We start from the raw sequence: 72,089 nt of genomic DNA, 5'->3' as shown, positions 1-72,089 counted from the left end.
GAAAATGCACAACAGAAATGTGGAGGCTATTTAAGGAGCACTTGTTGTGAGTGTTGGATAACCTTCCACTGAGACAGGCAAAGAATGGTAAGGCGAAGGAGCCTTAGATGAGAAGAGAAGAGGAGCTTCTCATCAAAAGGAAGAAGGAAACTTACTTAAGGTTGAGAAAGCAAGGATCTGGCATAGCTATAGAGAATTACAGGGTAGCTGGGAAAGAACTCAAAAAATGGACTGAGGAGAGCTCGGAGCGGGCATGCAAAAGCCTTGGTGGGAAGGATTAGGGAAAACCGAAGGCATTTTACACTTATGTGAGGAATAAGAGAATGATTAGAGAGAGGGTAAGGCCAATCAGGGAACTTGTGCCTGGAGTCTGAAGAGGTACGGGAGGCCTTAAATGAGTTTTTTGCTTCAGTATTCACTCGAGAGTGGGACCTTGCTGATAGTGAGAACACCGTGGACCAGGTTAATAGGCTTGAAAAGAACAATATGAAGAAAGTGGAAGTGCTGAAAATTCTGGAAGCATCAAGATAGATAAGTCCCCAGGGCCAGACCAGATATATCCAAGGTTACTACGGGAAGCGAGGAATGAGTTTGCTGCACCTCTGGCGATGATCTTTGCATCCTAACTGTCCACAGGTAGTACTTGATGATTGGAGGGAGATGAATGTTGTTCCTCTGGCCAAGAAAGGGAATAGGGATATCCCTGGGAATTACGGACCAGTGAGTCTTATGTCTCTGGTAAGTAAGCTACTGGAAAGGATTCTGAGAGATAGGATTTATGACTATTTGGAAAACCATAGTTGATTAAAGATAGTCAGCATGGCTTTGTGAGGGGCCTTATTGAGTTCTTTGAGGATGTGACAAGAGAAGTTGATGAAGGTCGAGGAGTCGATGTTTATAGATTTCAGTAAGGCATTTGATAAGGTTCCCCACAGTGGCTCATTCAGAAAGTTAGGTCGTATGGGATACAGGAATATTTGGCTGTCTGGATACAGAATTGGCTGGGCAAAAGAAGACAGCGAGTAGTAGTGGATGGAAAGCATTCCGCCTGCAGCTCGGTGACCAGTGGTGTCCTGCAGGGATCTGTTCTTGGGTTTCTACTCTTTGTAGTTTTTATAAATGACTTGGATGAAGAAGTGGAAGGGTAGGTTAGTAAGTTTGCCCATGACACAAAGGCCGGTGGTGTTGTAGATAGTGTTGAGGGCTGTTCCAGGCTGCAACAAGAAATTGACAGGGTGCAGAGTTGGGCTGAGAAGTAGTAGATGGAGTTCAACCTGGATAAATGCAAAGTGATTCATTTTGAAAGGTTGAATTTGAATGCTGAATACAGGGTTAAAGACAGGATTCTTGGCAGTGTGGGGAAACAGAGAGACCTTGGGGTCCACGTATATAGATCCCTCAAAGTTGCCATTCAAGTTGATAGGATTGTTAAGAAGCGTATGGTGTTTTGGCTTTCATTAACAGGGGGATTGAGTTGAAGAGCCACAAAGTTTTTCTGCAGCTCTGTAAAACACTGATTAGACCACACTGGAATATTGTGTCCAATTCTGGTCGCCTCATTATAGGAAGGATGTGTAAGGTTTAGAGAGGGTGCAGAGCAGATTTACTAGGACGTTGCCTGGATTGGAGGGCTTGTCTTACGAAGAGAGGTTGAGTGAGCTTGGGCTTTTCATACTGGAGAGAAGGAAAAGAGGTAACTTGATAGAGGTGCACAAGGTAATGAGAGGCATGGATAGAGTAGATAGCCAGAGACTTTTCCCCAGGGCAGTAGTGGCTGTCACAAGGGGTCTTAATTTTAAGGTGATTGGAGGAAGGTATGGAGGAGAGGAGAGTATACGCAGAGAGTAGTGGGTGCGTGGAATACACTGTTGTAGAGTCAAAGATAGTAGAACATTTAAGCGACGTCTGGACAAGCACTTGGACGGCAGTAAATTGAGGAGTGTGTGGGTTAGATTGATCTTAGATCAAGATAAATGCTCGCACAACATCATGGGCAAAAGGCCTGTCCTGTGCTGTACTGTTCTGTGTTCTATGATCCGAAATATCCTTGACCCTGAAACCGAAAGGCAACACATCATCTGGGAGTCTCGCTTGTAACCACAGAATATACTGTATGTTCCTCTTAAGTTTGAATCTCCTATCACTACTGCTGTCCTATTCTTCCCCCCTTCCCTTCTGAGCAACAGAGCTAGATTGAATTCAAATAGTTTGGTTGGAGCAGTTTTTGTCAGGTGTCAGGAAGGGTTCCTGATGCAATATGTAGATAGGCTGACTACAGGGGAGGCCATATTGGATTTGGTGTTTGGCAACGAATCTGGTCAGGTGTCAGATCTCTCTGTGGGAGAGCATTTTGGTGATAATAATTACAACTTCCTGACCTTCACTGTATTCATGGAGAGGGATAGGAGCAGATGGTTTGGGAAAATATTTAATTGGGGAGGGGGAATTAAAATGCTTTAGGCTGGTATTAGGGTGCTTGAATTGGGAATAGATGTTCTCAGGGAATAACACAACAGAAATGTGGAGGTTGTTTAGGAAGCACTTGCTGCGAGTGCTGGATAGTTTGTCCCACTGAGGTAAGAAAAGAATGGCACAGTGAAGGAATCTTGATTGACAAGGGATGTGGAACATCTAGTCAAGAGGAAGAAGGAAGCTTACTTAAGGTTGAGGAGGCAAGGATCAGACAGGGCTTTTGAGGGTTACAAGGTAGCCAGGAATGAACTGAAGAATGGACTTAGGAGAGCTAGAAGGGGGCATAGTAAAGCTTTAGCAGGTAGGATTAAGGAAAACCTCAAGGCGTTCTACACTTATGTGAGGAACAAGAGGATAGCCAGAGTGAGGGTAGGGCCGATCAGGGATAATGGAAGGAACTTGTGCCTAGAGTCGGAGGAAGTGGGGAGATCCTGAATGAATACTTTGCCTCAGTATTCACTACTGAGAGGGACCTTGATGTTTCTGAGGCAGCGTGAAACAGACAGATTGATGTTAGGAAGGAAGATGAGCTAAAAATTTTGAAAAAACACAAGGATAGATACATCCCCTGGGCCAGCCAGGATATACCCTAGGTTACTACAGGAAGTGAGGGAAGAGATTACTGCTCTTTTGGCAATGATCTTAGCATCCTCACTGTCCACTGGAGTAGTGCCAGATGTTTGGAGGGTGGCAAATGTTATTCCCTTGTTCAAGAAAGGGAATAGGGATAGTCCGGGCAATTACAGACCAGTCAATTATACACTAGTGGTGAGCAAAGTACTGGAGAGGCTTCTGACAGACATGATTTATAATTACTTGGAAAACCATAGTTTGATTAGAAAAAGTCAGCATGGCTTTGTGAAGAGCAGGTCATGCCTCTTTGAGAATGTGACAAAATACGTTGATGAAGGTAGAGCAGTGAATGTGGTGTACATGGATTCAGGCAAGGCATTTGATAAGATTCCCCAAGGTAGGCTCATTCAGAAAGTCAGGAGGCATGGGATATAGAGAAATCTGACTGTCTGGTTACAGAATTGGCTAGCCCACAGAAGACAGAGGGTTTTGGTAGATGGAAAGTATACAGTCTGGAGCTCGGTAACCAGTGATGTTCCACAGGGATCTATTCTGGGACCTCTGCTCTGTATCATTTTTATAAATGACTTGGATGAGGAAGTGGAAGGATAGTTTAGTAAGTGTTCCGATGGCATGAAGGTTGGTGGATAGTGTAGAGGGCTGTTGTAGGTTACAATGGAACATTGACAGTATGCAGAACTGAGCTAATAAATGGCAGCTGGAGTTCAACCTGGAAAAATGTGAAGTGATTTGAATGCAGAATACAGGGTTAAAGACAGGATTCTTGGCAGTGTGGAGGAACAAAGGAATCTTGGAGTCCCTGACCATAGATCCCTCAAAGTTGATAGGGTTGTTAAGAAAGTGTATGGTGTGTTGGCTTTCGTTAGCAAGAGGATTTAGTTTTAAGAGCCGCGAGGTTATGCTGCAGCTCTATAAAGCCCTGGTTAGACCACATTTGGAATATTGTGTTCAGTTCTGGTTGCCTCAATATAGGAAAGATGTGGAAGCTTTAGAGAAGGTATAGAGGAGAATTACCAGGATGCTGTCTGGATTGGAGGACATGAAGAAAGTTGAGGGAGCTAGGGCTTTTCTCACTGGAATGAAGAAGGGTGAGGAGTGTCTTGATTGAGGTGTACAAGTTGATGAGAGGCATAGGTAGAAATGGCTATCACGAGTGGGCATAATTTTAAGGTGATTGGAGGAATGTTTAGGAGAGATGTCAGAGGTAGGTTCTTTACACAGTGTGATTGGTGCATGGAATGCACTTCCAGCAGTGGTAGGAGAGTCAGATATATTAGAGACACTTAAGTGACTCTTGGATAGGCACATGGATGATAGTATAATGAAGGGTATTTAGAGTAGTCTGATCTTAGAGTAGGATAAAAGGCCAGCACAACGCCTATACTGTACTGTACTGTTCTATGTTCAATGGTAGGAGTCTGGAAGACACTGTCAGGGATGATGGTGGAGACAGATATGGTAGGGGCATTTAAAAGACTTTTAGGTAAGCAGATGAATAGTCAAGGAGTGCAGGTATAACAACCAAGAGCAGGCAGAAGTGATTAGTTTAATTTGACATCATGTTCAGCACAACATAGTGAGCCAAAGGGCCCACTCCTGTGCCATATTGTTCTTTGTTCAATGTTCTATGTCTTTTCGCTAGGGTAGCAGAGTCCAAAACTAGAGAGTATAGCTTTAAGGTGAGAGGGAGAAGATTTGAATGCTGTGCCTGAAATGTGGTGGAGGCAGGTTCCATTGATGCATTCAAGAGGGATTGGATAGTTATTTAAATAGGTTATGGGAAAAATGGAGCAGACTGTCACTAAATTAAAATGGGTTGAAAAGTGTGGCAGTGGAAAAGCACAGCAGATCAAGCAGCATCCGAAGAGCAGCAGATTCGACTTTTTGGGTATAAGCCTTTCATTAGGAATCTGTGTGCTAAATTAAAATGCTCAAATACATGAATAGGTAAACAAACAAATGGATAGGAAAGTTTTAAAAGGATATATGGGTCAAGTCCAGGGAAATGGGGTTAGCGTGATGGACATTTTGGTTGGCATGGGCTAGTTTGGGCTGAAGGGCTAGTCTCCATGCTGTAGGACCCTATGTTTCTTACTGTGCTGGTGCAGGCATGATTTTCTGAATGACCCCGTACTATACGAAAACAATTCTGTGATTGTGTAACTTTATTGGAACACACTCATTGCAAACAGCAAAAGGAAAGATTCATCCCATTTACTCCATGAATAACCTTACAGATTATCAAATGTCAGTGAAGAGTCATTGGATTCCAAGCTAAAGCCTGTTGCTTGAGTGGCATGACTGTCATCAATTTATTTTCAATAACTTATTATTCATTCACCAGACACTTTTTATTTCAGTTAGTAGCTCTCTCACAGACCTTGAAATAAGCAGCTAATTCAGTTCAGTATTGCTGCTTAACATGGGTTTCCTAAACTCATATTTTCAGCTACCTTGTAGATGTCTTCCACTGTGACACCTTCACAGCCTTCTGCATGTGGATTTTCATTCCAACTTACTGTAAACTTCTGGACTTCTCACAAGCCCTGACTGCTTGGAAACTTCTGATAGCAGCGCCTCTGCTGTTATGGACCTCTTCCCACTGGATGGGTCTGCTTCTGGCTCTTTCCCTATCGCTCTGATGGTCATAAAGTTCAAGCCAATTTGCAAGCATCTCCCCAAGTGGTTTGTTGGTCATTTAGCTGAAGTAATATCACTTCTTATAAATAATGTTTTCAATTCAATGTTCAAAAGTACTTCCTGATCTTTAAAATAAAAATGTCAGATCTGCACAGATCTTAAGAACATGAGAACTAGGAGAAGGAGTAGGCCGTCTGGCCCTTCGAGCCTGCTCCACCATTCAGTAAGATCATGGCTGATCATTTCATGGACTCACATCCACTTACCCGCACTCTCACCATATACCTTAATTCCTCTATTGTTCAATTAAAATCTATCTTAGCTTTAAAAACATTTACTGAAGTAGTCTCAACTATTTCCCTGGGCAAGGAATTCCATAGATTAACAACCCTCTGGGTGAAGAAGTTCCTTCTCAATTCATTTCAAAATCTGCTCCCTCTAATCGTGAGGCTGTGCCCTCTTATCCCTAGTTTCACCTGCCAGAGGAAACATCCTCTCTACTTCTATCTTACCTATTCCCTTCATAATTTTTATATGTTTCTATAAGATCCCCTCTCATTCTTCTGCATTCCAGTGAATGTAATCCCAGTCTACTCAGTCTCTCCTCATAAGCCAACCCTCTCAATTCTAGAATCAACCTAATGTACCTCCTGTACACGCTCTCCAGTGCCAGTACATCCTTTCTGCAAACTTTGACACACTACATGTGGTCCCCAATTCCAAATCATCTATATAAATTGTGAATAATTTCGGTCCCAACACCGATCCCTGAGGCACTGATTGCCGGCCAAAATAGCATTCATGTATACCCACTTTTTTGCTTCCTGTTAGTCAACCAATCCTCTATACATGCTAATACTTTACCCATAATGCCATGCATTCTAATCTTACACAGCAGCCTCTTATGCAGCACCTTGTCAAAGGCCTTTTGGAAATCTAGGTACACCACATCCACTTTGCTCATAATGTCTTCATAGAATTCCAAAAGAGTTTGGAACAGGATAATTTTTATAAAGATGCCTTGCTATCTCTTCCTTGATAATGGACTCAAGGCATCATCCCCACTACAGAGGTTAAGCTCACTGGTCTATAATTCCCCATCTTTTGTCTACCTCCCATTTTAAACAGTGGCGCCACATTTCCAATCTGCTGGGATTGCCCCAGAGTTCAGTGAATTTTGGAAAATTACCACCAGAGCACTTGCTATTTCTCCCTCCATCTCTTTTTGTACCCTAGGATGCATTTCATCAGAGTCAAGAAACTTGTCTATCCTTAGCTCCAATAGCGTGCCCAACACTACCTCTTCCATAATAATGATTGTTTCTAGGTCCTCACCTACCTTCATCTCTCTGACAATTATTGGCATGTTATAGTGTCCTTCACTGTGAAGACTGATACAAAATACCTGTTCAGTGCCTCAGCCATTTCATCATATCCCATAACTAAATTCCCCTTCTCATCCTGTAAAGGACCAACATTTACTTTAGCCACTCTTTTTTGTTTTATATATTTATAGAAATTTTTGCTATCTGTCTTTATATTCTGTGCTAGTTTTTTTTTCATGTTCTATCTTACTTTTCTTTTTAGCTCTTTTTGTGGCTTTCTGTTGACCTTTAAAGTTTTCCCAATCTTCTAGTTTCATGCTGATATTTGCTACTTTGTATGCCTTCTCTTTCACTTTGATAGCCTGCCTTTTTTCCTTAGACACCTAGGGTAGATTACCCCTTTTCTTACAGTCCTTCCTCTTCACTTTTCACTGGAATGTACTTCTGCTGAGCACTTTGAAAAATTGCTTTGAAAGTCCTCCACTGCTAGTCAACTGTCCCAACATAAAATCTTTGTTTCTGATCTACTTTAGCTAAGTCCTGTCTCAATCTATTGTAGTCAAAAACTAAAATCCATTTCCCTCCACTTCTGGAACTAAAGTTGTCAAATAATAGTAAATTATTATCACATTATGCAGAAAGAATGGTTCATCTTGTGAGAATTAGAATGACTGAAGTCCAGCAATGCAGCACAGTCATTAAAAAATCTAAGGGAAAATTCAAAAGAATTTTTTTGTGTTATTGGTGCTGGAGCAATTCAAAATCTTCTTATGAATAGATTGTAAGAGTAGGTACAGGAAACTTGCCTAGAGACAAAATGCAATCACTGTGTCAATGTTCTTCACCACAATGACTGATCTGTCCTGAACTGAATTTACTTTCTTCATGTTTTTGAGTACTTACAGGTAGGCCAATGTTTTCTCAACAAATTATTTATGTGGCCAAGAATTCTGTGCTTGGCATCCATAGAATCAAAGACTGTGTTTCTTATCGGTTTAGCTGCAGGCTACCTTCCTGCTCCATGGTGTCCAATCACACAAGCCCCTGAATGACAGATGTGCTGTGTGTCTGACCCTGCAGCAAACACTAATCCTTGGAGGCGTCAGTGCCAATCATTATCCTAGACAAACATGAGCAATAAATCATTAGCAATTCCCAGCTACTGACAGAAGAGATTGAACAAATGCAACTAAATTTACAGAATTCCCTGAAAATGCCCTATGTAAGTGATTTGAATTTTATTTTCCAATCATGCCCAGCTTATTAATCTTGTGGCCCTGTGTTCAGCTCAGAGCTCCACAACATTTGGTATAAACTGTTGCTGATATTGTAGCTGATTTGGCTGTTTGTTTTCACTGTACTGGGTGATGATGATTCAATCTTTCCTCAGCTGGAAACAGACTGCAAGTGGCAGATAAGAAGTTGAATGAATTCAGTTTGTGGTTCAATTCTGGGAAGGAATTATCACTTTGTCATTCAGTGCACACAATGTCACTATTTATTTAACATTGCGAAAATCATCATTACATTGAGTATAAGACAGGACCGAGTGATAACGGTACTGTTGACAGTGGCATTTTCCTCCCTGGATGTGTTAACAGGGTAACCACAATGATTTCAAACTGTTTCACAATCCCCTTCATTCTTCTATTCCTCGCTGACTTTCTGCCAATACCACTTTATCCCATGAAATCACTAATTTCCCAAACCCACACCAAGTTATCACAATTTCACATAGTTTTTTCAATTCTCTCTGGTTTGTCCATAATTTGTGCAGCGCATGGAGCCCTATCAGAGCAGATCTGTTACACACTGCTGACACATTTTACAGGATTAATGTGGATAGTACTGACATAATTTATCTGGTGATTAATGAGCCTATTTCCAGCTTGCCAGCTCTCCTTTGGTTGTTGTGTACTGTTTTCCTGAAAATGAAAACTGATCAGGGACAATGAGTTGCGTATTGTAAGAGTAGATTATAATACCACATGCATAACTTAACCCTAGACACTACAATGTTCTTACTTCCACAACTGTGAATAAAAAAAACTTCCATTATTCATGATAGACTCCTTTTATTGATCTCAGACTGTTTAAGAGTTTTCAAATGAACACAAAGAGACCTCCAGCGACAGTGTAAAGCTCAGGCAGGGAGCTTTCTTCTCCTTGTTACTGAACTGCAAGTGGGAGGTAGAAAGAAAATTTAGATATGCATACGAGGTGGGTTCCAAGATTTTTTTGTGTTTGTGAATTAACATTCTGAAAACATTCTGATAACAAACTTTCCAAAACCAAGAGTTCAGAAACTAAATCAAAAATAAATTAAACAGGCAAGATCCAGATCTCATTAAAGCAAATCTAGGTGAATATCATGTAAATTGTATAGTGTCATGGAGGCGTACAGCATGGAAATAGACCCTTTGGTTCAACTTGTCCATGCTGACCAGATATCCTAACCTAATCTAGTCCCATTTGCCAGCACTTGGCCCATATCCCACTAAAACGGTCCTATTCGTTATTCATCCAGATGCGTTTTAAATGCCTCCACCACTTCCTCTGGCAGCTCATTACATACATGCCCCACCCTCTGCATGAAAAAGTTGCCTGGATTAGTGGTGCTGGAAGAGCACAGCAATTCAGGCAGCATCCGAGGACAGGCAAAATCGACGTTTCGGGCAAAAGCCCTTCATCAGGAATAAAGGCAGAGAGCCTGAAGCATGGAGAGATAAGCTAGAGGAGGGTGGGGGTGGGGAGAGAGAACTCTATGCTACTCTCTCCCCACCCCCACCCTCCTCTGGCTTATCTCTCCATGCTTCAGGCACTCTGCCTTTATTCCTGATGAAGGGCTTTTGCCCGAAACGTCGATTTTGCCTGTCCTCGGATGCTGCCTGAATTGCTGTGCTCTTCCAGCACCACTAATCCAGAATCTGGTTTCCAGCATCTGCAGTCATTGTTTTTACCCCATGAAAAAGTTGCCCCTTAGGTTCCTTTTGTATCTTTCTCCTCTCATCCTGAACCTATACCCTCTAGTTCTGGACTCTCCCACCCAGGGAAAATACTTTGTCTGTTTATTCCATCTATGTCCCTCATGATTTTATAAGCCTCTATAAGATCATCCCTCAGCCTCCGACACTCCAGGGAAAACACCCCCAGCCTCTCCCTATAGCTCAAATCCTCCAACACTGGCAACATCCTTGAAAATGTTTTTTGAACCCTTTGATGTTTCACAACGACCTTCTGATAGGAAGGAGACCAGAATTGCATGCAGTATTCCAAAAGTGGCCTAACCAATGGCCTGTACAGACTTAGCATGACCTCCCAACTCCAATACTCAATGCTCTGACCAATGAAGGAAAGCATACCAAATGCCTTCTTCATTATCCTGTCTACATGCAACTCTATTTTCAAGGAGCTATGAACCTGCACTCCAAGGTCTCTTTGTTCAGCAACACTCCCTAGGACTTTACCATTCAGTGTATAAGTCCTGCTCTGATTTGCTTTTCCAAAATGCAGCACCTCACATTTGACTAATTAAACTCCATCTGCCACTCTTGAGCCCAGCAGCCCATCTGATAAAGATCCCATTTTAATCTGAGGTAACCTGCTTCTCTGTCCACTACACCTCAAATTTGGTGTCATCTGCAAACTTACTAACTATACCTTCTATGTTCACATCCAAATCATTTATATAAATGACAAAAAGTAGTGGACCCAGTACCAATCCTTGTGGTACTCCACTGGTCACAGGCCTCCAGTTTGAAAAACAATCTTCCACCACCACCCTCTGTCTTCTACCTTCGAGCCAATTCTTTATCCAAATGGCTTGTTCTTCCTGTATTCCATGAGATCGAACCTTGCTAACAAGTCTCGCATGAGGAACTTTGTCGAACATCTTACTTAAATCCATAGTGATCACATCCACTGCTCTACCCTCATCAATCCTTTTTGTTTCTTCTTCAACAAACTCAATCAAGTTCATGAGACATGATTTCCCACGCACAAAGCAATGTTGACTATCCCTAAGCAGTCCTTGCCTTTCCAAATTTGTGTACATCCTGTCTGTCAGTATTCCCTCCAACAACTTGCCCATCACTGACGCCAGGCTCACTGGTTTATTGTCTGCTGACTTTTCCTTACCACCTTTATTAAATATTGGTACCACGTTAGCAACCTCCAGTCTTCTAGCACCTCACCTGTGACTATCGATAATACAAATATCTCAGCAAGGAGCCCAGCAATCACTTCCCTAGCTTCCCACAGAGTTCTAGGGTACACCTGATCAGGTCCTGGGGATTTATCCAGTTTTATGCATTTCAAGACATCCAGCATCTCCTCCTCTCTAATATGGACATTTTTCAAGATGTCACCATCTATTTCCCCATATTCTCTATCTCCACAGTAAACACTGATGCAAAATACTCATTTAGTATCTTCCCCATCTCCTGCGGCTCTACACATAGGCTGCCTTGCTGATCTTTGAGGGGCTCTATTCTCTCCCTAGTTACCCTTTTGTCTTTAATGTATTTATAAAAACCCTTTGGATTCGCCTTAACCCTATTTGCCAAAGCTATCTCATGTCCCCCTTTTGCCCTCCTGATTTCCATCTTAAGTACACTCCTGCCTTTATATTCTTCTAAGGATTCATTCAATCTCTCCTATCTATACCTGACATATGTTTCCTTCTTTTCCTTAACCAAACCCTCAATTTCTCTATTCATCCAGCATTCCCTCCACCTACCAGCTTTTCCTTTCACCCTAACAGGAATATACTGTCTCTGGACTCCCGTTATCTGATTTTTGAAGGCTTCCCATTTTCCAGCCAATCCTTTACCTGTGAAAATCTGCCCCCAATCAGCTTTTGAAAGTTCTTGCCTAATACCATCAAAGTTGGCCTTCCTCCAATTTAGAACTTCAACCTTTCGATCTGGTCGATCCTTTTCCATCACTATTTTAAAACAAATAGAATTATGGTCATTGGCCCCAAAGTGTTCCTCCACTGACACCTGCCCTGCCTTATTTCCCAAGAGTAGGTCAAGTTTTGCATCTTCTCTAGTAGGTACATGCACATACTGAATCAGAAAATTTTCTTGTACACACTTAACAAATTCCTCTTCATCTCAACCCTTAACACTATGGCAGTCCCAGTCTATGTTTGGAAAGTTAGAATCCCCTACCATAACCATCCTATTATTCTTACAGATAACTGAGATCTCCTTACAAATTAGTTTCTCAATTTCCTGTTGACTGTTAGGGGGTATATTATTCAATCCCAATAAGGAGATCATTGCTTTCTTATTTCTCATGTTAATATTTGAAACTTTCCAGAAATAGGAAGACAGGATTTGCACTGATATGGTACCTTCCATGAACTCATCTCTTGGAGAGGCTTGGCTTGGAGAGGGTGGATGCTAGGAAATTGTTTCCGTTCGACGAGGAGACTAGGACCCGTGGACACAGCCTTAGAATTAGAGGGGGTAAATTCAGAACAGAAATGCGGAGACATTTCTTCAGCCAGAGAGTGGTGGGCCTGTGGAATTCATTGTCACAGAGTGCAGTGGAGGCTGGGACGCTAAATGTCTTCAAGGCAGAAGTTGATAAATTCTTGATGTCACAGGAATTAAGGGCTACGGGAAGAATGCGGGTAAGTGGAGTTGAAATGCCCATCAGCCGTGATTGAATGGCGGAGTGGACTCGATGGGCCGAATGGCCTTACTTCCGCTCCTATGTCTTATGGTCTTATGATCTTATCTCAAATCTCTTTTCAAACAGTGAAGTAATTTTGAAAAGTTGTATTTGAAGGAGTAATTGGGGAAATGCAGCATTCGCTATGTCAAAGATCCTACAATTACCAATGTGTTAAGTGCCAAATATTCTGGTTTTGTAATATCGTTAGAGATGAATATTGCTTTTGTTTGAACACTGATACAGGATCCTTTATATTATATGTCTAAGAGGAACTCAGCATCTTGACTTATTGTTCTATCAGAAAGCTAACACCAATAATGAGTCGGACTTCTTCAGTGAAAATGCATCACTCCTTCAGCACTGAATCACTGACAATGCAGCTCTCCCTCAGTACTGACCCACTGACAGTGCAGCACTCTCTCAGTACTGAACCTTTTAAGGTGTAGCACTCAATACTAATCCCTGGACAGTGCAGCACTTCCTCAGTACTGACCCATGGATAGTGCAGCATTCCCTCAGTGCTGACCCTGTGACTGTATGGTGCTCAGTCAGTACTGATCCCTGGCAGAGTAACACTCCCTCAGTACTGACTCTCTAACAGTGCAGCACTCCCTCAGCACTGACATGCAAACAAGGAATAAGACAGCTACTTGGCCCTTCAAGACTGCTCCACCATTCAACAAAATCATGGCTGATTTGATTCTAAACTCGACCCTACTTTCCTGCATACCTCCAGTCATTTTTCATCCCATTATTAATTAGGAATCCATCTACCGATACCTTAAAGTAATTTAAAGATTCTGGATTCACTGGCTTTTGAGAATGGGAATTCCAAAGACTTTCAACTCTTTGAGAGAAATATTTTTTCTCTCGGTCTCTGTTTTAAATGGATGATCTCTTGTTTTTAAACTGTGACCCCAAGTTCTAGATTCTCCCACAGGAGGAAACATCTTTTCTACCTCCTGTTTAGTCCCTTCAGGATGCTGTATGTTTCAATAAGTTGTCTCTGGCTTTTTAGAACTCCTGTGAATATGTGGTTAGCCTATCTAGCCTTTCTCCATAAGGCAATCCACTCATTCTGGGTATTAATCCAGTAAACCTTCTCTGAACTACTATGAAAACATTAACATCCTTCCATTAGTACAATAACCAATGGAGTCTCACCAATGCCCTGTACATGTGGAGCATTGCATTAAAATTCCATTTGCAATAAACCATGCATTCCGGGCGGCACAGTGGCTCAGTGGTTAGCACTACAGCCTCACAGCACCAGGGTCCCAAGTTTGATTCCAGCCTTGGGTGACTGTCTGTGTGGAGTTTGCACATTCTCCCTGTGTCTGTGTGGGTTTCCCCTGGGTGCTACGGTTTCCTCCCACAGTCTAAAGATGAGAAGGTCAGGTGAATTGGCCATGCTAAATTGCCCATAGTGTTAGATGCATTAGTCAGACAAAAATGGATCTGGGTGAGTTACTCTTCGGAGGATCGGTGTGGACTAGTTGGGCCGAAGGGCCTGCTTCCACACCGTAGAGAATCTAATCCATGAGTCGAGAGTGTGGTGCTGGAAAAGCACAGCAGGTCAGGCAGCATCTGAGGAGCAGCAGAACCGACATTTCGGACTTAAGGCCTTCATCAAAAATGGACAGCAATCGTGGAGGTGGTGTGGTCAGCAGTGGCTGTGGTCCATGCGGTGGCAGGGATGAAAGTGACATCATAATTCACCGCGGTGGTGATAGAAGGAGCAGCTGCGTGGCTAATGGCGTTTGAGCAGCTCCAGAGGCCAGGGGAAGGCTCTGAAATGGTCGAGGAAACCCGTGTATTGAGGTGAGTTTGAGAAACTTACATTCTTTTATGTCTGATATGGTGGTGAAATATTGTTTGTTGAGTGTGTGAATTCTTCTGAGGATGTAGAACAGCAGAGGTCCATTGCAGGTATGGGAGAGAGTGGCCCTGAGCTGAGGCAGGGCTGACTGCAGGTAGAGTAGATGGTGGCGCATGGCTGCTAGCATGGAGCGGAGGATCCAGAAAGAGAATTGTGGCTGAGGTTTTGAATTTGTAATACATACTGGTTATCCTGTTCAGGTCCAAATTGTGTTGTTTGGGTGGCAATCGCAGTGGTGGTGTGGTCAGCAGTGACTGCAGTCCATTGGGTAGCGATCGTGGAGGTGACTCTGATCTCCAGCATCTGCAGTCCTCACTTTCTCCATACATTCTATGAGCTTTCCTGAATAATGCTGTCTCTGCACCTCAGAGCTCACCTGATAAAAGTTTACAAAATTACGAGGGGCATGGATCAGATGGATAGTCAGAATCTTTTTTCCGGGGGAGAAATTTCAATTTCTAAGGGACATAGTTTTAAGGTAAAATGGAAAAAGTTTAAACGGGATGTGAGAGGTGTCATCAACAGTGAACAAACAGCATCTGCTCACCAAAAACCTGCTCAGTGATGCCCAGTTTGGTTTCTTCGAGGAGAAAGTGAGGACTGCAGATGCTGGAGATCAGAGCTGAAAATGTGTTGCTGGAAAAGTGCAGCAGGTCAGGCAGCATCCAAGGAACAGGAGAATCGACGTTTCGGGCATAAGCCCTTCTTCAGAAATGAGGAAAGTGTGCCCAGCAGGCTAAGATAAAAGGTAGGGAGGAGGCACTTGGGGGAGGGGGGTTGAAAATGCGATAGGTGGAAGGAGGTCAAGGTGAGGGTGATAGGCCGGAGTGGGGTGGGGGCGGAGAGGTCAGGAAGAAGATTGCAGGTTAGGAAGGCGGTGCTGAGTTCGAGGGATTTGACTGAGACAAGGTGGGGGGAGGGGAAATGAGGAAACTGGAGAAATCTGAGTTCATCCCTAGTGGTTGGAGGGTTCCAAGGCGGAAGATGAGGCGCTCTTCCTCCAACCGTCGTGTTGTTGTGGTCTGGCGATGGAGGAGTCACAGTGGGAGTGACAGCCCTCGGCATCAATGAGCCCTGGCAAAGCTGGAATCAATGGGTAACCAGGGCAAGCTCTCCAGTGGTTAGAGTCATACCTCATATAAGATGGTCGTGGTTGTTGGAGATCAGTCATCTCATCTCCAGGACATCTCTGCAGGAGTTCCTCAGGGTAGTGTCCTCGGCCCACCCATCTTCAGCTGCTTTATCAATGACCTTCCCTCCACCACAAGCTCAGAGGTGGGGATGTTCGCCAATGATTACACCATATTCAGCAATCCATGTCCAAACACAATAAGATCTAAACAATATCCAGGTTTGAGCTGATAAGTGGCAAGTAACATTTGTGCCACATAAATGCCAGACTATGACATCACGAATAAGAGACAATCTAACCTCCGCCCCTTAACATTCAATGGTGTTACCATCATTGAATCCCTCACTGTTGACATCCTGGGAGTTATTATTGATCAGAAACTCAGCTGGACTCACCATATAAATGCAATGGCTACAAGAGCAGTTCAGAGACTAGGAATACTGTGGCAAGTAACTCACCTCCTAACTCCTGAAAGCCTGTCCACCATCTACAAAGCACCAGTTAGGAGTGTGATGGAATATTCCCCACTTGCCTAGATGGGTGTAGACCCAACAACGCTCAAGAAACTTGACCTCATCCAGGACAAAAGTGGCCTGCTTGATTGGCACTACATTTACAAGCATCCACTCCCTCCACCAATGATGCTGAGTAGCAGCAGTGTGTACTATTCATAAGATGCACGACAGAAATTCACCATAGATTCTTAGACAGCACCTTCGTAACCCATGATCACTCCTATCTAGATGGACAAGGAGGTCAGATATATGGGAACACCACCATCTTCAAGTTCCTTTCCAAGCCACTCACCATCCTGTCTTGGAAATATATAATCATTTCTTCACTGTCGCTGAGTCCAAATTGTGGAATTCCCTCCCTGACTGCATTGTTGGTCAACCCGTAGCAGGTGGACTGCAGCAGTTCAAGAAAGCAGCTCACCACCATCTTCTCAACAGTAACTAAAGACAGACAATAAATGCTGGCCAGCCAGGACTGCCCACATCTCACAAAAATAAAGGAAAAAGCTTTTTACACAGAGGGTGGTAAGTGCCTGGAATGCACTGCCAGGCGAGGTAGTAGAAGCAGAAACAATAGCAACGCTTAAGAGGCATCCTGACAGATATATGAAAACCAGGGAATAGAGGGACATGGACTGCTTAGAGGCCAAAGGATTTTAGTTTAGAAAAGCATCATGTATCGATGCATTCTTAACCTATCTACATCCCCTTTTAGCCTCTTTATTTCCTCTTCATAACTCACTTTTTTACCTACCTTTGTGTCAACAGCACATTTAGCAACCATACCTTTGGTCACTTCATAAATCATTTACATGAGTAAAGAGTTGAAGCCCCAGTACTGACACACCACTCATGGCATCCTGCCAGCCTGAGAAAGAGCCATTTATTCTTACTGTCTACTTCATGTTAGCTAGTCAATCTTCTATCCATGCCAGTATGTTACTCCTATATAATGAACTTTTAATTTTGACAATAACTTCTGATGTAGTTTGTTACTTCTCGCTATTTCTCACATGGATCTGACACTTGTTCTAAAGTTTTTCAACATTCTTCCACCTACAACAACATGAACTCATCGATGAGAAGCCAAAAGGAACTGTAGTAAGTCACTTCAGTCTACCCTTTTAGTATGGACTGTTGACTCAGAAGTTCAGAGAAAATGTGAGGAAATGTGACGAAAAATTATTTTCATCTAGTGAGTAGCAGGTGTGTGAAATCTGGAATTCACTACCTGTAAGGGTGGTATAGGCAGAAATCCTCACCAAATTTAAGAAGTAATGCCAAGGCGCACAAGGCCATGGGATAAGATTAGAATATTAAGTGGTTGTTTCTGACTGGCATAGACTCGATGAGTTGATGGACCTTTCTCTATGCTACAGTCCTCTATGACTCTTTGCTAATTTTTCCCTATTTATACAAATATATGAAATAGCAGCAGAAGTTGACCATTCAGTCCATCAAGCCTGCTCCACCATTTTAATAAGATCAAAGTCTGCCTTCGGGATACGCAACAATGCAGAGTGACCGAGCAGAGCCAAGCTTGGTACCCATGAGGATGGCCTCAACTGAAACCTTGAGTTCATGTCACACTACAGGTGACTCCACTGTACACACACACACACACACACAGACAAACACTCTCTCAAACGCACTCACACTTGCACACGTTCACACACTCTCGCTTTCTCTCATGCACGCACACACACATATAAGTCTACAGGGTGCATTTGCTTTTGCAGAGTTGTATTTGCAGACAGATTCTAATTTGCTCAAAAAGCACTCAATGCAGGCAGTCAGTCCATATAACACTTTATAAATTCTTACTTTAGAAATAGAACCAGTCTGACTCAAGATTAGGATACAGACAGACCCTAACCTCACACCTTTAATGCATTGTCTGAGCTGAGATGACACCTTTTGTTCGTAAAACCTTAAGTTATCTCGAGAGTGTGACATAATTACAAGAAGTTCTGGGATTTTCACATTAATGTACTGAAACCCGCAACCCATTCTAAAAGATGAGAGACTTAACAGCAATCTAGCTTTGTTCAATATATCATTTCAGTTGGATTACACTGTAATCTTTTGCTATAAATTCTGTGTCTTATGATCCTGCTCCACAGCTACCTGGCGAAGGAGCAGCACTTCGAAAGCTAGTACTTCCAGATAAACCTCTTGGATTATAACCTGGTGTTGTGGAATTTTTAACTTTCCTAAAGCAGCCATTGAATAACATATTAATTATTCTGATTTGTTGGTCCATGGTCAATTTACAAACTTATATACAAGGACCAAGAGTAAGCCACTCAGCACCTCAAGTCTGCTCCACCATCCAATAAGATAGTGGCTAGTCTGATTTTAACCTCAACTCTATATTCCTGCAAATCCATGATAGTCTAGGCTTCCCTTGATTATTAAGATCTATTTTCCTCTGCCTTCAAAAGGCAGTGCATGCAGAATTTTAAAATTTTTTTAAAGAAGGAGATTCCAAGATTCCCAGATACAAGAATCTGAGTAATGACTGGCCTTGAGGTCCAGTTTTTCTAATTTATGACCTAATTCCAGATATATTTTCATAACAACCTTCTGCCTTCTGTGTTGCAACATGGACCACAATAGCTGGATTTAAATTCTCCTTTTCCAAATTCCTTGCCAGCTGCTGTGAGAAATCTCTTACCTGACATGGGTAGATAACGAACCTTTTGAATTCTTGTTCTTGATTACAGAGGACACTACCAAACTCTGCAATTATGGACTCTTCCATTGTTACCACATTTTCTTTCAGCACTTTTCCTCACCTTCCTCCCATGTGGCCCTCTGAGGCATAGAGCTATCAGCTGCTTTGTGCCTGTCATCCCCAGCAGTCTCAACTTGCCCTAAATCACCACTCCCTGGCTCCCACATTTGAACCACAGTTCACTTCTGTTTGTGACTCAATTGCAGATGATACTATCTTGAAACTCCTCTCTTCCTTCAGTATTCAAGATAGATTCTTGACATGACTGCTCTGGACTGTTGCACTGACCTCAAGCTCCCCTTTCTGCAGACCTGCTTTGCTGCAGAAATGAGCAGTGGAGGGAATAGAGACAGTAACTAAAGAGAAGCAGTTAGCCAATATGTTATGTTACTATGTGAACTGGACAGGAGCTTGCTGTGCATATAGAATCCTTACAGCGTGGAGGAGGCCATTTGGCCCAAGACGTTCACACCGACTCTCTGAAGAACATCCCACCCTACCCCAGCAATCCTGCATTTCCCCGGGCTAACCCATACATTTCTGGACACTACAAGACAATTTAGCATGGCCAATCCAACTAGCCTGCACATTGTTTTGACTGTGGAAGGAGACCAGAACATCTGCAGGAAACCCACACAGATACAGGGAGAATGTGCAAACACCACATTGACAGTCACCCAAAGATGGAATCAAACCCAGGTCCCTGGTGCTGTGAGGCAACAGTTCTAACCATTGAGCCTGACTGTGCTGTGACCCCTCACATGGTCATCCTGAAATCCATGCAAGAGACAAGTGTCAGTTGATGCTTGAGGGTGGCACCACCACTTGCCATTCTTCCAGCACGAGTGAAATCAGGACAATAAAAACACCAAATGTTCTCCTTCAGGTTAAAATGCAGTCACTGCTCTCTGATCAGAAACAATCTGATACTATTCACATGTTCACCTAGTGTGACAAACTGGTAGGTTTGCAATGGAATGTAAACTACATCCATCCCTCCAGCAACAACCTACTCCCGAGATGAAAACACGCAGAAGATGAATGTGCGTGAAAATACATCATTTAAATGTTTTGATATTTCATTGCATGTGGTTAGCTCATTGGAATATTTTGATATTCCATTCCATAATTAGCTGATTTATATATTATACAATATATAAATCATTGTATTGCCGAGATTTAGGATGAGGAATCCCAATCTCAGCAGCAATAAAGGAGGAACTATCTGTCACATACCAACACAGAAATCAGGAACAGATGTAGGCCATTCAGCACATTGAGCCTACTCCACTATTCAGTAAGATCGTATGGGACATGGCTGGGCCAGCATATTTTTCCCATCCCTAGTTGCTTTTGAGGACGTGGTAGTGAGCTGTCTTCTTGAACCAGTGCAGTTCACCTAGCAGACCTGCAATGCCATTAGGGACCGAAGTCCAGGATTTTGACCCAGCAATATGTTTTCAAGTACATTTTCAGATGTAGGCCAATGGCCAATGGCCAATTGCCTGCATCTGGCCTACATCTGCTCAACTCAATTTTCCTGTCTGCTCCTACCTGTTGTTTAAGATAATGGTTCTGAAAGAGTTAATCTTGAAGTTGCACTAACTCAGCCAAGCTGACAATGGCACACACTGTCTTTGGACAAAAACTGGAAATTCTACACCTGCCTTCATAGGAAGTGGATGTACTCTGTAGAGTTCCCAAGAGTTCTTATGCCTGACCACTAATGTAAACTCTTTATTACTATCATTCAATAAAACATCTTGTTAACTAAGACAGGTGTCTGTTCTGTTTTGACTCTGCAGTGGTCTACACTCTAACACTCATAATCTGACAGCCCTATTCACAGTCTAAACAAAGCAAGATTGGTGGCAGTGAACTCCCACAGAACTTCTGAAAGCAAACTGTGCTGAGTGTTGGCAGGGATGCGAACAATGGGAATCACACCAAATACCTCTTAACTCTTTCTTGTATATGGGTTTGGAAAGGTCTAAAAAGATAAATATTTGTTTGTGCACAATAGTTACAACCCATTGTGATGATATCATGCGGGCTTGATGGGAGAGTGAAGTGGACAACAGACCTAAGTTTAGATCCTGTTAATAGTCTTTTAAGTAAGGTCGAGCTGTATCTTATAACCTGCTAATATTTGCAGAGATGCAAACATCTACAACCTGTTTATTCTATAAGACTCTTCTCATTAGTCCTGAAGACCTCACACACAGCAAATCTTGTAAGCCCCTAAAGAGGATATGATAGCACACACAACATTCTTGACTGCTTTGTCAGTTTAATAACAAACTCCGTCTCAAATATATCAATGACCCAGCCTCCACTGCTCTTACTGTAAGGGAATTTCAATAGTGCATGAAAGAACAAGACAAGAAATTCCTCTTATTGTCTATCATAAATGAAAGGCACCCAATTCTGAAACTGCCACCTTATTCTACATTCCCTGCAAAGAAATATTCTCTCATCATTTCACACCCCCTCGGGATATTAAATATTACAATCAATCTCCTGTCATTTTTCTAAACTCCAATGAGTATAATGCCCAACCTGAGCATTTTTTCATCATCAGCCAAATGCGTCAAACTACAGAGTGAACATTCTCTGAATGGCCTCTAATACAGGTATTAGCCCTCTTTCAATAAGGAGAATAAAACTACAAACCTGCTCCAAGTATGTTTTTCAGTTCAGTTACAGCAAGACTTCCTTAATTTTATATTTAATCCCCTTTTGAGATCCAAGATGGTGGCGGTCTGAGTGGTCTGATGTGCTGGGCTCTGTGCCATACACCCGGGCAAGGTGGACCTTTACTGCACCACCCCCCCCCAATTTAATTTAAATTTACTGATTATTTGGAGTTGCTGAAGTCGTCTGGACAGCTTTAAGGCCAGGATGAAATCCGGTAAAGGAAGGAGCCTAAAGGAGGACACCAGATAAGGCACTCTCCTACTGCATCAGGGGTGCCTGCAGCCAGTACTCAGTCTCCCGGGACAGCAGCACTTACTCTTGGAATTTGGCAAACTCCGAGAGTGGATTCAAACAACAGTTGAGCCACTGTCTGCCACGCTAAAAAAGCATGAGCAGGAAATCCAGCTGTTGGACACCGTAGCAGATGTCTCGGGAGGAAGAATCCGAACGCTGGAAGACCAGGTTCGGATCCTTCTGGATCATGTCGATGACCTGGAAAACAAACATAAAAGGAAAAACTTACAGATTGTAGATCTGCCGGAACACGAGGAAGGTGCGGACCTCGTCGCCTTTCTGCAGGGATGGCTCCCGAAGTTCCTGGGGTTGGAGTTGGAGTTGGGCCTGGTAAGTGTGGAGCGGGCCCACCAGATCACAATGTGCAGGTCCGGGTTGGACCCGTGCAGCTCCTGTATTATAGAGAATAGACAATAGGTGCAGGAGTAGGCCATTCTGCCCTTCGAGCCTGCACCACCAGAAAAATAGTTAATAGTGAATACAGCAAGAAGATTGGGAAGGAATTCACAAGCTTTAATGTATAAAGGCTCAAAGATAATGTTCTTTCAGGACTTTTCAGGAGCCCCAATTAAGAAGAGAAGGACATTTGATGATGTCAAAAAAGAATTAAGGAACCTGAACATGGTACCTGGCCATGTTGAGTTTCGCCCAGTGGGAGGGCAGAATAACTTTGACTCTGCAGAAAAGGCGAAGGACTTTGTGAAATCTTTGAAATGAAGGACCTGAACCAGGGTGGGAGGGGAGGGGGCATCATTGCAGACAATGGTTTGGGATTTTTTTTATTACCCTCCTTTCTACTTCCCTTTCCTTTTTTTTGTGTGGTTATTGGTTTTATCTGGACAGTTTTGTTGTAAAATTGTAAAATTGGAATTATTTTATATATCAGTCAGTTGGGTATTATCTAGAGTTGGAGAAAGTGGGGACTGCAGATGCTGGAGATCAGAGCTGAAAAATGTGTTGCTGGAAAAGCGCAGCAGGTCAGGCAGCATCCAAGGAGCAGGAGAATCGACGTTTCGGGCATAAGCCCTTCTTCTGGAAGAAGGGCTTATGCCCAAAACGTCGATTCTCCTGCTCCTTGGATGCTGCCTGACCTGCTGCGCTTTTCCAGCAACACATTTTTCAGCTATTATCTAGAGTTCCTTTTTTTTTACTGCTGTCCTCTTGATTTTGTGTTGGGGGTGGCTATATCTGTGCCTAAGATGAGTGGGGGGGGGGGGGGGGGGGGAGGGTCAGGTATCCATTGTTAACTTTCAGGATGTAAATAAGAGGTTTTCTTCATTTGTTAATTGTCTGGGGCTAGGGCACAGGCTCAGCTAGAGGGAGTTAGTAGTAAGGATTGGGAGGGGTGCCCCCTATGGGCAAGGGGGAATATCTAGAGTGAACTGGGGGTCATTTTCATGTCTGTTTCATTTAAATGTAGTGTTTTTTTGTTGTAGTTGTTTTAACAGGAATAGTTTTTAGATCTCATAGAGTTAATATTTTTGTAACTCGTCATGCCTCAGATAAGTTCCCTCCTCCTGGGAAACCATGGGCTGCCCTAGATGACCATGGCTAGTGATTTGTTCAGGTGGTGAACCTGGAATATAAAAGGGAGCCATTCTCCTATTAAAAGAAAGAATATCTTATCAAGCCTCAGGAAGGAAAGGGTGAACATTGCTTTACTGCAGGAGATGCATCTAACTGACAAGGAACATCTGAAACTGCAGCAGGGGGGTATGACAGGGTATTTTTCTCATCCTTCAGCTCTCAGAGTAGAGGAGTGGCTATACTGATAATAAGGAACCTCCTTTTCCAAGTAGCAGAGCAGGTTAAGGATGAACATGAATGGTTTATCATTCTTAAAGCCCAAATACATGGAGAAGAATACGGTGTTTTGAATGTATATTGTCCTCCAGCACATCCTCTTAAATTTCTAATTGATGCAATAGCTAAATTAATGAATCTTGGGGTTCACCGTATATTATAGGAGAGGATTTTAATCACCGAATAGATCCAGAGATTGACAGGGTGCCAAAGGGCCTGGCAGGTACACCCGCACAGTCTAAACAGTTGGTGGACATATGTGATGAGTTGGGACTAGTGGATGTGTGGATGTACCTCCAACCCAATGGAAGAGACTTTATGTTCTATTCCAATCCACACAGGTGCCATTCACGAATTAACATGTCTTTTATGCCAACTGACGGTTTGGACAGAACATTGGCGTGCAGAATTGGGAATATAGCTGTTTCGGATCATGCGCCAATGGATTTAGATGTCAAACTCAAGGATATTGGAATGGATGCATGTCACTGCGCATGGATCCATTTTTTGTTAGAGGATAGTAAATTTATTGAATATACCACAAGAGAATTCTGGGCCTTTGGGATATTAATTTATGTATGCTTAGTAATCTGGCAATGCTTTGGGATACCACTAAGGCATACTTACGAGGCCTGATCATTTCATATTCGACGACCACAAAGAGGCAGAGGGAGGAGCGGTAACGGATGCTGGAGACACGACTGAAGGTAGCTGAGAAAACATATTACAATAGGTCGTCATTGGTTAAATTTCAACGGGTCACAACTCTCTTCGACTCAATGCACTCACAAGTGGCTAAAAAAAAGTCTCCTTTGCCAAACAAAGACTGAATTCAGAGACAAGCCTGGTAGATATCTGGCTTATTTGACTCGGAGGAAAAAAGCTTCCCAATCTGTTACTCATGTTAGGGAGAAGGTTGTTACGATTACCCGTGAATTGAAAGGATCGATGTTAGGTTTAGGGAATACTTTGCAGAGCTATATCAGTCAGAGGGGGGCAAACATGGTACAATGGGAAGGCAGTCCTTTTTTGAAAATCTGGACCTCCGCAATATAAGTACGGAGCAGGCTTCCCTTTTGAATGCGCCTATGGGCGGCATGGTGGCACAGTGGTTAGCACTGCTGCCTCACGGCACCAGAGACCCGATTTCAATTCCCGCCTCAGGCGACTGTCTGTGTGGAGTTTGCACATTCTCCCCGTGTCTGCGTGGGTTTCCTCCAGGTGCTCCAGTTTCCTCCCACAGTCCAAAGATGTGCAGATTAGGTGAACTGGCCATGCTAAATTACCCGTAGTGTTAGGTGAAGGGGTAAATGTAGGGGAATAGGTCTGGGTGGGTTGCTCTTCAGAGGATCGGTGTGGACTTGTTGGGCCGAAGGGCCTGTTTCCACTACTGTAAGTAATCTAATCTTTAATGGTACAGAAAATGCAGGAAGCAATAAGGCAAAGCACCAGGGCCAGATGGCTTCCCAATTGAATTCTATAAAGAATCCATAAGCAAGTTAGTAAAGCCACTTCTGGGGATGTACAAATATTCTTATACACAGGATTGTTTGCTGCCTACTCTTAGGGAGGCTAATATCTCCCTTATTTTAATCTCCCTTATTTTAAAGAAAGGGAAGGATCCCAAGGAATGTGCTTCATATAGACCAATTTTGCTGTTGAATGTAGATTTCAAAATTTTATCCAAGATGCTGGCTCTGAGGTTGGCGAAGGTCCTGCCCTATATTATAAAAGAAGATCAGACAGGTTTTGTTAAGGGCCGTAGCTCCTCCAACAATATCAGGACAGTACTAAACACAGTACCAGCAAAGATTGATTCTGGGTTTGGCGGTCTACCTAGATGCAGAAAAGGCGTTTGATTAGATAGAATGGCCGTATCTATTTGAGGTTCTAGAGCGTTTTGGTTTGGGGGGGATCCTTTGCTGGATGGGTAGTAGTACTGTATAATGATCCTAAGGTGGCAGTCATTACAAATGGTATTAAGTCAAATAACTTTAATATTGGAAGAAGTAGTGGACAGGGGTGTCCTTTATCACCACTGTTATTTATCTTGGCGATTAAACCGCTAGCCAAAACTATCAGGAAGGATCCTGAAATAAAAGGTGGGAATGGGGGAGCATAAGATCACCCTATATGCTGACGACGTCCTTTTATTTTTGGCCAATCCAGAGAAGTCTGTCCCTTTACTGATCCAAACAATTCATACGGTGGGTTCTCGGGTTACAGGATCAATTTTACAAAATCGGAAGCCATGCCAATGGGGGGGAATAGTGGTGGTACCTAATCTGAAGGATGGAATGCAATTCCCGTTTAGATGGTCGCTAAAAGGTTTTTTGCATTTGGGAATTTTTATTACCCCTCCCTTCCACCAGCTGTATAAAGCTAACTATGTACAACTACTAGAGAGGATAAAACAGGATTTGCAGGGGTAGGAGGGGTTACCGTTATCATGGTTGGGCCGAATAGCCCTGATTAAGATGAAGGTTCTTCCTCGACCGTTGTACCCCTTGAGAATGCTCCCATTGTTGTTACCTAGACAAGTGTTACGGAGGCATAATAGTTGGCTAGGGTCCTTCATCTGGTGCGACAAGCATCCTCGAATTAAATTCACTAAATTGCAGTTTTCGCAGGCTGAGGGAGGAGTGGATCTTTCGGATTTGAAGAAATACCAAATAAGTGCTTTGTTAACATATGTTGGTGACTGGGTACGGGGGAATTTGGAATCAATCTGGCTTGATATTGAAGCCTTGCAGTCGAGATATCGTTTAATTAATTTATTATTCATGGACAAGATGGAATCCGTGACCCAGCAGTGTAAAAGTCCAACCATTTTAAATACGGTAAAAGCCTGGAAGATAATGAGGCAAGACGAGGGCAATTGGTCTAAGACTTCGCCATTTACCCTGTTGGTGGGAGCCCAAAGATTTAAGCCTGGGACAATGGACTCCGACTTTAAGGCATGGGAGAATAAGGGAATCTTCTGTCTGGGAGACGTATTTGAGGGCGAGGCCCTGATGTCACTTAGTCAGTTAAGTTAGAAATATGGATTGTTTAATAGGGACCTTTTCCAATATTTCCAGATAGGGGACTATATACAGAGGAAGACCACACTCCTGGTTCAGTGTTACAAATCAGACGTGGAGCAAAGAATACTCCAGTGTACTGGTGCTCTTTCACTCAGTACTTAATATCATTTACAGAAAGGTCATGCCCTGGAAACATGGAAGGATTCTGTCGGACTTGGAATCAAGAGTTAGGAGAGGATATCCCATCGGAGGTATGGGAAGACATCTAGGGGAATGTAAGGAAAATCTCAGTATGTAACAGAGCACAGGCCATGCAATTCAAGATCTTACACAGGGCTCCTATGGCCCCAGAGAGGCTAACTAAGTGCAAGAGAGGAGTATCATCAGGGTGTCTCAAATGTAACATTAGTATAAGCACTCACACACTGTTACTGGTCCTGTTGTAAGATCCATAGATACTGGAATGCTACAGTAAGGGACCTAAAGGTTATCCTGGGAATTGAAATTAACGTGGATCCGGTATTTCTTCTTCTGGGGTTGCCAAATTTGCCCTCTCTGGGGGAACATGGGAAGAGATTGTGTAATATTCTTACCCACTGTGCAAGGAAGAATATTTTGATGAACTGGACGTCAGAGAAACCACCAGATCTTATGGGGTGGCACAGGCTGGTGATAGGGCATCTCCCCCAAGGCTACATTACAAATATGGTACACCATAAATGGAGCAGTTTTACAAGGCATGGTGGCCCCTTTTAAATTATATTGACACAGACTTATCATCAATATTAATTAGGGCCATGGTATAGCTGTGGGAATCAGTATGGGTGCCTGTGGAGCCCCGAGAGGAGGAAACTGTGGGAAAAAAAATATGGGTACTGTAGATGGTGCTCCCAGGGATGGGAGCCTCGGGGGAGGTGTGACAAGTGAGATAGAATAAAGTAGTGAGATATTATTTAATTTAAGTTATTTGAATTTAATTTAAGTTAGTATTTACTTAATACGTTTGTAGCTTAGTTTAAGTTAAGTGGATATATTTGTTTTGGTACAATAGTAGGTTGTTTTTCTAACAATCGACAATGGTCTCATGGTCATCATTAGACTCATATTCCATCATCTGCCATGGCAGGGTTTGAACCCCAGTCCCCATACCATTACCCGGGCCTCTGGCTCAAGATTCCAGCAATAATACCACCTTCCTGGGGATTGCAACTATCCTAATTTTAACAGAGGTAGAATTAGTGTGCAAAACACAGAAGAAACAGGATTCTTAAAACATACTCAGGCGAACATTTTTACTCAATATGTAACAAGTCCAAGAGAGTGGGTAGCTCTGGACTTTGTCTTGGAAAGTTAAGCTGGTTAGGTGGCAGGTGCATCAGTAGGGGATAGTGTGCTGGAAGTGCTTATAATTCTAATAAATTTGGCATAGTTGCAGAAGAAGTCAAATGTAGTTCTCAGTTGGGAAAAAGACCAATTTTATTAAGTGGAGATGTGTTTCAGCAATGGTAATTGTTTCCAGTCAGCTTCAAAGTAAATCAGTGAATGAGAAAGTGATAGTCCAGAAAAAGTGCGTAAATGTCCAAATAAAATTAACAGAATGACAGCTTGAGCATCTTTTAAATTGGATAAATTATTCAGCAGTTAACAGAAGCAAGAACAAATTACTGAACCTTTGCATATCATTTTTCAATCCCAGTTATAAATTATGGTACCAAAGCACTGTTCAGATTTCTTAGAAGGACAGAAGGAGATTGACAAAGTAAATTGGCCAGGCAGCCTAACCTTAGTGGTGAAAAATTATTGGAAACATTTCTAGAAGATAGGATACATTTTAATTTGGAACGACATGAATTAATCAATTACACAAATTTATTAAGAGAAGTCTTGTCTAATATGAATGAATTTTGAGGAGTTAACAAGGAAGGTTGATGAGAGTGGTGCATATGATCTATGTGGATCTTGGTACAAGATCTCAGATGGCAAATTGTATATAGAGATGAAAACTCATACGATCTAAGGCAATTTGGAACCAAAATTGGTTCAGAGGCAGGAAAGCAAGGAGTAAAGGTGTTTTTATGATTGGAAAGCTGTTTCGACTGGGGCTCTTTAGGCGTCGATACTGGATCCCTTGTTTAAAAGGTCGCACATGTTCACAAACTAGGACTTAGATTTTGGGATCTGATTAGGAAATTTGTAGATGACAAATTTCATCTGTATGCTTGATAATGAGGAAGAAAGTAATCAATGAACTAGTCAATGATGAATGGAGTTCACTTCAAAGAAACTTGAGATAATTCATTTAGGGAAAGATAAAAAGTCAATATACAATATACATTAACACATTGATGAGTGTGGAGGAGCAGAAGGAACATTGGAATGTATATCCACAGATCGCTGAAGGAGTCTGAATTAGGTAGATTAAAAAATGTGGTTAAGAAGGGACATGGGACACATGCCTTTATTACACAAAGTTTTATAAGAGCGGAAAGGATATGCTGAAACACTATAAAACACAAATAAGAGTAGAGTTGGAATACTGCATACAGTTCTGGTCACTGAACTTGAGGTACGACTTGAGGTTTAAGTTCACAAACAGACTGAAGATCATGAAGCAAAGTTTCTTTTTTCCATTTGCATCATGTCATGATAAGCCTGAAGAGAAATTAAAGCGTAAAAGGTTCAATTAAGAAGAAGATATTTACATGGAATTAACCCTGTATTTTACGTCTGGTTGAAGTAATCCTTTGTCCATCTATCCCATTCTCCATGAGGCCTCCATGATAAAGACATTCTTTCCTCCAGATAGGATTCTATGGCTATTACATCAAATCATGCTTATTCTCTGGCCATTCATATGACTTTTGACAGGTCCTTTGTATATTAGTTGAACATTGTTGGTCTGGGGAAGATTGTGATGTGGTGGCAATGTCACAGGATGCTCGAACTCCATGCTTTGTGCCCTCATTTACCATCTCCACATCCTGCTGGAGGCCCCATTACACACTTCCCTGTTTAAGACTTTCCATCCAGACAACTACAGAGAGCACACAGCGGCCATTTACGAAGTAGCTGTGCAATCAGCAGATTCAATTGCACCATGGTTAAGATGCTCACATTCACATTAATCAGCTACAACAAGCTACTGTAGTTGTACTACAACAACAATCTAAGTTTGTTAAATATATAATTTCAGCTGCATGACACTGTAATCTTTTGCTATAAGTTCTGTGTCTTATGGTCCTGCTTCACAACCACCTGAAGGACAGCGCTCTGAAAGTTAGTGCTTCCAAATAAACCTGTTGGACTATAACCTGTGTGATTTTTAACTCAAGTTGGATGATCAGCCATGATCATATTGACTCAAAGTGCTGACTGACCCACTCTTGTTCCTATTTTCTATGTTTCTAGATTTTAGTATTAAATTTAAAATCACTATTGCCCTAATTCCTGAACTACACTGAAGCTGTGACTTCTTGAAGGAATGTTGCTTCCTAAATATCTCTATCTTAGTCATCCCATTTTAGTTAATCAAATACGTATTTTACGAGAAGTCCAAAATGTGCATTACTCCCTCTGAGCACACATTACTAATCAATTATAAATCCAAAGCTATAATGATGGTTGCTGCAAAGCTTTTGGTTTTGATTTTGCAGTTTCCCATAACGTACAATCTCATAGCGATTGTTCATGAAACTTCATGAATAGATGAGCGTATTTTGACAGAGAAAGTGTCACACTCCATCAGGCTTTGACACTCCATCAGGCTTTGTTCCAATAAAACAGCTCTTCAGCAGTACAATCTTCAAAGGATTTGGGGACACACTCAAATAATATCTCATTAACCTGCCAATGTTATTTACAGCTCTATAGCAGTTCACAGCAATCTGTTAATTGATTTATTCTCGATCATCTATTGGCTATTACATCGGATCATGCTTATTCTCTGGCCATCCATGTGATTTTTGACAGGTTCTTTGTATACTAGTTGAACAGCGTTGGTCTTGGGAAGGTTGTGGTGTGGTGGCAGTGTCACAGGATTGATAATGCAGAATGCCAGGCTGATGTTCTGAGGATAAAACAAAGAACTACGGGTATTGGAGATTTGAAACAAAACAAACATTATGGAGTAATTCAGCAGGGCTGGCAGCATCTGTGGAAGGGAAAACAGTTAATGTTTTGAGTCCATTGACCTTTCTTCAGAACTGAAGACAGCTACAAAATGATGGAGGTGGGTGGTTTGGGGTTTAGTGAGTCAAATAGAATGAGGCAGTGCTCATAAAGGGGAAAGAGAAAGGCCAGAAAAGGGATAGTGAGCCCAGAGAAAATTAAATGCTGTATGAGTGCTAATGGAATATGCAAACTGTTGAAAATACGTTGGCTGTGCTTGGAGCAATCCATATAGAACAGGATCTGCGAGTTGGTAACGAACATGGAAGGTGTTCATAGTCTGAAATTGTTAAGTTCAGTGTTGACTCCTGAAGGCTGTAAGGTGGACGATGAGGTTTGCATTGAACTTCACTGAAGCAATGCAGCAACTCTGAGATCAAGGTGTTCTGCAAAGTCTGCTTTCTGTCTTTTCTGTCTTTTCTGTATATGGGAGAGCACATTATGAGCAGCAAATGCAGTGTACTAGATTGAATAAAGAGCAGGTAACTTGCTGCTTCACCAGGAAGATGTGTCTGGGATCCTTGGATAGTGAGAAGGTAAACAGGTAAGTGTTCCACTTTCTGCGATTGCATGGGAAGGCACTATGGGAGTGTGAAAAGGTTTTGGGAGTGGAGGAGGAGTGGACCAGGGTGTCCTAGAAGGCTGACAAGGGATGGGAGGGAAATTTGTGTCTAGTGGTGGAACCATGCCGAAGGTGGTTTAAATAATGGTTTTTGATCCTTTGAATGTGGATGCTGATAGAGCTGTAATTAAGAGCCAGAGGACCATATTGAGTTGTGGGAAGGAAGTAGTGCAGAGTTGTGGGAAGGCAGAAGTGCAGAAATGGATTGGACATGGCTGAGGGCTCTGTTGACCATAGTGGCAGGGGATCCTTGGTTGAGGAAAATGTTGGACGTCTGAGATGTGCCTACTGCTCCAGCAGAAGGTGGCATCATCGAAACAGATGATGAAACTGGGAGAATGGAGTCATTAGTGGAGGCGAGGATGTGGATAGTGAAAGTAACTGTGGGAGTAATTGGGTTTGTAATGGATAGCAGTGATCAGCATATGGCTGAGATCATCTTATTTTTCTTTTACTCTTTCAATTTTAGTTTGAAACTATGAGTTACAGTTGAATTCCAGATTGTTTTAAAACTTCTGACAGAAGAAATCCCTCCTCATCTCAGTCCTAAATTGAGGCCCATGTAATCTGAGACTGTGTCCTCTCGTCCTAACCTCGTCCACAAGGGGAGAAATCCTTTCAGCATTTAACTGTCAAGCCCCTTAGGAATCTCAGGTCATTACTTCTCTGGATGATGTGCTAATAACTGGGAAAACTAATAAAAACATTGTGCTTAAATGTTTTTCCAAGGCAGTTATACTCCATACGAGGGGAAAATGGGTGTTCTAAGTACCAGAGCTGAAAATGTGTTGCTGGAAAAGCGCAGCAGGTCAGGCAGCATCCAGGGAACAGGAGAATCGACGTTTCGGGCATAAGCCCTTCTTCAGGCTTCGGGCTTATGCCCGAAACGTCGATTCTCCTGTTCCCTGGATGCTGCCTGACCTGCTGCGCTTTTCCAGCAACACATTTTCAGCTCTGATCTCCAGCATCTGCAGACCTCACTTTCTCCTCGTTCCAAGTACCCAAGTGACCTCCTTGGGCTACAGAGTCATCGAGATCAGGTTCCATAGTTGTAAGATAAAGTGAGGGCTACCACATCTGTAACGGAGCTTAGGTCTTTCTTTGTGTTGATAATTATGACAGAAAATTCATGCATAACCTGGCCTCCATCCTGGCACCCTTACACCTGCTATTCTAAAAGGGGTCAGCCTTAGAAATAGTCTCTGAGTCAAGATGTAGCCTTAGGGAAGTGAAGCAGCAGCTGTCATCGTCTAAGGTGTTGCCACACTGTGATCCCAAGCGAGATGTGGTGCTGGCATGCAATGCTTCCCTGTACAGTATTGGGGTAGTGCTGGTCCACAGCTGGCCGAATACCTAATAACCTATGCTTCCCAAACTTTGACTGATGCAGAATGCAAATACATTCAGACAGGAAAGAAAGGCTCGGCAGTTATCTTTGATATGAGAAAGTTCCACCAATACCTTTAACAGATGTAAATTTGTAATAGTAACAGACCATGAACCCATGGTGGGGCTTCTCAAAGAGGATAAGGCTTTAGGTTGAATTCAGCAGGAGGCTCTCATTCTAAATATATAGAATTATAAATTGGAACACCATCTGGGAGATCAAGTAGCAAATACGGATGTCTTGGGCTGCCTCCCACTGGCAGACTGACAACTCATAAGGGCACCACTGGAAGAGTCCATTCTGATTTTAAACTTTCTGGACACCCTTCCGACTGTGGACACAAAGATTCCATCCTGGCAAAACTAAAACAGCTGGAGGTGAAGGGGAAACAAAAGGGCCATCACAACCAGAATTGAAACCTGCTGACCTGGCTAGACCAGACCACCATACAGCATATTATGCCGGGGAGCCAGCAAAGGTCGCTGCCAGATATCGGCTGAAATCCACCAGTGCCAACCTGGAGTATCTAAAATGGAGATGTTGGCAAAAGTTAAGCCTGGTGACCAGGAACGGATGCAGACATAGATGCAAGGTAGGTCAGTGCCTAGTGTGTCAAGGACAAAAATTACTGCCAGCAACTCCCCATTTGTGGGAATGGCCAGATAAACCCTGAATTCGATTATGTCGGCCATGCTGGTCCTTTCATGGCTGTGGTTAGTGATTGACCAAAGTGGTTGGAAATGGATAGAGTTCATTCATCAGACTGGGACAACAACTGAAAAGTTGAGAGCATCTTTTAGAATACATGGATTCCAGGAGGTGTTGGTCACAAACAAGGCCATTATTTACCAGCTGGGAATTCAAATATTTCCTAAAGTCAAATATCATTTGGCATATAAGGACTGCTCCATACCATCCATTGTCCAATGCAACAAAAACATTAAAGGGAGGCTTAAAGTAAGTCTTAGCTTCACTCGGTATGAAACTGTCCCATTCCGATTTTATTTTCGGACCAATCCTTATGCAACTAATGAGACAGTCCCCCTGCCCCTGCCGCGCGGTCTCGCTGTCTTCCTCTTCCCCTCCCCCACAATGGTCGGTGAAGGGCGGGACAAGGTGGTGAAGCTGTAAACTAATTGGTCTCCAGTAGATCGTGTGGAGTTGCAGTTGATGTCAGTTGGTTGACTGTTGGTGAGGAAGCTCTTGATTGACAGTTCAGCTAGCCATTTAGGTATCGGGGAGTTAGAGCGGGAGATTATGTCATGGAAATGGGTGGTATAATATATGATTGGCAGATGTGTAAACGAATAGGTATGTAGAACACCTCTGATGGACAGCTCGTCGCCCAATGGGCATCTAGAGGTGGGACCCGCGCCACTAGGCGGGCGGCAGTTGGTGCGCAGGCGCATTATCGCGGTGTGAGGAAGCGGAGTGAGCGGCCATGGCGAATGAGAAATACCTGCCCGAGCTCATGGCGGAGAAGGACAGCCTGGATCCGTCCTTTGTCCACGCCAGCAGGTTGCTGGCTGCAGGTGAAGAGCGGGGCGGTGGCTGGCGCCTTGTGGGCGGGCAGATTTAGGATTTTAAGGCTCGGAGCCGCGATGGCCTCGGCCCCGTGGAGAACAAAGGGTGGAGCGTGGGGGAGGGGTTCGAAACCGATCCTGAAATCCCCGGCTAACCCCGCCAACCCGTGGTGTCCCATAGTAATGCCCGCTACCCATCCCCAATCCCCGCTTGCAACCCCCTCCCCCCAGCCCTGCACCATTCTTGCCTTTCCTAATATATATTAATGACTTAGACTTTGGCGTACAGGGCACCATTTGCAGGTGAAATAAAATTTTAAAGCGTGGTGTTGTAGAACTTCAAAAGGATGTGGGCAAGTGGTGGAGCGGATGGGCAGGCGGCAGATGAAGTTCAGTGTGGAGAAATGTGAAGAGTTTTTTTTGTTGAAGGCCCTGGAGTGAGAGTGTAAAATGAAGGGCAATTATCTTAGTGGGGCAGGAACAGAGGGACTTCTGTATCTATTTGCATTGGGCCTTAATGGTGGCAGGCACGTTGAGAGCTTGTTTAACAAGCATGATTTGGAGATGCCAGTGTTGGACAGGGGTGTACAAAGTTAAAAATCACACAATACCAGGTTATAGTCCAACAGGTTTAAATTGGAAGCACATTAGTTTTCGGAGCGACGCACCTTCAGGTGGTTGTGGAGTACGCAATTGTGCTTCCAATTAAACCTGTTGGACTATAACCTGGTGTTGTGTGATTTTTAACTTTGTTTAATAAGGAATTGATAATATCCTAGGCATTATTATAGGGGCATATAATTGAGGAACAGTGTGTAGTTGAACTTGGGGCACAAGTTTGGCCTCCCAGCTGGACATGTCTAGTGCTACACTTTGAGGCATGCAAAGAAACTGAGGATCAGGAAAATGGACATTTCAGGCAAAAGCCCTTTATCAGGAATGGAGGCAGGGAGCCTCCAGGATGGAGAGATAAGTTATTTGGGGGGGGGGCTGCTCCTTGGATGCTGCCTGACCTGCTGTGCTTTTCCAGCACCACTCTAATCTAAACTCTGGTTTCCAGCATCTGCAGACCTCACTTTTGCTTATGCAAAGAAACTGGCAAGAGTGCAGAAAAAATTAAGGAAAATTGTTCCAAAGAACAGGACTTTTCTCTAAATATATTTAAGAAATTAGGACTGTTCATCTTGAAGGAAAGAAGATTGAGAACATTCTAAATCATGAGAACTCTGGATAACAGAGATAGGGAGTGACTGTTGGCACTCAAAGGATCAAGAATGAGAAGGCTTAGAATTAAATATTTTTCTTGTTTGAAAAGTGAAGGCATCTGGAGAAAAACCTTTCCACTTAGCAAGTGGTTTTGATATGGAATGTACTGTCTGTGGTTCAGACATGTTTGGCACAGTGGCGCAGTGGTTAGCACTGCTGCCTCACAGCGCCAGAGACCTGAGTTCAATTCCTGCCTCAGGCGACTCTCTGTGTGGAGTTTGCACATTCTCCCTGTGTCTGCATGGGTTTTCCTCTGGGTGCTCTGGTTTCCTCCCACAATCCAAAAATGTGCAGGTTAGGTGAATTGGCCATGCTAAATTACCCGTTGTGCTAGGTGAAGGGGTAAATGTTGGGGAATGGGTCTGGGTGGGTTGTGCTAGGCAGGTCGGTGTGGACTTGTTGGGCCAAAGGGCCTGTTTCTACACTGTGTAAGTAATCTAATCTAATTGAGGCCTTTAAAAGGGAATTGAAGTATTATTTGAAACAGTGAGCAGGGTTATGTGGAGAAGCTGAAATAGGCACAGTTAAGTTCTCATTCGTAGCGCCAGGGCAACATGGGATGAATTGCTGTGTCTTCCTGTCTAGAAATGTCATGTGGCCTGTGGGGTACAATTGTCTGAGACTATAAAACTGATTGTGGTATAGATGACAATACTTAATCAATGTTGTGATGGTTTGAAGCAAACAAAAACACATTGTTGGAGGTTTAGCAGAATCTGTCACTGTTTTGAGTCATGTGACACTTCCTGCAGTTATTTATTACGCATTCTATCTTAGCAAATTAAGTCTGAAGGTATGTACTAAATTATCAGCTGACAGCATTTGTATTAATGGAAAGTTTTGCTGCTTTCCTGTTGAAACATGAGTACTGGCTTCAGCTTTACTGGAGACTATACAAAGGTAAATCAGTGTTCATGTTCCATTAAGCTTACTTCATAAGGTTAACTTTTTCATATAATCTAAAAGTTTTTTCAATGACTCTTAGCTGTATGAAGTTTTTCTTGACAGTGCTTTTATTTATCTGGCTAATTAGAAGGATTTAGTTGTTGCTTTAGTGTTTGCCACTCTGTTTGACTCTGGTTGAGTTCAAATCCCTCTCCAGGTCTGACTCAACGAAGTAGACTAACATTGCAGTACGGTACTGGAGTCTCAGTTGTTAAACTCAGGCTCCTGGTCATTCAGGTGGATGCTAGTTTGATTATTTTTAAGAGCAGGGATGTTGGGCTACGGTCAATATGTAACCTTCCATTAATGTATCAAATGGTCAATCAGCACTTAATCATATTGCTGTTTGTGGAGTTGATATGCAAATTGGCAGTGAAGCTCTTTCGGAATTGAGGTTGTACTGTAGAAACATAAACATAAACCCGTCGTTCTGGTGAGACTGACTGGGGTTTGAATTCAAATGTTCACTAGAATTTTTTTAACAGAATCAGCAGAAACCCTATGTTAAATGAGAATTTATTTTAGTTTCAGTTATTGCTTTAGGTTGCATTAATTTGCAGTCAGTTCAGAGAGTTGATGGGTGCATTCGTGCAACAGGCATGCGTAATAAACTTGGGTGAAGATATATCATTTAACTTAACATCTAATTCTAGTAGTGCCTAAAACAGCAAATTTGTGAGGTCTGAAGCAATGTGCAGTAGCTATCATGTAGGAACAATGAATAATACATTGAATAATGCGGTTTTTTCAAAGACTTGGTGAGTGGTGACCTTGCTTGGCACCTTTCCAAGCTTCAATGTGAGTTTGCGCCCAGTAGTGGGCGCAGTGGTTAGCACTGCTGCCTCACAGCGCCAGAGACCCGGGTTCAATTCCCGCCTCAGGCGACTGACTGTGTGGAGTTTGCACGTTCTCCCCGTGTCTGCGTGGGTTTCCTCTGGGTGCTCCGGTTTCCTCCCACAATCTAAAAATGTGCAGGTAAGGTGAATTGGCCATGCTAAATTGCCCGTAGTGTTAGGTAGGGGGTAAATGTAGGGGTGGGTTGCACTTCGACTGGTCGGTGTGGACTTGTTGGACCGAAGGGCCTGTTTCCACACTGTAATGTAATCTAATCTTTGTGCCTTCAGAATTTAAAGTGGATAAATCATCAAAGCTAGATTATAAATATAAAACCAGATCTCTAGGAGAAAGGACAAGTTTTTATACAATGGTGAGGTAAAGATCCATTGCAAGATTAAAACAATCAGTGCACTATTTTGCTTTCTTTTGGGAGTCACGTGAAACCTTAGTGATATGATGAGTTCATGCTGTGTTGCAGACCAACATCGGTTTTCAGCTACATTGACTTATTTTCTAATTGTAAACATATAGTCAACATAATCTGGAAACCATTTTACTCTTGTAACCAGGTATTGATCTTCTGTCTGTTCTAGTAGTCATGTCATCTAGGGTAGGAATGCTTCTGGTTCTTGCACGATTTGTGCCAAATTTATTTATATTTCAAATTTCTGACGTTGAGTCACAAAATGCTTTTGTTTCCTGGGGTGTGGATTTGTTTTGGTCTGCTGCAGTTTGTTACACCAGCTTATTGCTTATTTCAATGTTATACCTATCTCATACTTAAGATGCCTGTGAGTACAGCAGTGCAAAGCTACATTATTCTGGAATTGTAGTCGGTAGGATTAATAGGGAAAGGCAATTTAAAATAAAGCATCCAGTTTCCTCCCACAGTCCAAAGATGCGTAGGTTAGGTGAATTGGCCACGCTAAATTGCCCATAGTGTTCAGGGTTGCATAGGTTAAGTACATTAGTCAGGGGTAAATGGAGAGTAATAAGGTGGAGGGGGGGGGGGGGTGTCTGAAGGGTGGGTTACTGTTTTGAGGGTTGGTGTGGACTTGTTGGGCCAGATGCCTGATTCCACACGAGGGATTCTGTGACGATATGATAATTAAGGGGGTGGAGGAGCAGACGGTCATTGTCTTACAGTATGGAAATAGACCATCAGGTCCAATCAGTCCACGCTGACCATGTACCCAAACTCTAAACTATTCTTGCCTGCCTGCATTTGGCTGCCCTCTACTAGGGAAAGACTCTTGTCACTCACCTTATCTTTGCCCCTTGTGATTTTATAAACCTCAAGGTCACCCCTCAACTTCCTGTACTCCAGTGATAAAAGTCCAAGTCTTTCCAGTCTATTTTATATCTTAAACCCTCCATTCCCAGCAATATCCTGGTAAAAACCGAAAGAGCTGCGGATGCTGTAAATCAGAAACAATTATAGAAGTTGTTGGCAAACCTCAGCGGTTCTGGCAGCATCTGTGAAGACAAATCAGTTAATTGTTTCAGAACTGGTGACCCTTGCGTTTTTGTAACATCATGATAAATCTTTTCCTTCATATAACTGGGCAGCCATACCTGCACACAGTGCTCCAGAAGAGGCCTCACCAACGTCCTGGACAACCCCAACGCAATGTTCCAAATCCTATATTCAAAGATCTGAGTAATGAAGGCAATCGTGCTAAATGCCTTCGTAAATGCTCATCTACCTGCGCTGCAAATTTCAAGGAATTATATACCTGAACCCAAAGTCTGTCTGTCTGTAGCATTATCTAGGGCCCTAACATTAATTATACAAGTCCTGTCCTTGTTTGTATTACCAATATGCAATATCTCCCATTTATCCAAATTCCCATTATTCTTCAGCTTATTGACCTGATTGATCAAGATCTTTTTGTAGTCTTGGATAACCACCACCACTGTCCACTATACTACCAATTTTGGTGTCATCTGCAAACTTATTAACTGTGCCTCCTCAGATAAACAGAAGTGGACCCAGTACAGGTTCCTGTGGAACAGCACCAATCACAAGCTTCCAGTCCATTCAGTTTTTGTGAAGCAAAATTTGAACCTACATTTCTTTGGATAATCCATAACGTGCAAAAGAAAATTGAACTAACTTTTTTGCACTACCATTTTGCAACCATTTTTCTTAATGGCACTGTTTTAGGAAACCTTGTCCAAACATCCATAATTGTTAAAAGATGATACCCATTCTTGGCTTTAAGTAGGGTTCCTCAACATTTCTTAAGCTTCTGATAAACAGTTCTTGAAAGCTGGTACAGTAGTTCTCTCTCTTCTCCCCCCCCCCCCCAGGAGATATGTTCCAAGACCTACCGCGGAAGCCTGAAACTGCGGATAGTAGTGAACCCATCCATTTAAATAGTAAGTTTACCTTCCCGGCAGCCCCTGGTCCCGGAGGTTTCTTATAATGTGTTTGGGCTGCAGGTGACTGAAACCATGGAAAACGATTCCACTGAAAATGTTTGCCCTGTATTGGGATTGAAGCACAGTTTTTTAAGTTGCTGGCTGGAGCTTCCCCACTGATATGCATGGCATATATACCAAAACAACCATTGTACAATGCAAGGTAAACAATAAACAGCTAGAATTATGTATCATCCATGTTCTGCCACATCGGTCCTGCAGTTTTAAGTCACAAATAACTTCGAAGAAATTTTAAATGAATATGCCACGTCTTTCTTAGGGAGGTTATGGAATGTGTTAATGTATTCATAAAGAACCAATACTAATCAGCACAAGTAGAAGAAAGTGAGGACTGCAGATGCTGGAGATCAGAGTGGAGAGTGTGGTGCTGGAAAAGCACAGGTCAGGCAGCATCTGAGGAGCAGGAGGATCTATGTTTCGGGCTTAAGCCCTTCTTCAGGAATCATTCACCTGATGAAGAGCTTTTGCCTGAAATGTAGATTCTCCTGCTCTTCTGATGCTGCCTGGCCTGCTGTGCTTTTCCAGCACCACACTCTTGACTCTGATCATCATAAGTAATTAAACTTTATAAAGTTATCTTTACCCATTTTTGAGGCAAATGGGATTTTTAAATGAGATTTGGAAATTGCATAAGCAAGCAACTTGATTGTTCCATGGGAATTGGATACATTGTTAAACATTAAGTAAGCAAACTCTTCAGTACTGCACTAAACATTACATTTTCCTTATCTGTATTTCTAGAGGACCTAAAAGTTGCTAAGGAGACTTTATAGTCTTGGCATGTGATTTTTCTGCCTGTTGATTTGAAGTTTGAGCAAAGGACTGTGGAAGTTAGATTCCATTTTCCTTGTTACTCGTCTGGCATAGTAGCAGAAGTAGACAACTCAGCCTGTCAAACCTGCTCTGCCATTCAACAAGATGATGGCTGATCATTTTGCAGTGTAATTTTCCCAGGTATTCTACATCTGTTAATAAGAGAATTCTATCTCTTTTTTTGAACCTGTTCAATACTTGACTTTTTACTGAGGTAGAAGTCTCCTCTCTCTAAATAACAAAATTCCTCTTCATATCAATAATATGCAATCTATCCTGAAATTTGTCTCTGGTTTTAAACCCTCAGATGGTTGGAAACAGCCTATCTATGTCCATCCTATAAATAATATAAGTTTAAATGAGATCGCCTCTTTTCGAGAACGTGGACCCGTTTTCCTTAATCTTCTCTCGCAAATCAGCCCTTAGTTTCAGGGATTAGTCTGGTGGACTCCATCAACCACCATTTAGCAAGCATTTCTTCCTTGGTAAAAGAACAAGACTGAAGACAATACTCCAGATGTGGACTCACCAGAGCGCTATACAGTTACAGCAAGACATCTTTAGTCCTGCATTCCTGTCCTTTTAGAATGAAGGCCAAAACACCATTAATCTTCCTTATTGCTTGCTGCATCTGTGTGCTGGCTTTCAGACCTATAAATAAGAACACCCACATCTCTATATCTAAGCTATTGATGTAGCTTGTGAAACGTTGTGGTGCCATCACTGAGTCTAGCAGTACCCCACTGTGAACTACCCAGATCACACTTTGCCAAGATACTGCAAGCCTGGATACATTTGCCAAGATACATTCAGCACTGACAAACACCTGCCCTGTTGTCTGCAACCTGCACTGTTGCCATCCCAGCGGCTTGCTGCTCACAAATTGCAATGCATTCAGAGGTTTGTTGGAAATTGGAATTTCAGCAGCAGTTCCACGACCATTCATATGTACTTTCCTGCAAATTAACTAATTACAAATCAACTTGCATGCTGTTTCATTACCACTGTGGCATGTAGAGGAATTTTAATTTTAACTTTAACGTTTTTTCCTTGTAGAAATAGAAAAGGTTCAGAAGGGAGAGAAAAAAGAGGAGGAAAAAAGATTCCTTGATGTCTTGACACAGAAGAGCATAAAGCTTTCTGAACGTTGTCTGATACCAGTTGCACAATTCCCAAAGGTAAGGCTTCTGATATACTGTGTGTCTCTCAGTTGAATTAGAGCAGTGCTTTGCAATGCTTATGCTTTGGCGGAAAGATTCAGTTTTCATAGTGGAGGTGAGATTCGTTCTTGTTACTGTGACTATTTTGATTTTTACAGAAGGTTTGACACTCCTGTTTATTATTTTTTTCTTTTCTCCTTCTTAACCCCCCACACTACTGCCTAGCTGTGGTAGTGCTTATTTTTTTCCCAGCACCCATGTTGTGTGTGTGCAGGTGTGAGACACAGTGAAAGGCACAAGGTGCATGAATCTTTATTCAGTTTCCTCCACCAGGAGGAAAAGAAACACCCGAGTGGCCTGTGACAAGCAGTGCCCTTCACATCAAAGGGCAATGCAGTGTGATCAAACAGTGAAGGGGAGGGCAGGGATTAAATCAAAATAGAGTTGGAGGGGGAAATAATGCACTCCACTCCCTGCAGTGCCCACCTCTCCCTGAATCACTCCAGGATGTTGATGGCCACCACGTGCTCCCTCTCCAGAGACACCTCTAACATAACGGAAGAGGGGCAGGCAGGACCCCTCCATGGCCCGCTGCCTGGACCTGTTTATGGCCAGTTTGGCCAGGCCCAGTAGCAGACCTACAAGGAGGTCTTCAGACCTGCCCTCCCTCCTCTGTACCGGGTGCCCAAAGATCAGGAGCATGGGACTGAAGTGCAACCAAAAGCAGAGGAGGTGGTTTTTAAGAAAATCAAAAAGGGAGTGCAAACGCCCACACCCAATATATACATGGTCCACGGACTCCACAGCACCACAGAACATGCTGTTGGGCTGGGAGTCCGTGAACCACCGCAATCTGTGGTTGCAGGGGACCGTGTTGCGTGCAGCACCCTCCAACCCAGATCCCTGAGAGAAAGGGGGAGGAATCCCACGTAGAGAGCCCCTCACTGAGGATTCCCACCGCTCGGCAGCAATGGGCACATCAAGGCATGTCCAGACGGTGGATGAGATGAGGGAGAAGAGGTGGACGGTGTGCAGCAGCAGTCGATACAGGGCCTGCCTTTTTACGTCCTTAAAAGGGGCAAGATTAAAATTCCGGAGGCGGCTCAGTTTGTGGGGCACAGGCTCCCGTGGGAAGTACGGGACCTTGGGGCCAATGTGAAATTCCATCCGGGCAGGGGTGAGCGTGGACGGGATTCCACCGCACACCTGAGCATCCTCCAACTGGTGCACTACGTCTGGTCCGAGCACCGCCGTTTTAACGCATCGGATGACGGTGGCCACGTACCGGACGTCTACCGCTGCCCTGCTTGCTATGTCCTGCAGCAGCGTCCAGCCCAGGCCCCCACCACCGAGCATGTCCCCGACCCTGGTCGCGCTCGCTGCCACGGCCCTTCCTTCTGACAGCCACTCGAACCCGCTAGTACGGAGGTGCAGATTCCTGAGTAATGGCTCCCTGAAAACAGCCGCTACAGTGATCAGGTCCTGGTAAAAGACCGGCAGCGTCTTGAGGGCGACGTCCAAACCGTCATGGTCGACGAACAGGAGCTGCGTGTCGTAGTTGTGGTTACGCTCCTGCTGGAAAAAATACATCGCCAGGGCGCACCACCTTGGAGGATGCTCGACTATTTATTCTTTGTTTCCCTGTCTGTTAAGCTACAATGCTGCTGAACAACTTTCTAATTTTATGACACTGGGAAGATTTGTACTTTACTCTGTCTATGACTAGTGTCTGAGTGAGTGTGGAGCACAGATGGTAAGCAGAATGATATCCTTTGGAAAGAGTGAAATTTCTATGACTTCGAATTGACTGCTACTTAAATTTATCTTGTGACCCCCAACCTCCTCCAATTCTTCTGGACAGGTGACAGATATCAAGACTCAAAGGTTTGGGGAAAGCTAATGTTCAATCTGGATAAGTCCCACAAGTTCTACAAAACTTCTTCAGGCTGACTTCATAACACTCAATCTCGAGGACAACTGGGCAGAAAACACCTTCCCAAATAAACATTCTCTCAGCTTTTCATCATGGATTTTAATCTCCCATAAGCTGAGAGTATCCCAGAGATGTCTAAAGGGGCAGCATGGTAGCTCAGTGGTTAGCACTGCTGCCTCACAGTGCCAGGGACCTGAGTTCAGTTCCAGCCTCAGGCAACTGTCTGTGTGGAGTTTGCACAATCTCCCCGTGTCTGTTTGGGTTTCCTCTGGGTGCTCCAGTTTCCTCTCACAATCTAATGATGTGCACATTACGTGAATTGGCCATGCTAAATTGCCAGTAGCGTTCAGGGATGTGTAGATTAGGTGCATTAGTCGGATAAAATGTTGGGTAATAGGGAAGGGGAATGGTTTTGGATGGGATACTCTTCGGAAGGTCGGTGTGGACTTGTTGGGCGGAAGGGCCTGTTTCCACACTGTAGGGATTCTGTAATAAATTTTGCACTTCCAAATCTCACCTGGCTATGACTGCAGGAACCTTGACCAGTTTGGGTTTGAGAATTGCATCTTGGAACTACATGTTTTCTCCAGGAGAGTACTATAAGGAACTTAATGTTCTAACAATGGCAAATTTCTGACCTGAAATGATAACAAGAAAGTAAGTTTGTGGATAATAAAAAGTTGTGTGGAAAATAGTGAGGGGGATATAGACAAGCTGGTCAAATGGACTAATTAGTGGCAAGTGAAATTCAATTTGAATAAATGCAAGATGATGGATTTGAGCACGGCAAACTAGGCAATGGGATACATGATGAATGGTAGGACCATGGGAAGCTCAGAGGATCAGAGATCTTGGTATGTATGTACATGGTTACTGAAGGTATTAGGGCAAGGTATACCAGCCTCTTAACTGTAGCACAGAGTTTTAAGTGCCTGGAGTTTGTGGAAATTTTAATGTTGATTAGACCACAACTGATGTATTGTGTGCCATTCTGGAATCCAGAAGTGGGGATGTGATAGCATTGGAGATGGTGCAGAGGAGATTTACAGGATGTTGCCCAACCTGAGTGTTTCACTTATGAAGGAAGATTGGAGTTATCCTTACAGTAGAGAAGATTGAAGAGGATATGATTGAGATGTATAAAATTGAAGAGCATAGATGGGAAGAAACACTCTCCCTTTGAGGGAGAATCATTAACCAGGAGGCACAGATTTAGGTGAAAGGGCAGAAGGTTTAGAGGATATAGAGTCATAGAAATGTATAGCACGGAAACAGACCATTCGATCCAACCTGTCCATGCCGACCAGATATCCCAACCCAATCTAGTCCCACCTGCCAGCACTTGGCCCATATCCCTCAAAACCCTTCCTATTCATATACCCATTCAAATGCCTTTTAAATGTTGCAATTGCACTAGCCCCCACCACTTCCTCTGGCAGCTGATTCCATCCACGTACCACCCTCTGTGTGAAAAAGTTGCCCCTTGGGTCCCTTTTATATCTTCCCCCTCTCGCCCTAAACCAATGCCTTCTAATTCTGGACTCCTCCACCTCAGGGAAAAGACTTTGTCCATTTATCCTATCTATGCCCCTCATGATTTTGTAAACCTCTATAAGGTCACCCCTCAGCCTCCGCTGCAGGGAAAACCGCCCCAGCCTGATCAGCGCCTCATAATAGCTCAAATCTTCCAACCCTGGCAACGTGTAAATCTTTTCTGAACCCTTTCAAGTTTCGCAACATATTTCTGATAGGGAGGAGACCAGAATTACACACAGTATTCCAACAGTGGCCTAACCAATGTCCTGTACAACTGCAACATGACCTCCCAGCTCCTGTACTCAATACTCTGACCAATAAAGGAAAGCATACCAAATGCCCTCCTCACTATCCTATCTACCACTTTCAAGGAATTATGATCCTGCACTCCATGGTCTCTCTGTTCATCAACACTCCCTAGGACCTTACCATTAAGTGTACAAGTCCTGCTAAGATTTGCTTTCCCAAAATGCAGCACCTCTTGACACAGATGGTGGTGAGAATTTGGAGCTTACTGCCTATAAGAGTATAGGGGCAGAACCCCTAAATTATTGGAGAGGTGTTAAGATGTGCACGAGCTATTCCAAGGCTATGGGTCAAGTGCTTGATAATGAGATTGGAATAGTCAGGTACTTGTTTTTGATTGGCATGGAGTAATGACCGATGAGCCTTTTTCTGTGTAGTTGACCTGATTCCAGTAAAGTGCTGCCTTGGTGGTGCTGTACTCTAATGCAAACCCTGAAGTGGCAATAAAACCAAAAGAGTTGCAGATGCTGGAAATCAGAAATAAAAGCAGAAATTGCTGGAAGAGCACAGCAGCTTTTTGACATTAACTGATTTCTCTCCACAGATATTGCAGCACCTGCTGAGCTTTTCTAGCAATTTGTTTTTGTCCCTGAAATGACATTCCAACATTGTGTAAGATCTTAAAGAATTGCGGATGCTGTAAATCAGAGGTCCGTTCAGTATCCACTGGTGGCATGTTGAACTTGCATAGCATATGTACTTGATTTTTGGTAAGGGAGAAACTATTTATTGCTAATCAGTATACATTAATCTCAAATGTGGACTTCAAGTGTAATTGTGAAGAACTTGCTTAAAATACCTTTGGTCATGTCTCATCCAAACAGACTGTAGACAGTTTTGGAAGACTTGCTGTATCTAGATTGAAGTTTGATGAATCTTTTGTTTCTTCCTCCACTTTGTCAGATGCTTCAATGTGAGTAGGGTGGGGATGGATTGATGTATAAGCCACTCATTTTCAGTTGATCTGAGATGTATACTTCACAGGAAAGGTTGTGAATTATTTTCTCAAGTTGGGTAGAATTAAAAAACGAACCACACTTCATGCTCTCAGGATGTTCCAGAATGCTTTACAACTAATTAAATACTTTTTAATGTAATATTTATTTATAATGCAGTTCTTCATGTAATTTGAAATGCTTTTGTAGTTCAACTTTGTAGGGAAGCTGCTTGGACCTAGAGGAAATTCATTGAAGAGACTGCAGGAAGATACTGGCACAAAAATGTCCATCCTTGGGAAAGGGTCAATGCGAGATAAGTCCAAGGTATGAAAACTTAAAAAGGAATAACTTGATAATTGTACAATCTGAATAGAATAGCAAGTAGGATCAAAAGATTGTGCCTCTGTTAAAATGGTTTCACTGATCACAGTTCTGTAGAATTTATGCAAGTTTGTGGAATTCATATCTATACATATGAATACAACCATTCTGTAAACAAAACTCCACAAACTCAAAGTTGCAATGACACGAGCTGATTCTGAAAGATTTGGACAAGAGAACAATTATAACTTCTGTTCCTCTGTATGTTTCGTAACCAGTTGCAGTGAGAGCAGTGGTGAATGTTGTGCCCCCGTTCAAAAAAGGGAATAGGGATAACCCCGGGAATTATAGACCAGTTAGTCTTACTTCGGTGGTAGGCAAAGTAATGGAAAGGGTACTGAGGGATAGGATTTATGAGTATCTGGAAAGACACTGCTTGATTAGGGACAGCCAGCACGGATTTGTGAAGGGTAGGTCTTGCCTTACAAGTCTTATTGAATTCTTTGAGGAGGTGACCAAGCATGTGGATGAGGGTAGAGCAATGGATGTAGTATACATGGATTTTAGTAAGGCATTTGATAAGGTTCCCCATGGTAGGCTTATGCGGAAAGTCAGGAGGCATGGGATAGAGGGAAATTTGGCCAATTGGATAGAAAACTGGCTAACCGGTCGAAGTCAGAGAGTGGTGGTAGATGGCAAATATTCAGCCTGAAGCCCAGTTACAAATGGAGTTCCGCAGGGATCAGTTCTGGGTCCTCTGCTGTTTCTAATTTTTATTAATGACTTGGAAGAGGGAGTCGAAGGGTGGGTCAGGAAATTTGCAGATGCTACGAAGATTGGTGGAGTTGTGGATAGTGAGGAGGGCTATTGTCGGCTGCAAAGGGACTTAGATATGATGCAGAGCTGGGCTGAGGAGTGGCAGATGGAGTTCAACCCTGCCAAGTGTGAGGTTGTCCATTTTGGAAGGACAAATAAGAATGCGGAATACAGGGTTAATGGTAGGGTTCTTAGTAAGGTGGAGGAACAGAGGGATCTTGGGGTCTATGTTCATAGATCTTTGAAAGTTGCCACTCAGGTGGATAGAGCTTGTAAGAAGGCCTATGGTGTATTAGCGTTCATTAGCAGAGGGATTGAATTCAAGAGTCGTGAAGTGAAGTTGCAACTGTACAGGACCTTGGTTAGGCCACATTTGGAGTACTGTGTGCAGTTCTGGTCGCCTCACTTTAGGAAAGATGTGGAAGCTTTGGAGAGGGTGCAGAGAAGATTTACCAGGATGTTGCCTGGAATGGAGAATAGGTCGTACAAGGATAGGTTGAGAGTGCTAGGCCTTTTCTTGTTGGAACGGCGAAGGATGAGGGGTGACTTGATAGAGATTTATAAGATGATCAGAGGAATAGATAGAGTAGACGGTCAGAACCTTTTTCCCCGGGTACAATAGAGTGTTACAAGGGGACATAAATTTAAGGTGAAGGGTGGAAGGTATAGGGGAGATGTCAGGGGTGGGTTCTTTACCCAGAGAGTGGTGGGGGCATGGAATGCGCTGCCTGTGGGAGTGGTAGAGTCAGAATCATTGGTGACCTTTAAGCGGCAATTGGGTAGGTACATGGATGGGTGCTTAAGATAGGACAACTGTTCGGCACAACATCGTGGGCCGAAGGGCCTGTTCTGTGCTGTATTGTTCTATGTTCTATGACGAATGGTTGATAAGCTAGCAATGAGTGAGAAACTGGTAGGAACGTATATGATTGTTTCATATGTGAGAAGGATATTGATTTATGCCACACATGCCCAGTTCTAATGAGGGCAGGATTGAACTCTATTGCATTTTAATGAGTGCATTGTGTGGTGAAGTACAGTAATTGCTGATTATGGTTGAGGTTGGCTGTCATCAGTGAACTTGTACCCTAACCTGATGCAGAGTAGGAAAATCTATGAAACTTGCCATTGATGAGATTAGCAACAAATCATAGAAGTCTGGTAACTGGTTGGTACTCAGATATGTATAATATTATTACAGATTAATCGTGCTTCTTCTTCCATCTTATTAGGAAGATGAGCTTCGTAAAGGAGGAGAAGCTAAGTATGCACACTTGAACACTGATCTGCACGTTCTTGTTGAAGTCTTTGCACCCCCAACCGAGGCCTATTCACGAATGTACCATGCCATGGAAGAGCTCAAAAAATTCCTTATTCCTGTGAGTCCCACTTTTCATCTTGATAGCTCAAATTATTGTGTATTTCCAAGTGTCAACTTTACTCCCCTTGTTTATTGCACTTGACTACCCCAAAATGCAGTTGTTGAAAGGAAAGAATTGTTGTCTTTTAGCTGATTGAACATTATAGCTTAGGATTATATTATATATGTGGATCGATTGCAGTGGACTTCTCAACTGCATCTATTTGAGTTTGATTTTTGCACACAAGATGGCTTGAATTAGCTGTGAATCAAGACAGATTTATCTAAACAGGGTAAACGCAGAAAAGCTTAAGGCATTATGTATGTTATCTAGGTGTGTCTCTCCCATTCTGTGAGCAGGAACCCTTGAGGTGGGTGCTGTTTCCTCATTCGATAATTTTCTGGTAAATATATGTTATAACTTTTCACATCCTGTTACAAATTCTCATTAACTTGATCCTTGTACAACAGTAATTATATTTTGCAAATGTGCCACTTGCTTTGCCAACATTAATGTGCACAGAATCAAGATTTTTGAAGGAGATCAATTTAAATAGACTTCATTGCAAATCAGGTTATTCCTGTTGGAATCTTTCCATGAAGAACTCTCCCTGATTTTCAAACAATTTATAAAATTGAACAACTTTGACATGCTAGCTTTTTAAAACTTGTGCTTCTGTTTAGTACATTGGATAACCATTTGAAATGAAACACTTCCTTCCATTTCACGCACTTTGACCTTTTAGCTCTAGGATTGCATGCTCACACCAGAACAATTTCTGTCTTTGTGTGGTTTAAACCTGAGAAGGAGATAGTGAATTCCCATATCTGCTTCCCCTTACTTGTCAGTTATGTGCAATTTAGGATATTCACCAACAGTGCCATTAGAATGTCCAATCATGTTTTATTGAAGCAGGGAGGAGAATTTTATCCTATCAGTCAGCCTCAGATTGAGCAAAGTACATCATTTCAAGGAAGATTCAGTAAATGTGTAATTGAATTGCAAGCTTAGTTATAAACATTCACAAAATTTCAGTGCAGTCCTTACAATTGCATTCCTTAGTTTTTAAGGAAAACTTTTTTTTTGTCATCAGGAGGGTGCTCTGTGCGCCCGTTTTCTCTCCTTCATCTACTTTCTACACACAGGCCTCAAACGGCAAACATGAGCAAGGCACGGTGGCACAGTGGTTAGCATTGCTGCCTCACAGCGCCAGAGACCTGGGTTCAATTCCCGCCTCAGGCGACTGACTGTGTGGAGTTTGCACGTTCTCCCCGTGTCTGCGTGGGTTTCCTCCGGGTGCTCCGGTTTCCTCCCACAGTCTAAAGATGTGCAGGGTCAGGTGAATTGGCCATACTAAATTGCCCGTAGTGTTAGGTAAGGGGTAAATGTAGGGGTATGGGTGAGTTGCGCTTCGGTGGGTCAGTGTGGACTTGTTGGGCCGAAGGGCCTGTTTCCACACTGTAATCTAATCTAATATAAATGTGGCTTGCTCTTGGGTGTAGCATGGAAAGATGTCTGTGCAGCTGTGTAAGGTGGTCTGTCCTCACTCTCCCACTGCTTTGGCAAAACCTCCAGTAAAGAAAAAAGTGAAAGGTTATCATTGGACTGAACAGTGTGTCTCGTGTGAGTGCATGTTGTTTTTATTGACAAGTGATAACCGGGTTACAGGGATTGGCTGGGGGGTTGTCAGTTTAGGTAGGATGCTCTTCGGAGGGTCTGGACTCAGTGGCCCGAATACTCTGCTTCCACACTGTACTGATTGTTTAGTTTTGTAAAATGTAATACTAAATGTCCATCAAGTTTAGTGTACATGAAGAGCAGGGATGGCATTCACATTTTTCCTAGTTTTAGATTAGATTAGATTCTCTACAGTATGGAAACAGGCCCTTCGGCCCAACAAGTCTACACCAACCCTCCAAAGATTAACCTTTACAGCCCCATTCCCCTATCCTATATTTACTGCTGACTAACGCACCTAACACTATGGGCAATTTAGCATGGCCAATTCACCTAATCTGCACATCTTTGGACTGTGGGAGGAACACATGGGGAGAACGTGCAAATTCCACACAGGCTCATCTAATGTGGGAATTGAACCCGGGTCCCTGGTGCTGTGAAACAGTAGTTGTTGAGGAGTCCGTTCTTTATTGGTCTGTCAGACCTAATGGGAGTTTTATTATTAAAATCATGTCACGAATAATGGAAGAATTATACAATGTGCAGTGAGAAAGCAAGAAAGATGAGAAATTGTGCTTAAAATATCATTGCTGGCTTTAAGACTTAACAAGTCTTCTGCTCAAACTCCCTTCTTATCTGTGCAAATTTGCCCTTCAGTTCTGTTCATTCTGCACTTAGATACCTTTTATAAAGATCAAACTTGATACTGCCTCAATTACTTGCACTTGTGAAACCCCATCTTAACCTTCTTTCGTCAAGCTTTTGTATTATAACATACTAATTTCAGGTGTGGGACAAAATCTGTATACACATTTATTGGGAATTGTTCTGAATTATAAGAATGTATAGAAGCAGGACCCCGGCCAGAATTCAGTAATATCATGGATGTTCTCTAATTCAGGTGCACCTTTTGAGTTATGTCCATAATGCTTTAGTTTCCCTGATTTCTAAAAGTCTGCTAGTCTCTAGTTTTATATACTCTGTGGTAATACCAAAGATTTTGAGTGAAAAAGATCCCCTGATGGCAATACAAAATGGTTGAGTCTGCATTGAGACTGACCATGTTCTAGATTTCAGTACTTTGAAACATAAAATACACACAGATTTGACGATGTGTTCACTTGTCAATCTTGTGAACTCTAGGTAATATTTCTAAGCTGTTCAATGTCTCTTTATTAGTCAACTTTGGAATTAATCTGGCGAGCCTTTGTTGTATTTCTTATACCCTCTTTAAAATAGAGACCAAAACAAAAGCCCTTTGTAATTGCAGGTAAGCAGTCTTGCTTTCATGCTCCACTGTAATAAAGGCTAATACAGCTTTTGTTTTCCTTAATTGCTTGCATTTAACTTTCTGACCTGGGGAAGACTGATGTTATCAAGCAAAGCTCATTAAGAGGACATTAACTGTAAACCCGCAGGATCATTGTTTCTCTGGCCTCGTACATAACTACTGTAATGGAGGCAGTAAAGAAAAATGGATAAAATATCACATTGGTTTGGTTTCTGAGAGCTCTCATAGATGAAAAATTGGCAAAGAACAAGAATTTTAAATTCGAGCTGTAGTTTTCGACAATTTTTTATGTATATTTGGTTTATAATGTTTCATCATTTGACAGGATTACAATGATGAAATAAGACAGGAGCAGTTAACTGAGCTGGCATACTTGAATGGTGGGCAAGAAGCATCCCGTGGGAGAGGTGTACGTGGCCGTGGAGCTCTGCCTGTACCACTTACAAGGTAAAGGTTCAGGAATGACTGGATTTAGAAAAAGTTACTGCTTAGAACTTGAAATACAGATCAGCAACCCATAAGATCTCATGATAAGATGTAAATCAAATCATAGCAATTCCTCCTCTTCCCCCCCCCCCCCCCCCCCCATATTCATTCCTTACTATCAGCTTGTTGAAGTAAATTGTACCATTTCAACAGCTGGCTCAGTGTAAATCGGCTAAACTGACATAGGAGGGTGGAGTAGAATGGAATTGCCTTTGAGACCTCCATTGTTTTGGTTTGCTTAGTACCACACCAATCATTTCAAACACTGCATTCTCACATTCTGGAAACTGTCCCATTGCTTTCATCCTGCATACCACACAGTGACAGAAAATAAAACGTGTTTTGGAGAATCAGATGAATCCTTTTTGAATATTCTTCCCAGCAGTATGTTTTATTCTGATGGGAAGTTTTGGTAGTGTTTTGAGAATGATATTTTGGGGTTAGAGCGGAGGAGCTAGAGGAATTAATTTCCGGTTTTCCAATCTGATTTTCAAGGGTTGCAAACTGGTGGTGTGCTCAATGATACAAAGTTGGAAATTACACAGCACCAGGCTAGTGTCCAACAGGTTTATTTGCAATCACAAGCTTTGGAGCACTGCTGTTTTGTCAGGTGTGACAAATTGGGTTTTCAGCAATTACTGTCAGGACCTCAAAGGAGCAGTGCTTCGAAACCTCATGATTTTCAAATAAGCCTGTTGGGCGATATCCTGGTGTCATGTGACATTTGACTTGGTCCAGACCGATACACCACTGGCAGCTCCACATCAATTATACTAAGAATAACCTCCCTTTTTTCTTGAATGGGATGTGCAGTTCTTAACTCTTTTTGAGTTCAGTGGCTTATTAGGCAATTTGAGTGGATAGTTAAGAATCTGGAGCCGTGTAGACCAGGTAAGGACTAGTAAAAGGTATTAGTGGGTTTTTAATTAGATTAGATTACATTACAGTGTGGAAACAGGCCCTTCGGCCCAACAAGTCCACACCGACCCGCTGAAGCGCAACCCACCCATACCCCTACATTTACCCCTTACCTAACACTACGGGCAATTTAGTATGGCCAATTCACCTGACCCTGCACATCTTTGGACTGTGGGAGGAAACCGGAGCACCCGGAGGAAACCCACGCAGACACTGGGAGAACGTGCAAACTCCACACAGTCAGTCGTCTGAGGCGGAAATTGAACCCGGGTCTCTGGCGCTGTGAGGCAGCAGTGCTAACCACTGTGCCACCGTGCCGCCCACTAATGATGCTGATAATTTTACCATCACCATGATCAGGATTAACTAGCAGGTTATATTCATTATACCCTCCTGAATAGTGCTACTTGGGAGGGTTTAAACTAGAGTGATGAGGCTGGGAGCCAGTGCTGCAAGTGGAGGTGTCGAGGGGAAGGTGTGTTCGGACCAGAAAGAAAGGACCAGCAAATGAGTGTGATGATACAAATGGGCTGAAGTGTTTATTTCTACTCAAAGACGCCTTATAGGTAAGGCAGTGAGCTTACAACCTGGATCAGTACATGGGGCCATGATGTTGTGGCCATTATGGAATCACTGAGAGAGGGGTCGGACTGGTTGCTCGACGTTAAGAGTTTCATTATTCTGGAGAGAGTGATATTGAAACTGGGTCCCTAGTGCTGAGAGGCAGCAATGTTAACCACTGTCACCCACTCATTAAAGTGATGTAAATTTCATGCATATTGACTGGCAGTGAATTTTCTGTCACTCTACCATCTTTAGCGTGAATTTTTTTTTTTTGTCCAGTCTTCCATCTGGACCTGTATGTTACCACACTAGAAATTTTTTTTTGAATGTAAAGTAGCACTGAGCAGTTAAAAAGCCAGTCCTAATTCTGTCTACAAGCCTCATATCAAAGCATTGGTTAAGAGTCACTCGATGTCCCACAGTAGTATTTGTGCAAAGAGCAGCCATCTGAGAGGGGGTGCAATGATATCTGAAGCTCTAGCTGATGAATATCAGTAATTTGCGAGCAGTCACTTTGTAAATTTGTTTCAAGTCCAAATTGCTAATTTCTTGAATTCTGCTTGTGAAAGTTTTAAAAGCATCTGTTCTTCCGGAGTTTTAGTTAAACAGCAGGATGTCTTGCACATTGCCAGTTTCTTAGCAGCATGTTTCTCAGTGTAAGGTTTTTCTTTTTAGGGGCCGTGGTGCAGCACCACCACTTTCTACATCTCAGTATGGACCACGAGGTGCAATAACACGTGGGGCAGCCGTGAGAGGAGCACCTGGAGGACGCAGGGAAGTAGCAAGTGGACGTGGTGCCACACCAGTCCAGAGGGGTGCCCCAGCACCTCGCACCCGTGGTGCACCTGCAGCATACAGACCAGCACTGCACCCTCCACCTGCTCAGGAAAGCTATGATGAATATGTAAGACCATAAATATTAATTCTAATGCAAGGGTTGGGATATCTTGTGTATTAAAGTTTTGGGCCTCTTGTAGCACTTTCAGATATTTCAGAGGTAAATTGGAGATCTTGGTGTTGAATTTAATTGTTATTAAAAAGCCTTGGATAGATCTTTTGTTTTCACATTACCCTTTGTAACTAGATTTTTTTTTCTATTGCGCAATGGAGAAGAAACTGTGAGGAGAAACAATTAACATTTCATGTCTTTTATCAGTTCTGTTGACTTGAAATGTTAATATTTTCTCCCACAGATGTTGCCTGACAAGGTGAGTTTTTCCAGTTTTGTTTTGCTGTTAATTCAGATTTTCAATATGTTTTGTTTTTGTGCTAAAATCCAAAGTATTACCATGTCAGCATGGGATTAATCACTGTTCTGTATTGCATTGGATTGCATGTCTAAATAGTGCTTAAATGGAAGCTGTATTTCTATGAAGAGAGTGAACTCTCCCAGGTTTTGCCTGGCATCTGGTGCTGCTGTGCATCTGATGTAATTGATCTCATCAATATGTTGCGCAAATATGTTATTTTTGCCTTTAATGACTGTTAAAGATTGGGTAAGAGCTGATTTTTTTCAAATTAAGGATTTGTTTGATAGCATATCATAAACAGATATTTTAAAGGTATAATGATGGCATATCTACAGCCAGTCTATTAAACCAAAATTTAGTATTGGATGTACCTTGGTTTCTGTCAGATTCTGATACAGGCAGGTGCTTCAGATGTTGCTTGATTAGAATATTTTATTTTTAATTCTGCTTGGTGTATTTCGTAGTTTTAAATACTGTGGTTGAGCCTCATCCTTTTGTGTAATATAGAATAACTTCACATTTCAGGTGTTTAGTTATGAAAGAATCTGCTGTGACCTGGAGTTTTTGGTGGTGTTTTATTCTGAAAGAGTGAAGACTGTTCTTGAAAGCAGATTACTCAAATTATAATGATCAATGTTGTGATTGAGGTATGATGGTGGAGGTAACTGAACTTTTTTCAACATTGCAGGGTTATGATGATGGTTATGCAGAGCAGAGTTATGACAGTTATGAAAACTATTATGACCAAGCCCAGGGGTGAGTAGCGTTGGGTTTTGTTTTGAAGAGGTAATGACTTCATTGGAATGTTTTCTATAATTAAATAATTCAGCCTATAACTGTACATGCATTATATATAAAAAAACGTTCTTCCGGGTTGTAGAGTTCAAACTGTCTTACAGAAATTTGACTTGTCACTGGGATGCATTAGCCCGTATTTTGAAATAATTATTTGAGTCCAGTCATTTGTGTTGAAATGATACAGGCTATCCTAGGACTGACTCCTGCAGGCACATATCTTCCATCAAATTCCTACACCGTTTTTCTGCTGGAATGATTCTCCCAAATGGTGTCGCAACCTATTGCTGCAGAGTTTAATACTCAGTCCTGAGACTTCCTTTGTTGAGACTATGATCCAGATTGCAGTAGATTTGCAATTTGATACTGAAAGCCAGTCTCAGTGGTGGTATTCATTATTGCATGTGTACACTTGAAGAATGCATCTGTGGGATTTAAGTTCTGAATGTGATTAGATCTACATTTTTGTGGTCTGCAATATTTGCAGCATTTTGATATTCCGGTCATCATTAGAAGTTATTTAAACATAGGCCTCATGTGCAACAAATTAAACATTTTTTGTCTTAAAAAACTGACAGATTAATGCTACTCAAAGATTTAAACACTTTGCCTAATGACAATTTTTTTGTATATTTCTATTTGCTTCAGCGACGCTGAATATTTTGACTATGGACATGGAGAAGTGCAGGAAACCTATGAAGATTATGGTGAGTGAATAACAGTTATCTCCTTTTAAGCTGGTCCTTTGATGCGTTAATATGCCTTTGAAAGTGAGCCATTGGTTTTTTTTTCCCTCCTACATTGATGTAAAAACAAGCTGTATGATTGCCAGGAAACTGAAGTGCTTTGTTGATAGCTTTGTCATCCACTGTGGGTTTATTACAAGCTGTAGGTGTGGCTACTGGCTCATTGTTTGCTGTAAATCTGTTTGAAAATTTTAAAGATTTTGTCTACTCTGGGTCACCTGTTTCAGCCAGTGGTTTTCATGTCAGTGGACAGGACAGTCTAGACCCGCACGCATTCACGCTGATGGGGCAGGATTGAAGATTATGGTGCTGGAAAAGCACAGCTGGTCAGGTAGCTTCCACATTCTTCAACTCTGATCTCCATCCGCTGCGGTCCTCACTTTCTCCCAATGGAGCAGGATGTTAACATCGAACATTACAGCGCAGTTCAGACTCGTTGGCTCTCTGCGCTGACCTGTGAAACCAATCTGAAGCCCAACTAACCTACACACACCATTCCATTTTCATCCACACGTTTATCCAATGACCACTTAAATGTCCTTGAAGTTGGCAAGTCCACTACTGTTGCAAGCAGGGCATTCCATGCCCTTATTAATCTGAGTAATAAACCTACCTCTGACATCTGTCCTATATCTATCACTCCTCAATTTAAAGCTTTGTACCCTTGTGCTAGCCATCTCCATCTGAAGAAAAAGGCTCTCACTGTCCACTCTATTTAATTCTCTGATCATCGTGTATGCCTCTAAGTTACCTCTCGACTTTCTCTGATGAAAGCAGCCTCAAGTCCCTCAGCCTTTCCTCGTAAGACTTGCCCTCCATATCAGGCAACATCCTAGTAAATCTCCTTTGCACCCTTTCCAATGCTTCCACATCCTTCCTGCAATGTGGCGATCAGAACTGTATGCAATACTCGAGTGCTGCGGCACCAGAATTTTGTACAGTTGCAACATGACCTTGTGACTCCGAAGCTCAATCCCTCTACCAATAAAAGCTAACACATCGTAAGCCACTTTAACAACCCTGTCAACCTGGGTGGCACCTTTCAGGGGCTATGCACGTGGACACAGATCTCTTTGCTCATCTATGTTACCAAGAATCTTACCATTATCCCAGTCCTGTGTATTTCTGTTACTCCTTCCAAATGAATCACTTCACATTTTTCCGCATTAAATTCCATTTTAGATTAGATTAGATTACTTAGTGCGGAAACAGGCCCTTCGGCCCAACAAGTCCACACCGACCCGCCGAAGCGCAACCCACCCAGACCCATTTCCCCTACATTTACCCCTTCACCTAACACTATGGGCAATTTAACTTGGCCAATTCACCTAACCTGTACATTTTTGGACTGTGGGAGGAAACCGGAGCACCTGGAGGAAACCCACGCAGACACGGGGAGAACGTGCAAACTCCACACAGTCGCCTGAGGCGGGAATTGAACCCGGGTCTCTGGCGCTGTGAGGCAGCAGTGCTAGCCACCGTGCTGTCCATTTACCACCCCTCAGACCAGCTCTCCAGCTTATCTATGTCTCTCTGTAGCCTGCAACATCCTTCTGCACTGTCCACAATTCCACTGACTTGTATCATTTGCAGATTTACTAAACAAACCTTTTATGCCCTCATACAGGTTATTTATAAAAATGACAAACAGCAGTGGTCCCAAAACAGATACTTTTGGTACACCACTAGTAACTGAACTCAGGATGAACATTTCCATCAACAACCACCTACCTCTGCCATGTTTCAGCTAGCCAATTTCTGATCCAAACTGCTAAACCTCCCTTAATCCCATGCCTCTGTATTTTCTGCAATAGGCTACCGTGGGGAACCTTATCAAACACTTTACTGAAACCCACAAACACCGCATCAACCGATTTACCCTCATCCAACTGTATGGTCACCATCTCAAAGAATTCAATAAGGGTTTGTGAGGCATGACGTACCCTTCACAAAACCGTGTTGACTGTTCCTAATCAAATTATTCCTTTCTCAATAAATCCTGGATGTAGGTTTGCTCGCTGAGCTGGAAGGTTTTAGACGTTTTGTAACCATACTAGATAACCTCTTCAGTGAGTCTTCAAATGAAGCACTGCTGGTGTAGCCAGCTTTCTATTTATGTTTGGGTTGGAGATGTCCCTTCCTGTGGTGACATCATATGGTGATGTCATTTCTTTTTATTCTCTGGGTAAATGGGATCCACCTCAATGTGTTTGAGTGTTCTTAGTTGAAATGCCATGCTTCTAGGAATTCTCGTGTCTCTCTGTTTGGCTTGTCCTAGGATGGATGTGGTGTCCTTCCTCATCCATACATAAGGATACTAGTGAGAGTGGGTCATGTCATTCTGTAGCTAGTTTTCTCCTGTTTGTCTAATGTACTATTTGTTACAGTTCTTGCAAGGTATTTTGTAAGTGACATTAGCTTTGCTTGTCTGTATAGGGTCTTTCAAATTCATTAGCTGCTGTTTTAGTATGGTTGGTTTATGGGTTACCATGATGCTAAGGGGTTTGAGTAGTCTGGCAGTCATTTCTGAGATGTCTTTGTAGGGGAGAGTGGCTAGGGCTTCTGGACGTGTTTTGTCTGCTTGTTTAGGTTTGTTGCTCAGAAAACTGCACACTACCTCATTAGGTAATTGTCATTGAAAATGTCATGCAGTTTGAATAAGTTATTGCATTTTGTGAACAGTTGATGGTCAGCTCTTTTGTCATTAATGTCCTGTTGATGGTGAGCAGGCTTTGAGTTGTCAGGAAGTGAGTTAATGCAGTATTCCACGCTTCTGACCTGCTCTTGTAGCCATTGTTTATGTGGCAACTCCAGTTGAGTTTATGGTCAGTCATAACTCCAGGATGTTGATAGCAAGGGATTCATTGATGATACCATCTTTGAATGTCAAGGGATGGTGTTTAGATAGTCTCTTTTTAGGAGATGGTCATAGTCTGACATTTGTATGGCATGGATGTTACTTGCCACTTGTCAGCCCAAGTCTGGATATTATCTAGATCTTGTTGCATTTGAACATGGACTGCTTCAGTATCTGAGGAGTCACAAATGGTGCTGAACATCGTGCAGCCATTGGCAAATGTTCCCCACTTTTCACCTCATGATGGGGGGGGTGGGGGTGGCAGGCGAAAGATGGTTGGCGGAGGATACTATCCAGAGGAACTCCTACAGAGAGCTGAGATGACTGACCTCCAACAACCACAACCATCTTGCTATGTGTTAGGTACGACTCCAACAGTGGAGAGTTTGCACCGATACTCATTTGATTTCAATTTTGTTATGGCTCCTTGATACCACACTTGGTCGAATAGAGCAATGATGTCAAGACCAGTCACACTCATTTCACTTCTGGAATTCAGTTTTTTTGTCCATGTTTGAACGAAGACAGCAGAGTGATCTTGATGGAACCCAAACTGGGTTCTTGAAATGCAGTGAATTGAACCCTTCTATCAAGTGATTATTCCATCTCTAGCAGCCTAGGAGTACAATAGTCCCCTTATATCAGCGGGGGTTATGTTCCAGAACCTACTGCAAAAGGCTGAAACTGCAGATAGGAGCGAACCCATTCATTTTAAATGGGAAACATACTTTCCCAGCAGCTTCGAGTGTTCCCATTTACATGCTAAGGCCATGGTAAACTGCGGGTAAGTGAAACTATGGTAATCGGGCCACTCTGTTGCTTTGGCTTAGTTAGCCTAAGGAAAAGATTTGTATAGTACTCTTCATGACAACTAGATGTTACAAAGTGCTTTGTAGCCTGTGAAGTACTGTGTTTTAGTGTTTTTTGGCTGTAATGTAACAGCCAGTATGCATTTAACCAATTATTTGGAACTACCTGTGCTGTTTTTTTCCCACACTTCACAGTTGACCTCAGCTCAGATGAATGCAGTGCTGGTATTTCTGAAACAGAGTATAAGCAATGATAAATGGGCTCCAGTATGTGACAGTGTAATTATAATAGCATTTTAATTTTGGTAGACAAACTTGACTTGAAAATGTTAGTCCGGATTTCAAATGTGTTTAACAATAGTAAGAATTAAAGCAGTATAGTATATGCTTTTGGTAGGCCCTTGAGGGTTTATAACCCAGTGTGGTTTTTGTTGTTTTGCTCGATGTTTGCTTTTCATTTCTCTCCGCCTCTGAGTAACTGAGCTGTGAAGACCAAAGATGCATGTAGCCTAAGATCCTGTGGTTAACTACCCTTTTTCACTCACTGTATGTGGGCACAACATTACCTGCATGTAATCCAAACTGTTGCTTACATGGATGTCTGCATGTACAGTATGATCATATAACAACAGTATTCACCTGGCCTATTTCAATAGATTGATCTTTCTGCAGCAAGGATGATCAGGAACCATTAGGTTTGATTGGAGTGAATTGGAATTTAGTTATGCCCTTCTCTTTACTGACTGGTTTCTTGTATTGTTGCTTGTCTGCAAACACATTTCCATCAATGTTCCAAGGTCATTGACCTAAACCTGTGAAGATTTTTTTGTGCTCGTGCAATTTGACTGGCTGTGTTGATTTTTGTTTCCATTCACTTTACATTTGTGAGAGCTGTTGCCTTTCCCAGGATGACTGTCCAGTATGTATCCTATAAGAATTTCTGGGATATTTTTCTTTTCTATTTTGGTGAACTACTTGTCTTAGGTTAAAAGATGGTCCACACAGTAGGATTCTTGTTCAGTGGTCACATTCTAATGTGCATCACCTTTATTACCAGCTACTGAGTTGCTGCTGGTTGGGGCCCAGAAAAGATGTTGCTTTGCAGTCTGCGGTGTTAAAGTTTAAGTTAATACAGGGGAACCTCAATTATCTGGCATTTGATTATCCCCGACTTGGGAATATTCCAAACAAGGTCCCGATGCTTGGCTAAAATGTGTTATCTGGGATTTGATTATCTGAACAAAATACTCCCCTCCTGTGTTGTTTAGATAATCAAGGTGTGTGTATGTACTTGTCACATCAGACACTGGTGGAGTGTATGTACCAAAAGGTCTGCGCTTATGTGTAGTGCAAATATTTTTTCTTGTGTTGCAGGGCAGGAGGATTGGAGTACAGGGCGCGCAAGCCTGAAGGCACCAGCAAGATCACTGAAGGGAATGTACAGAGATCATCCTTATGGGAGATACTAAAGCTGGCTCTCACCATGTGTACATCCTTATAAATTGCTTCAATCTTCTGTGGTCACCATCTTGTTATCAACTGTGAGACAAGTAATAGTCCATTTGTTTTCTACTCTGGACATTTATTGGGGAGACTGGTTTATGTACATGTTTAGATAATTAAAACTCATGGTAGTGCAAGTCTGGCATGATATGTTTCAATAAATTAGAGGGCAGCAAATTCCAGCTAAACCCATACAATTAGAATGCTTTGTTTTTGTTTTTATACTGTTGACGCAGCTGTCACTTTACATGTACCTGTAAAGATGGCTTCTATTTGCCATTTGAATTTCATTCTGCTGTGTAGGTATTTTTAGACTTGTTTACCATGACTTACTTCTGTTGATTACGTACGATGTTTAAATAATCTTCAGCGTTGCAGAATCCCATTTGGATTACATGAGCTGCATTTTAAATCTGTCAAATTAAATCTTCACATTCCGTTTGTCCTTTGTTTCCTTAACACATCGATTTATATTGAAGTGTTTGGGTTTTTTTTGTTTTTTGGGGCTCAGTGTAAATCCAGTGTTTTTAACTCAATTGGACAATGTTTGTTGTCTCTTGAAGTACTTCCAAACCAGAGGAGTCAATGTTCAGGATTTTTACAAAGGAATTGTGTATACATTTGATTTTGATTTGTTTTATTTAAAGCCCCCTCCAAAGTTGGCATATTGGTTTTACTTTTGAAGCGTTTTTGCAAGCAGCTTTGCCATGATTGCAAAAAGCATTTTTAAGCCTTGCTAATGATTTGCAAAATAAACAAACCACAGCAATCCTTGTAAATTGGTACAAAGATGAGCTGATCATGTTCTCCCAATGGGGAATGCTTTTGTTTTCTGGGTTGAGGATGGTGGATTATGGAAATTATGTAAATGTGCACTGGGATTTGGGCTTCTCGAAATTGTTTAGTATTTTCAGCAGGCAGGTTTACTTGCACAGAATAACTGGCACTTGCTCCCCGCTGTTAGCCACTGGACCCATGTATTTCCTTAGAGTTTTCATTAAATTCAGATTGCTGGCTGAGCCTCACCATGTTTTATTGTGCTGCCATAAGCATGTGACCTCCATATGATTCTGGTATGCTTCCAAAAGCTGCAGCATCAGTGAGTGTTTTTCTTGGTGTGGGAATGGGTTTATTTTCTTTGCTAGCAGCTTCATTTACCACTCATCTGGCCTCAGCAGTATAGCTGTTCTCACTGGATGTACTGAGCTTGTGTGATGTAAACAATGAAGTATGAAGGAGCAGATTTTTTTTCCCAACACTGCATCTGTTCAACAGGTAGTTGGTTTGTGTTTTAGCAGTCATAGTAGCCTCCTGTTTTGACAGTACTGGGGCTTTAGCAGCTTTTGATTTTTTTTTCTTTTATACTTGGAAGCTGTGTTTACTGGTGTTGAGAGAACTTGTTAACCTGGAATAACAGGAGAATATCTCCAGTTCTGCCTCCACTGCCATTTTGCAGCACAAAAGCTTTCTGTGGTTCACATGCTTGGATAACCAGGATCCTGATGTTAAAGTGTAGATGAATTTTCTTTTAACAGTGGACTTTGAACAGCGTAATTATAATTCACCATGATCAAAAATAATTATTAAAGTTGGAGGTTTATTTCTTTTCATTTCTCCCTCCCGATCTCCCCAGTTTCATGGTTTTATTTTGGCCTGTTATGTTTCTGGCAATTCTAGATGTTCTGTCTGCTGAAGCAAAAAGGGACACTGCAGCTAAAATCAGTTCATGTATGTAGTTGGAAATTTATAACCACAATTGTCTGTTGTCCTTGAAATCTGTGCCTGGACATAAATATGCTTTGCACTCCTGTGTGAGCTGGCCTAAATAGGTAGCTAAACATTTGTCAAACACGTTTGCAACAGTTTGTCAATAAAGTTCAATTCTTTTGTATAGAACTAAACTGAATTCCCTTTTTTCCTTAGAAATATAAACTCTTCTTTTTCTGCAGTACAATAAACATTCTCACTATATAAAATTTAAAGACCTCTGTTCTAATTATTTCATTTTACCAAAAAAACTAGCTTTGGTTAAAGTCCTTGGGATGAGTTGAAAGTTAAAAGCAAATCTGTTAACCCTGTTGCATGGATTTTGGGAAATCTTGGTTAATATGTACAGAAATGGTGAAATAAACAAACAGATGGTTTCAACTTGCTAAAATAAATATAACGGACTTGTTTATGCCGGCATGTTATCCGTGAACAAAACGTAAAGAAGATAGAGGTAAGACCACTGCTTCACCATAATAAAATACAAAATATTCCTTGTAGATTCTATATTGTGACTAACACCGTTAAATTATACGTCTGACACTACCCCATGTGGGGCCCAACCAGAGGAGTCCTGAATACTTGAGTGTAACAGTTAACAACAAAAACCAAAAAAAGACCTCAAGGTTAACGCATACAAAACGTTAATGTCTTTCTATATTGAGTTTTAAAATGTATTTGCAATTTTCAGTGTTAATGTGACTAAGTCTCGGCAATCCCAGTCAGTTTACAGGGCTCAATGTCTTTATGATGAAATGAAAGATGATGGCTGATTTTTTTAAAGGAATATATCGCAGGACGGATGACTAAACCTTAACCACCTCGCAAAATGCACAAGGTAACCGTAATGCTAAATCTGTAATTTTAAGGCACTGATGTGTATATACAGCCTTTCTTGGTAACTATTATAGTTATAAATGGTTAAAAATGTAAACTTCCAAACATTAAAATAGGAAAACAGCCAAATAAATTTCTAATTAGTGTTAACTAGTGATAAACTTGTTCTGTTTTAACCCTGTCTTGATTAAAGAGTCTAAATTTGCCCATTATAATATGAATGTAATGCAACTCTTGCTAAACGCTGAATGCTTTAAATTTAAAACACAACACACAAAAATAGATCAGTCCAGGTAAAGCTTTAAAAGCAAATTGGTCTGTCCTCAACTACTAATAAAATATATTTAGATTTTGCCAATTTTAAAACTAATTTATTTTTACTGTATCTATTTTTCAAACTTTAATTCTGAAGTTTGTTTCAATTTAAATAAAAGCTTGAGTTGCATGCTGCCCCTCTGTGTAATGTAAGTTTAGTTTGCATGGAAGTATTCAAGCTGATTTTACTATCACTTTTTACTTTGCACACATTTAAACTGGTCAGGGCTCAACAATTTTATTTTTCCCTTTTTGCAGGCACAGGGTAGTAACCCCTGCTGAAGTTTGTATTCTTGGAGAGCTGGGATGTCTTGCTGGGTATGTATGTACATATGCGTGCTGCTGTTTTGGAAATGTCTCCCAGGTTTTCAATGTGGGCATTGCATGCTGTCTTGTTGCTCAACAAATCTAGTGCTCTAAACTGATTCTAGCGAAAGGGGCATTTCTCTGTGAACAAGACTGTGTTTCAGGGGAAAGAACTGAAACAAGGATTAACTATTCATGGCTATATTAAATGAGAAACATGTAGGTAGCACCAAGATTTAATGAACAGGGACCTGATGTCCTTGAAGATGCCACTGGATATTTCATTTTGCCACCACAGAATTGATCACAATGTGTTTTAACAGTCCTGCAAATGATCTCTGACTTTAATGCATTGGATTAAGGATCCATGTTGTGGTTCAAGGATGCAAGACGCAGCCCAGTTCTGCCATGGACCCCTATTCAAATTGGGTCTCATTGTCAACCTGTATAACATCAGTGCGGACGTGTAGTGCAGCAGCATTACTGATTGGGTTGGTCAGATCCTAAAGAACATTGCTGTAGAGTCAATCTAGCAGCTATGGTGAGGGAACCAATAAGAAGGAAAAACATACTTGACCTCAGCCTTACTGATCTGCCAGCTGCAGATTGATCTGTCCATGAATCTGTCAGCAAGAGTGACCACCGCACAGTCCTTGTGGTGATCAAGTCCCACCTTTACGTTGAAAAATACCCTTCGTCGTTGAATGGCATGGACAGACTGAAAGTATGAGGCTTTTTCCAGAGTGGTGGGGTCACTTTTTAGAGGGCACAGGTTCCATGTGCGAGAGGGGAAGCTTCAAAGATGTGCAAGGCAAGTTTTTCGCACAGTGGTGAGTGCCTGGAACACATTGCCAGAGAAGGTGGTAGAAGCAGACACAATAGCAGCATTCAAGAAGCACCTGGACGAATAATAAAATGAAGGGATTAGAGGGATGTGGACTCTGTAAATGAAGACAGTTTTAATATGGAAGGGAAAAATGTGTTGGCGCAAGCCTGGAGGGCTGAAAGACCTGTTCTTGTGCTGTATTGTCCTTTGTTCTATCACAATACTAAATGGGGCAGATTTTAAAATAGATCTATCGACTGAAGACTCAGCATCCCTGAGTTCCTGTGGGCCATCACGGCAGCAGAATTGTACTCCAAGCCAATCTGCGACCCATGGCCCAGCATCTCTGCATATTACTGCAAGAAGTATAAAATACTAAGAGCAAAATGCTACTAAAGGAGCAGTCAGTGTCCTGTTACGTTCCAGGAGATTTCTTGGATGTGCAAAACTAAATTTCAGTTCATAATGCAGTAAGATCCCAGGAGGAAGTTGTTGGTTGAAAACATTTCATTTGCACTTCTGTTTGCAACAAAATTCTGGTTTTCAGAAGATCAGCTTTTGATCTATGTGGTGGGTTGCATTACTTTTGTTCTGTTATGTGCACTACACCAAAAAAAGGCAAGAATTGCCTGTTATTACAGAAGATATAACTTTATTTAAATTCTGTCCTCCCATGGAGTTAAAATTTTCAACTCCAGTACTGGAAAGATTGCAGACAGTTCTTAGTTAGAATAATCTATCTTCTGCAGTCAAGAGATAAGAGACTCCTGTAAGCTTAGACCTTTTGTTAAAATCAGTATAAAACTACGATTGCTGATAAATCTGTGTTGGATTTCTTAGTGGTACTAAATTTATTTGGTTGAAAGGTATTGCGTCCAAGTGCACTAAATTTCAGTTCATAATGCAGTAAGATCCCAGGAGGAAGTTGTTGGTTGAAAACATTTCATTTGCACTTCTGTTTGCAACAAAATATACCAACTACTTGCATGTTACCTTTCTCCAATATAGAATATAGAACATTACAGGGCAGCAGAGACCCTTTGATTGTTGTACTGACCTGTGAAACCAATCTGAAGCCCATTGAACCTACACCATTCCATTATCGTCCATGTGCCTATCCAATGACCATTTAAATGCCCTTAAAGTTGGTGAGTCCACTACTGTTGCAGGCAGTGCATTCCATGCCCCTACTACTGAGTAAAGAAACTACCTCTGACGTCTGTCTTATATCTATCATCCCTCACTTTAAAGCTCTGTCCCCTTGTGCTACGTGTCACCAAGGGAGGAAAAAAGCCTCTCCTGTCCACCCTAGCTAGCCCTCTGATTATCTTGTATGTCTCAATTAAGTCATCTCTCAACCACTTTCTCTCGAATGCAAACAGCCTCAAGTCCCCTCAACCTTTCCTCCATAAGACCTCCTCTCCATAGCAAGCAACATCTTAGTAAATCTCCTCTGAACCCTTTCCAAAGCTTTCACATCCTTCCTATAATGCGGTGACCAGAACTGTAGGCAATACTTCAAATGTGGCCACAGCAGAGTTTTGTGCAGCTGCGGTATGACCCCATGGCTACAAATTCCTCTACCAATAATAACTAAGGTATGCCGCCTTAACAACCCTGCCAACCTGGGTGGCAACTTTGAGGGATCTATGTACCTGGACACTGAGATCTCTCTGCTCATCTACAGTACCAAGAATTTTACCATTAGCCCAGTACTCTGCATTCTTTTTACTCTTTCCAAAGTGAATATCTGGTAATGATCGATACTGTTACGCAAAATTGACAGGAATTTGAGAGAGTTTCTGAACTGAACCTGCATGCTTACCTGAAGAGAATCTTGAACTAGAGCTTGCAAATCCCTTTTGTGCTTCAGGTTTCTGAAGCCTTTCCCCATTTAGAAAATAGTATATACTACTACTTTCCAAATGTATAACCCTACACTTTGCCACATTGTATTCTGAAAAATGTGTTGCTGGAAAAGCGCAGCAGGTCAGGCAGCATCCAAGGAGCAGGAGACTCGACGTTTCAGGCATAAGCTCTTCAGGTCGATTCTCCTGCTCCTTGGATGCTGCCTGACCTGCGCTTTTCCAGCAACACAATTTTCAGCTCTGTTCTCCAGCATCTGCAGTCCTCACTTTCTCCTAGTTGATTTTAACCTACTGTGAATCCTCTTGCAAGGATGCCTTCCTTAAAGAAGCTCTCTTCCTCTCCTGCTCCTTGGATGCTGCCTGACCTCCTGCGCTTTTCCAGCAACACATTTTTCAGCTCTGATCTCCAGCATCTGCAGTCCTCACTTTCTCCACATTGTATTCTACCTACCACCACTGTTGTCCACTTGCCTGGCATGTCCAAGTCCTTCTGCAACCTCCCTCCCTGTTTTTGTGCCATCTGCAAGCTTAGCTACAATGCCCTTAGTTCCTCCTTCAGATCACTGTATAATGTGAGTAGTTGTATCAATGCTAACCCCTGTGGAACTCTATTTGTCATCTGCCATTCTGAAAAAGACCCAATTTCTGCCAGTAGACCAATCCTCTGTCCAATCCCAGTACCATACCCATACCACTGTGGGCTCTTATCTCGTTTAGCAGCTTCCTGTGTGGTACGTCATCAATGGCCTTTTGGAAACCCAAATAGATTCTGTCCACTGGTTCCCTTTTGTCTAACTTGCTTTACCTTCTCAGAGAATTCTAGTAGATTATCAGGCATGACCTATCCTTGACAAAGCTGTGTTGACTCTAATCTATTTTATTATGCATTTCCAAGTACTCCTCAGTGTTGTCCCTAACAAAGGGCTATAAAAATTTATCAAAGATCGAGATCAGGCTTACACATCTATAGTTTCCTGTGTACTGCCTCTCTCCCCTCTAAACAAGTATGTTTCATTAGTCACCCTACAGTGATTCCTGAAAGATCATCAGTGCCTCTACTGTCTCCTCACTATCTTCAGAACTCAGGGGTGTAGTCCATTCGGTTTGTGATTTATCAATTTTCCAGTTTCCCCAGCACCACGTAATTAGTGATGCCCACCATATCACTTCTGCTTGACAGCTTTCAACTCTGGTATGTAGCAGGTGTCTTTCAATGAAGGATAATACAAAGTACCTATTCAAAGTTCGTTTATCATACTACTACTGCTGTCTCATTTTCTAGCTGTCCAATGTCCATTCTTGCTTCTTTTTACCTTTCTCAATAACTTATAATATTGCAAGAGTTTTTTTATTACTAACTAGCTTACTGTCTTATCTCCTCCCTCCTTTAGTTGAACTTTGCGTTTATCCTGTACAAGTTTTTAAAGTGAGAAATCACACAACACCAGGTTTATTTGTAAGCACTAGCTTTCGGAGCCCTGCTCCTTCATCGATCGACACAATCACCTGCTCAGGAACAGCGCTCCGAAAGCTACTGCTTCCAAACAAACCTGTTGGACTATAACCTGGTGTTGTGATTTCTAACTTTGTACACCCCAGTCCAACACTGGCATCTCCAAATCAAAGTTTTTAAAGGCTTCCCAATCCTCTGACCTCCCACTAATGTTTGTACTACATATGCTTTTTCTTTGCTATCATGTTATCCCTGACTTCCCTTGTCATGGTTGCTGCTTCTTCGCCTTAGTATGTTTCTTCTACCTTGGGATGAATTTCTGCTGGACCTTCTGAATTACTCCATCGCCTTCCGTGCTCCCTGCTTGGCTTCCCTTCCAGTCAATGCTGCCCAGCTCTTCCCTCCATTACCTTTATCAATTAATAGTTACATCTGATTCAAGTGTCTCCCCTAGGGGTACTTCGAATCCCTACATGGGGAAGCAGGCCACGCTGCTTATCGTGTCCACACTTAATCTGGGAAGACATCCTCTCTCTTATCTCTCTTTTCCCCCCCACCCCCCAACAATAATGCTGCATTTCATGTGGCAAGTTCACCTGGCCTGTACATCCCTGAACATTGAGCAATTTAACATGGTTTATTTCCTTAATCTTAACCTCCCTATCAAGCCTGTCTCATAACACTTCACCAAATCCAGATTTGCCTATTCCCTACTGGGTCACATCATAAGCTGCTCCAAAAAACCATCTTGTGGGCATTCCACAAATTCCTTTTCTTGAAATCTGCAAACAGTATGGTTTTCCAGTCCACCTGCATATTAAGTCCCCATCCATGATTATTGTAATAGTTTTTTGTGCATGCCTTTTCTAACTCCTGATTTATTTTATTCCCCACTATCTGCTTACTGCTAGGAGGTCTTGCATGTGATCTTTTTCCCTCTTTCCCTTTGCAGTTCCTCAACTCTATCCATGAGTCTTCTGACTTGATGCTACTTTTTGCTATTGATTTTAATTTCATTTGTCACTAACGTGGTACCCCTGCCCCCTCTGCCTGTCCTTTTTGATAAGACATAAATCCTTTGGATATTTCATTCTCTGCACTGATCCCCCTGTAGCTATATATTTGAGATACCCACAGCAACATACCTATCAACTTAAATTTGCGTTGCAAAGCCATTTACCTTTTATTTTTCATATACTGTGAATTTAAGTACAACACCCTCCATCCTCTGACCTCCTCTCAAAGTTGTCCTTTTACCTGCTGTACCTGAATTTAGATTGCTGACTCTTTCCATACTCTGTCCTATTACTTGCTTGAGGAACTTTAACTTTTAACTTGTTAATTTTCCATGCAACTGAAACCATACCTCCACCCCCAAGTTTGAAGACCTATCTACAGACCTCATCTTGCAATTTGCAAGACTCTGATCCTCATACAATGCAGGTGAAGCCTGTCCCATGACAACACTTGACTGCCCCTTACCATTCGTTAGATTATCTCTTATTGCAGATAGTTATTGGTGTAGCTTTTGTTTACCACAAATGTTAGTTGCCACACACAAATTAAACTTTGATATTGTTTAATTCTTGTTACATTTGAACATAGAATGCTTCAGTATCTGAGGAGTCTCAAATGGTGCTGAATATTGTGCAGTCAGAATTCTCACTTCTGACAGGGTAAGATGTCATTGAAGCAGTTGAAGATGGTTGGGCTGAGGACAATATCCTGAGGAAATGCTACAGAGATGTCTTGGAGCTGAGATGACTGTCCAAAAACCATAACTATCTTACTATACGCCATTTCTCTAACCAGTGGAGAATTTGCCCTCTGATTCCCATTAATCCCAATTTTGCCATGGCTTTGCGATTCCTCACTTCGTCAATGCTTATGTCATGGGCTCACCTCACTCTGGGATTCAGTTCTGTTGTCTGTGTTTGAACCAAGGCTGTAATGACATCAGGAGTTGAGTGGCCTATGTGGCCAAACTAAATGCCTGGTTCTGCTTGATAGCACTGTTGATGACCTCTTCCATCACTTTACAAATGATTGGAAGGCGAGTGATATAGCAGTAATTGTCTGGATTGGATTTGTCCTGCTTTTTCTAAACATACCTGGGTAATTTTCCATGTCTGGTAGATGGAGGAGAAAGTGAGGTCTGCAGATGCTGGAGATCAGAGCTGAAAATGTGTTGCTGGAAAAGCGCAGCAGGTCAGGCAGCATCCAGGGAACAGGAGAATCGATGTTTCGGACATAAGCCCTGAAGAAGGGCTTATGCCCGAAACATTGATTCTCCTGTTCCCTGGGTGCTGCCTGACCTGCGCTTTTCCAGCAACACATTTTCAGCTCATGTCTGGTAGATGCCAATGTTGTAACAGCTGGAAGATTTTGGATTAACGTGGCGTGTTATGGAGTACAAGCTTTCAGTGCTATTGCTATAGTGTTGTCAGGGCCCAATGCTATTGCAGTATCCACCCTCCAACTGTTCGTTGATTTCACATGGAGTTAATCAAATTGGCTGAAGACTGGCATCAGTGATGCTGGGGACTTCTGGAGGAGCTGAGGTGGATCAGTCACTTGGCAACTGTTGAAGGTTGCTGTGAAAACTTCAACCTTGTCTTTGCATTGATGTGCTGAACTCCTGTTATT

At 42.3% G+C, this 72,089-nt stretch overlaps 1 protein-coding gene across 1 annotated transcript; it reads left to right on the top strand.

Moving 5' to 3' along the window:
• Positions 1-34,372: 34,372 nt before the first annotated feature.
• LOC122563397 (KH domain-containing, RNA-binding, signal transduction-associated protein 1-like) lies at positions 34,373-64,053 on the top strand. Its single transcript, XM_087976953.1, has 9 exons — positions 34,373-34,507; positions 41,861-41,982; positions 46,885-47,001; positions 49,047-49,193; positions 52,469-52,590; positions 54,787-55,015; positions 56,050-56,117; positions 56,805-56,863; positions 61,943-64,053. The coding sequence occupies exons 1-9, from the start codon at positions 34,417-34,419 to the stop codon at positions 62,035-62,037; spliced, it is 1,050 nt and encodes a 349-aa protein (XP_087833079.1). The 5' UTR covers positions 34,373-34,416; the 3' UTR covers positions 62,038-64,053.
• Positions 64,054-72,089: the final 8,036 nt, after the last annotated feature.

The sequence above is a fragment of the Chiloscyllium plagiosum genome, unplaced genomic scaffold, assembly GCF_037043375.1.
Source record: "Chiloscyllium plagiosum isolate Xiang-an unplaced genomic scaffold, Cpla_swu_hap1 HiC_scaffold_30, whole genome shotgun sequence".
NCBI lineage: Eukaryota > Metazoa > Chordata > Chondrichthyes > Orectolobiformes > Hemiscylliidae > Chiloscyllium > Chiloscyllium plagiosum.
This window is presented reverse-complemented; position numbering and strand designations above follow the sequence as displayed.

Bases quoted from the DNA above. Each gene is read 5' to 3' on its own strand.
- LOC122563397 (XM_087976953.1), top strand. From the start codon at position 34,417: ATGGCGAATGAGAAATACCTGCCCGAGCTCATGGCGGAGAAGGACAGC. The intron at 56,118-56,804 runs GTGAGTAGCGTT...TATTTGCTTCAG, and splicing joins TATTATGACCAAGCCCAGGG to CGACGCTGAATATTTTGACT. The intron at 56,864-61,942 runs GTGAGTGAATAA...CTTGTGTTGCAG, and splicing joins GGAAACCTATGAAGATTATG to GGCAGGAGGATTGGAGTACA.